General features: G+C 42.7%; 3 protein-coding genes across 9 annotated transcripts; 1 reads left to right on the top strand and 2 right to left on the bottom strand.

Moving 5' to 3' along the window:
* Positions 1 to 14103: 14103 nt before the first annotated feature.
* LOC138602287 (inactive tyrosine-protein kinase PRAG1-like) lies at positions 14104 to 32702 on the top strand. Its single transcript, XM_069673737.1, has 6 exons — positions 14104 to 14281; positions 17742 to 18086; positions 18190 to 19925; positions 26872 to 27017; positions 28440 to 29206; positions 30065 to 32702. The coding sequence occupies exons 2-6, from the start codon at positions 17817 to 17819 to the stop codon at positions 31226 to 31228; spliced, it is 4083 nt and encodes a 1360-aa protein (XP_069529838.1). The 5' UTR covers positions 14104 to 14281; positions 17742 to 17816; the 3' UTR covers positions 31229 to 32702.
* Positions 32703 to 38233: 5531 nt separating this feature from the next.
* edf1 (endothelial differentiation-related factor 1) lies at positions 38234 to 42238 on the bottom strand. Its single transcript, XM_069673271.1, has 5 exons — positions 42007 to 42238; positions 40172 to 40223; positions 39792 to 39952; positions 38933 to 39026; positions 38234 to 38829 (listed from the first exon to the last, which is right to left on the bottom strand). Exons 1-5 carry the CDS (start codon positions 42082 to 42084, stop codon positions 38768 to 38770), a joined length of 447 nt encoding a protein of 148 aa, XP_069529372.1. The 5' UTR covers positions 42085 to 42238; the 3' UTR covers positions 38234 to 38767.
* A 4400-nt stretch (positions 42239 to 46638) lies between these two features.
* prrc2b (proline-rich coiled-coil 2B) lies at positions 46639 to 70754 on the bottom strand. Of its 7 annotated transcripts, none has more exons than XM_069673019.1 (31): positions 70621 to 70754; positions 64861 to 65038; positions 64582 to 64759; positions 64171 to 64273; positions 62640 to 62703; positions 62363 to 62506; positions 61559 to 61872; positions 61339 to 61463; positions 61087 to 61250; positions 60657 to 60741; positions 60396 to 60561; positions 59605 to 59938; positions 59319 to 59512; positions 58560 to 58761; positions 58263 to 58470; positions 56061 to 58097; positions 54105 to 54268; positions 53867 to 53982; positions 53628 to 53769; positions 53369 to 53445; positions 52964 to 53251; positions 52715 to 52816; positions 52423 to 52615; positions 52240 to 52337; positions 52015 to 52142; positions 51636 to 51876; positions 51291 to 51455; positions 51066 to 51190; positions 50417 to 50498; positions 49874 to 50083; positions 46639 to 49009 (listed from the first exon to the last, which is right to left on the bottom strand). In XM_069673019.1, exons 2-31 carry the CDS (start codon positions 64973 to 64975, stop codon positions 48839 to 48841), a joined length of 6735 nt encoding a protein of 2244 aa, XP_069529120.1. In that variant the 5' UTR covers positions 64976 to 65038; positions 70621 to 70754; the 3' UTR covers positions 46639 to 48838. The 7 variants fall into 7 exon arrangements, with proteins under 7 accessions (XP_069529120.1, XP_069529122.1, XP_069529125.1 ...); XM_069673021.1 differs by having other exon boundaries at positions 51066 to 51187; XM_069673024.1 differs by having other exon boundaries at positions 51066 to 51145.
* Positions 70755 to 71185: the final 431 nt, after the last annotated feature.

Here is a 71185-nt window from a genome sequence, read left to right as displayed (position 1 = left end):
GCGGTGCTTAATGTGGCCCAGGACACGTGCGCACACACTGCCAGACTGATGTGGACAAACGCGTCCCAAACCACCTCCATATGCGACCTGAGTGATCGGATCTGAATGCGTCCTCAATCCGTCTGCACTTGAAGACCCCCTCCAGTGAGAATCAAGTGTTTAACCTTGTAAACATCTCCATGTGGTGTTTTTCATGTGCTACAAGACATATCAGGAACAACATAAGCGGTCATCACCATGGCTGGGCCTGTCTGCTATTAAACTGCAGTGTACCAAGGACAGGCTGAACAACACGTTTTCAGATTGGCAGGATTTGTGATGTCACAAATCTAAGGAGCCAATCCTGTTAATGGAAGGGGTGACGCTATGCATATCAATATGTGAAACCTATGGCAACCACTTCGGCGATGCGTGAGCCAGCTGTAACCGTCATCGTAATTTCTACGAACTCACTACTGACTACTAACGTTAACATTACTACTACTAATTAGTAAATTTCAAGCTAGCTAAGTGTCAACAAGTTGCCACTAAACGATGGCAGAGACGTGTTTTGTTTTCGCGACGGAGGGGGCGGCTGTAAATTTGCATAGTGGGCGGGGCCTACGCAGATTTGAGATTTTTTTATGAGGGAGAAGGAGGAGATGTCTTAGGAGGATTTTTACAAGGTAATTAAATGTATTTTTTCAGAAAAAACATGTCAGACACGTTTTATATGTCTTAAAACACTGGAGCTGCTCTTTAAGGCTGTTCACTTGTTGATACCAGGTCTGAATGGGGTCAAAGACTCTGGTGAGGAGCCATATGCATGCCCGACTGAAACCCGCGTCCTTTGTCTCTGGTTCTGGTTCAACACACAAATGCAAGCGAATGAGGAATCACAGGTTTCCCGCAACTCGACCTGACTTTGGCTAACCCGTGTGGAATTTCACGGTTTAGTGATTCAGTTGGATGTGAGAGGCTGACAAGATATGAAATGTTGCACATTCCTCAAACGGATCTCAGAAGTAGAGTTTAGAGGGATCTCCTGAGCCGCAGTTATGTGCAGTTTGAAAAGTCATGTTTGAGTGTTAAAGGGGAAACGACTATTTCACAACTTGAGAATCATATTCGGATTGTAAGACAGCGGTGCAACTTAGCAAAACCGAACACTAATGTACTTATACGCTAATTTAGGTGAGTGAAGGCAGATGAAAAAACTACAAAACTACAGATTAAAAGTCGTGATACTACAGAGCACTGAAGCGCAACCCTCTAAATAAAAATGAGAAGTAAAGGCGTCCAAATCAGCCGTTTTCATCTTTGCTCCCCAGACGGACTAAAGTTATTTCTGAAAACATGACTGGTTATTTTTACTCGCCGAAAATATCACCGCCTTGTTTACTGATTCTCTGTCCCACTTCACAGCACACCCTCCTCCTCCTCTCTCTTGTTCCACTTCTCTACCCCACTCTGCCCGAGTACTTCCAGCCGCAGATTTAACAAGCGAAGATTAAGACGGAGGAGAATCACACCCAGTCTCTGACTTTATAAGACGGGTCTATTTTCCACATCTGTTGTTATAATTACACAGCAATCTGCTTCGACTCCCACAAGCTGTGCCCTGCATTTTCATCCATCTTTGTGTTCTTTACAGACCTGTTTTGTTTTGTTCTGCCTACACCCATTCTCTGTTCATCTCTCTTCTTTATGTCCTCACATCCACTAAGCCTTGAAAGTAATAAAGTGCTTTTCAACAAGGTGCTGAGTTGGAAAAATCTAACAGTTACATTTATCAGAAAATATATTGTATGCACATGTCTCTTGTTGTTTGCAAAACAGGCTGGAGGAAGAGCAGTACAGCCAATAAAACGTTCTTATTGATTCATTTGCATGCTAGAATTCTTTTCAAATGCGAATAAACGTGTTTCTACACCTCAGAGATTAGCTTAAAGCTTAGCTTGCTTTATAAATAACAGGATGAATCACTTGTTCTTTGGCTTATCTCCCCACCCTTCTTCAGAAAATAAGTCTTTGACATCCTGTTATCGGACGAGAAGTTAAGTTACCTCTGTGAGAATCATCAGGATGGACACAAACGCCTCAGAGGTACGACCCCTCGTCGACCTCTCTGCTCACAGTGTCACGGTGCATGGCACAGGTGTGCAAATTGCTCCTGCACAAAAAAACACAAATATTTATACTGAGCCTTTTTTTCCTGCATCAGCAGCTCTTACAATACGAGATACTAGAGCATTGTTTTATGATTATGCTTAGGCCTTTATCATAGTGTACATTTGTTTTGCAAAAGCCCAAAATCACATGAGCATGAGGTGTTCACTACTATTATTTTATTTTTCCCCCCTTACCTTCAAAGTGCTCATGTAGCCTAAACTTAACTCTAGCTTCCTGCACACCCAACATCCACCGCAGCCACCTCCCTACAACCGTAATATGATAAAAGAACACAACACCACATTTACCGGAAAACATGTTTCAACTAGAGATAATGCTGGCAGGAATTATGACTCTCTACAAACAGAATTATCAGTTATTCAGGGGTCACTGGCAGTTTAGCTCAGTTGGTAGAGCAGGCGCCCCATATACAGAGGCTACAGTCCTCGACGCGCAGATCGCAGGCTCGACTCCCGGTCTGCGATCATTTGGTGCATGTCACCCCTCACTCTCCACTCCCCACATTTCCTTTCTCTCTTCAGCTGTCCTATCGAATAAAAGCAAAAGCCAAAGAAATGATCTTAAAAAAGATTCAGTAAGAATAAAAGGCCAGGGTCGCTTGGTCAGTCCCATGTACAGAGGCTGGGTCCTCGATGTGGAGGCCCTGGGTTCGGCTCCCTTCCTCGGCCCCATTGTCCCCATCTTCGTCGTTCCCCATTAAAGTTCGGCCAAGGAAGTACATGGATCCAGCAGTGAAGCAAAATTTGTGTGAAGGGAGGAAGCGCTCCTGCAACTGCCTGTAACTATTTTGTTCATGTAAATCAGGTATATTTTTTTTCTTTCAGCAAAAACAACCCTTAAATTAACAACAAAAATGCATATAGAGTGCATCATTGTGCACTAAAGGAACCCACTGCATGAACTGCTCACATGAGGGGAAACAAGGCTGCTACCCTAAAACTCTCTCCTTAAACAGCGCTCACGTCTTTGGTGTCTGACATGATATAAAGACGTGCTGACCTCCGCGAGGTCATCGGAGGGTAGAGAGGAGGCAAACAGGAGGGGGGAGGTGAAGTCTGGAGCGAACGTGCGTCTGGGAACCAAGTGTGATTCACACGCTACTCATCACCATACAGCTCTGTTCTATACAGAGCCTCGGGCACTTCACTGAGAGGGGCTTTGTGTGGAGTCCTCTGAGTGTTTGTGAGCGAGTTAAAAAGACCTCCTGTGAATCAACAACTGTATATTTCATTTGTCTCCCCTTGACAGGTCAAGGGTTCATCGCTCATTCATTTCCTCTTTTGTTCTTCAGACTCAAAACAGCCTGAAGCCAAAGAGAAAACGGCGTAGGAAGAAGTTCAGTTCCAGTGAAGTTCAGCTCCACAGACAGCACACAATTAGAAAGTTGCTCACTTGTGATGTTTCACTGCACACGTGGCAGTGAGTGGATAAGGGTAACAAGTTGAAGAGGCTTGTTATTATCCACAAAAGAGCTAATTAGAGCGACAGTACTAAACCTCATTGTTGAGGACCTGAAAGTGACAACAGAGCGGTGACAAAGCTCACAAGTCCATGCCACCTACGTCAGCCACACTCCTACTATAAAAAAGTAAAATGCATCAAATATATCAACGTTCAGAGTCTCATTAAGCAGCCATTAAAATTTGAATACAAATAAACCTTATCACAACTATTAGATAACCTAGTTGAACTCGTTTTGCTGTTTAGAGCATTTCTCAAGACTGTGTGGGTGTGTCAGACCGTTGATTGACAGCTCCATGGCTCTGCACACAACAATAGCGCCTTGTGACAATCGGCGTAGTCGAGTTGTATTATGTTTGAGTCTTCAGAGTCAGATTTAAAGGAGGAAGCAGAGTCCCTGCCAACAGAAAATATCCTTTTCATACTGAGCGGTGAGTTACAAAATGCTTTGCTATCCATATTTAACGGTTAGCATACAAATGAGACGTTAGCTAAGGTGCTGTGTTTGTTCTCAAAGCTAGAAGGCAATGCTTAATGAATGCAATGTAGCGTTAGCTAGAGCTCACCTCATCAACGCAAAACACCTGCTGGCCAAAAATAATAACAAACAGCCCGCGCTAAGCTCCTGCAGCAGAAAATAGACAACTGTGGTTGACACTAAATAGCCACTGCAGTCAGTACTTGGCCTGCGGAAGAAGCTAACGCCGACTAGCTGCTGTTCGACTTTTTCTATGACTTGATGGCAGGATTAATTGCGTAAATTTTGTCATAGATAAATGAGCATCACCTTGAACAACAGCTAAAACCCTAGAACCTTGGACTACATTTGGAATTTGGGTTGAAACTAATTTCTGTTACTGGTTAGGTCCTTACTATGATGTAAATAAGACCTCAAATTACATAGTTAGGTCCCGATCAGACACCGCATCGCACTGCCTTTCTGTTGAAGCCTACAGTTAAAAAAAAGAGCAACTCACTGAGCCTTTTATATCAACTGTTGTTAAGGCAACCACCGAATCATTGGCATTAACCTAACTGTTATATTGTAAACTGACAGAAGGCCCGCCTCTTTATTCATCCGATTGGACAATGAGAAAAAACGCCAATTACGTAGGGCGCTTTTCTGCTTTGAGTTGAAGTCCCCAAAAACTCAAGGTACACAGAGCGGAAAAAAACACTAGGTGCCCTAAACAGGCTATTGTGGAATAAGGTTTTTAGTGGCTTTAAAGATGTCTGTCAGACAAGGATTTTTAACAACAACATTCTAGATACAGAATAGTTATTCATCGAGGGGTCAGATTGAGGCTTGGGTGGATTTCTTTCGCCTTTTTGCTAACTTTGTTTCTATCTTTAATTTTGGTTTCTGACCCTTTCTTTTTTCCAAAACTAATAAAAACAGAATGTTTTTCATTTGACCCTCATAACAGAGTGAGAGCAGTGGATAAACGCAGAGCGCCCAGGGACCAGCCCCAGTTCTGAGTCCAGAGTCGTGGTCAAAAGGTCAGCGGCTTCGTCCCAGATACACAGAATTTAAGATGAAACACAAAAAGGGGATGAGGCTCTGATCGAAGTCTTACATATTATACTTTAAAGTTAAAGAGTTCAGCTTTTACTATGCATACCTCATGGAAAGTCAAGTGGAATCTTCAATAAACGGTGGCTTCATGGGTAACTGTGTGTGAGAGAGAGAGAGGGTGAGAGAGAGTGCACATCCTGTCAGTCAAATCAGTGACACTGAGTGGGAGGAATGTCTGCGTCTAACTGTAATCACAGCTCTGAGGACGATCAATCATCTGGGAGACCTGAAGGCCGACAGGAGGAGACTGCAAGGTCACACTGAGCTGCGATATTCTGAGACAACTTATAGAAGTCACAACTTGAAGTCCATATAACAAATCTAACATATACCTCACAGGATTCCTGTATGTGAAAGGTATTGACAATAAACCTGAAGTTGGTTTCCACTTAATAGCACATAACTTGTTATTTCCCATTTGAAGGGTTTGTCCAATCACATACAGTATCGCTATTATCTTAGCAGCCGAACAAAGAAAACACTGTACCTTCTTTATTCTTTTTTCACCACTGTTTGGTTTGGCCTTGTCTTCTGCTGATGCATTCTGGGAAGGGCTCCAGCCTCCCTGTCACAAGAAAGAGCAGGGAAAGAAAATGAATGAATTATGTGGTTTGGGGCTACAGAAAGAGCGGAGAGGAAATGAGGTGCTCTGTCATTATCTGTAAAAGAAAAATCATGTTTGTGTGTGGCATTACAGATCCTGTGCAACTCCATGTTGCCTTTCTAAGAAATGTATGAGCCTTTATTTTTATTATTAGTGATTTTAAAGTGGCACTGCATGGAAACATTATTAAAATATGACATTGTTAGTGATATGATACTCTTTAGTTATAAGTCGGCTTCTTTAAAGACCCCCTCCAGTGAAAAGTGTTTAACCTTGTAAACATCTCCATGTGGTGTTTTTATCAGGGACAACATCAGCAGTCATCTCCATGGCTGGACCTGTCTGCTTTTAAACTGCAGTGTACCAAGGACAGGCTGAACGACACATTTCCAGATTGGCAGGTTTGAGACGTCACAAACCTAAGGAGCCAATCCCGTTAATGGACGGTTGACGCTACGCATATTATTATGTGCAACCTATGGCAACCACTTTAGCGATGCACGAGCCAGCTGTAACCATCATCGTAACTTCTGCAAACTCACTACGACTACTAACGTTAACATTACTACTAATTACAACATTTCAAGCTAGCTAAGTTTCAACAAGTTGCCACTAAACAATGGCAGAGACGTGTTTTGTTTTCGGGACGGAGGGGGCGGCTGGAAATGTGCATAGTGGGCGGGACTGTGAGGATCAAGGAATTTTTAATGAGGAAGAAGGAGGAGATGCCTTGGAAGGATTTTTACAAGGTAATTAAACGTATTTTGCAGAAAAAAACATATCAGACACATTTGTTTTATTTCAAGCTAAGCATTTTATATGTCTTAAAATATGACTGAAGCTGGTCTTTAAATACGTATGCTTTTATTTTCTTTCAGAAGTTTTCAAATTAAAACTTTTGATTTCTTTTCATTTACTTGCTTCTTCTAAAGCAATAAGGCAATTCAACTCTTTTGCATGATGGGATATGGAGATATGGATCTGGTGCATATTTGTTCACTTAATATGCTTCTCCTGCAGGTTTGTTCCACAGTACGCAGACAGCAATTATAGCATTATAGAGAAAACAATGATAGTACAGTGTGTTTCTCTTTCTGTTTGTTTTTGTGCTTTAGCTTAGCTTAAAATCAAGGCTCTATTATTGGGAACAAAACTCTAACAAGCATTCCTGATATACTGTATGTGTGTGTTTTTGTGTTCAAGAACTCCCTCTGACAAAGAAGGGCTTCGGCTGACTTGTTCAAATTATCCGAGCCCCCCATGAACCCCTGAACTCGCACACTCCCCGTGCCCCGCTCTGATAGCTGAGGCCCGGTCTGACCTGGGCAACTGTAGACTGCTAATGCATCTGCCAGATGGTGTGTGGGTGTTTGGGTGTGCTGGCATGTGTGTGTGTGCATCTGTGAAAACCATGCTAACATTCGTGTTTGTGTTTATGTGTGTTAAGTGTTCCAGCAGAGCAGCGGTCACAGCTCAGGACAAACAGGTCAATGGTGTGCAATAGGTATTAATGTGGTCCATGTGTGGGTCAGATTAACAGCCAATCACAAATTGACCAGCTGGTTTGACTCTGCCTGAAAAAATCTATCAGCTCTGTCCCTGTGGACTGGGATGAGCTTTTACTTTTAGACTTAAGATCCCTGTGTAAAGAGTAGAATGCAAAAAGGGAGGAGCCATTTCTCGTGCAGTAAAACACTATTTCAAAGTTTACTTGGAATAATATAATAAAGACTTAATAAAGAAACACAGCCCCTAATAATTTAAAAATACTACAGGTTTTTGTCATGGCATGGTGAACAGCTGTAAATACGATTCCCATAAGTAGAGTAAGCCAGTCAATGTTAGAAACAACTAGCTAAGGTTAGCATAAAGACTGGTAGCATCGGGAAACAGCAAGCATGACTCGGTCAAAAATTAAAAACTATGCCTATGAACAACTTTTAAGCTCTCTAATTGACACTGAATATAAAATTTGTTCAGAGAGAGAAACATAAAACCGATATATTCTGGTTTAACTCGAAATGACCCATGTTGTAGCCAAGCTATTTCTTGGCTAACAGGAAGTAACTGCGCAAGGCAGCTATTAGCTGAGTTAAGCTAGCTTATTGCCTACTGGCTCTTTGTCCATACTTAACACATTGTTACAAGAGTGGTATCAATCTTTGTCAACAGGGAACTGGGTGGTATTGATCTTTTTTTCTAATTTGGTAAAAAAGTAAGTAAGAAAATCAAAAATATCAAACTATTGCTTTTTTGGGGTTTTTTTCTCACAAATTATTTTTAGTAATAAAACTTGGTTGCTTTTCTTACATGTTTATGTGCACAAGCTTGAACATTTCACTTCATTTCAAGCCTTAAAAGTGCTGCAATGTTTCCTATATTGGATGTTTAACTCGAAACCCTCTATTAAAACTGTATTAATAGCAGGTAACCATAGCAACAACCCTTACTCTTTTATCAACAGTTCATTCCTATCCTAGAGCCTGTTTTTCCTTTACTCAGTTTGAATTTGTCCTCTGCTATTATTTTTTATAAAAAATTTTTTACAACTTGTCCAGGATTATTGCATGCCAAACACATACATATTTGTGTAACATGGCAACTTAGGTAAAACTATCCTACGTAGGATGCACATGCAGTATCTTATAATATAATGAGTAATCCAGATAAATTAAGGTGAGGTCATGGTGGAAATCTCTATAAAGAAATTATGTGTCCGATTGATGTTGAAATAAAATGTGAGGGTTTTGTGTGAGTTTTCGTAATCGCAGGGGGAGCCTGTAGGGGCAGGTACAGGAATGCAACGATGGAGACAGCGGAGAAATATCGTCATCGGAGACTGTGGAGGTGATAGAAAGCATACAGGGTGGCTTTGTGTGTGTGCCCACTTTGTCTTACTTTGTGTGTGTGAGGTGCGGCCTCTGCCTTGCGTTATCTTTGCATTCCTAACTACGTTAACTCCTCTACAACACTGCCATGGCAATCCAGAAGGGAAAAGGCACTAAATCTGACACCACACCTCTCCCTTTACACACACACACACACGATTAATTCCTGGTGCCTGGCTCTCAGAGGCATACAGTTACACGAGGGGGTTACCTCTGAATGTTGAGGTTTTAAGAGGGACGACATGGGGAGAAGAAAGTGAGTCCTAAGGGAACGGGTGCCTCTCTGGCTCTTTGTAGTTTTTCCGACAAGCAGTAAACAGCAAACAGAAGTTTAGGCCCGCTTTCATCTTTCATTTCAAGCACCTGTTGAAAATGTGAGAATTTCCCTTGAACTTTAAGTTTCTTTCTGTTTATTTGCAGTGCGAGAGAATCTGAGAGAAGCATTGAGTTTCAAATGGGAAGTCTGAAGTCTCCTGGGACTGACTTTTCTTCACATGCAGGCCAAATGCTAACAAAGACCTTTTGGTGTCGTGACAGGATATCTTTTATGGGGCCTCCTGTGGTAAAAGGGAAGTGTCGCACAGAAACAGACAGAAACCTGAGCAGCGCTAGTACCTGGTTTGTCAATTAGCCCAAACAAACACAGTGAGAGGGCAAAAACTCTGAACTTCTCCTTTTGGGTAAGAGCTGTAATGTGAGGAGGACTCAAATTGAACAACAACAGTGCCTTCATAGACAGTTTATATAAAGAGAGAATAAAGCTCATGTAATGGGCCAAAAAGGAGGAGTTCCTGGAACTGAATTTAGATTAAATACTTCCCTGTTTGACAAATTGAAGGTGTCCAGGCCCTCCTTAGTGTATGAGGATGGAAACCAAATTGTTTCCTTGAAGATTTTTCAGTTCTGTTTTGAACAATTGGGATACAACACACAGCTGAAAACAAGTAGCGTCAAGGCGGCCGAATGGTGACCATGTAATATCCCTGATTTGATGCTTGCTGCAGGGTATTGTTGCACAACAACCCCCTCTCTGTTCGGCTGTTTTCCTGTCTGTAGCCATACAAAAGATTGCAATTGAAAAAAGATTTTAAAAAAGAAAAAAAAACCAACAAAAAACAAAAACCAACAACAGTGAGGCACAACAGAGCATGCGCTGTTTGTTTACACCTCGCGCACGTTGTGCTTTCGCAACGCCAGAGCGCTGTGTAAAAACACACACTGGGGCAGCTTTACGCCGGCGTTGCTATGTCCAATGTCAAATGACAAAGGCAGCAAGATGGCGGAGCTTCGTTACAGCGCTGCAGCGGAACCGCAATGTAAAAAAGGCTAATGTAAAAAAGGCTATAGTTTGACCAGCTTTCTGGCTCTGGTAATGCCCTAAACTCAGCTTAAATGTAAAAGAAACATGAACAATTTTGCAGTTTTATGGTTTTCGTTCTCTTTGGCGGCACTTATGGTGATAAAGGTTAATTGCGGGAGCACAGTTGGCAAATATCCAAACAGTGTCGCATGTATGACGTCCACAGTTGGCTCCGGTTGTAACTCTTTTTTTCCCTAGTTGACGGCCATTAACGGCCTTCATTTTGAGTGTCAAAATTTGTTTCTATTTCTTTGGATTTTCCCTTATTGTTGAAGTTGTATCTGTAGTCATCCATCTTTTCTTTGTTTGTTCAGCCATAGTAGATTACTGTTTACTCGCAACGCTCGCAGAGACCGGAAAAACAGCCGCTTAGCTCCGCCTACCCTCTCTGGCAGACCAACCACTGCTGGGTGATGGAAAACTCGTCACTAACTGGGCGCTGCTTGTGATTTTTTCCGCTAAAGTTGCACCAGACACCCAGTCTGTAATACTGCAAATACAAAGGCTTTCATCAGTGGGCCATAGGCTCAATCACCACTGTGTGATTGTGATTACACATCCTTAACCTAGCATTGAACTGGGAAGTTCAGGAGGACAAATGAAACATTTAGACTGTGTATAGAGTTTCCTCTTAATTTCAGAGATCACATGACAGGAACAGAATAGATAAAGGACCGGTTAAAGGCAGAAGGTATCGCAAAGAAAAGCCCTTCTGTTGATTTCACTCAAAGTCTGAGAAATTCACTCCCCTGATCTTGCAGAGATCCATGCTCAGCACTCTAATATTCCTCTACTGATCCTGACTGACAGTGGACTCTGGGGGAGAGATAGTGTTGCTCCTATCTTACCTGAGTAATACCTTCTATCATCAGAAGGCCATTTCTTGCTACTTTGCATTAAAGCCCACTTCTCGCCTTGCTGAATTTAATTTAAGATGATTGTCCGTTTAATAATTCATTCATTGTGAGGAAAAGGAGTGCAGGTAGAGCAGCCTGAATGCTTGCAACGCATCGGATACATGGACGTAGAGACTAAATCCATCTTTCAATGCCAAACTGCAGGGGAATCAGGGGAGATGCAAACACTATACATCATATAGGCCTGTCAGAAATGCAGCTCATATTTCAGCTTCCTGACGTTGTATCTGTGGCTACGCAGTTTATGATTGGCTCTCCTCCAACAGCATCCTCATGTTGCAGTGTGCAGTCTCCTCTCTCTCTCTCTCGCTTCCTCTGCAGAATGCCAACAAACTGCTAATTCATCAGTGTGCACGGTGTGGCAGAGGCTCTCATGGGCGGCCAGATTAACAGTAAGAGGCTGTGATGCCCTTCATAATTTAAGGGAGCCTTATAAAAGATGAGCAACTCGAAAGTGTTTTATGGGACACAGTGTACACAGCCTGACAACTTCAGCCTCATTCCAGCACAAGGAGGTACTGCGCAAGTGTATGTGGCATGCACATACAGAGTAATGGCATCTTAAATTTATCTGTAATTGTTTGGTGGATAAAACGTGGGAATGCAGGAAGAATCCAACCAAATAAAAGAGGATTTTCCCACACTTTTTCTCTTTTTGTTTCGACATAACCCTTGTGATTTTCTGTACTTTGTAATCTCTAGTGAAGAAATGAGATATTATGTGGGAAAAAGTCCTAAGATTCTCTCTAATTTGGATCTTTCCAGCACGTTTCAGCACTAAACCCTCAACTCATGAAGGAAGATTTATCTCAGTGTGTCTTGGGAAACATATCACAGCCCTTCACGAAAGCCTGCAGAGTGACACCACATATAAAAACCTTACAAAAATAGGCCTGTACCTGAAATACGAGAACAGGAAATGCCACTTCCTGCATTAATTTAATCTACGATAAAATAATGACTCACTATTAGCATCATTGCTCAAGCAAACAGGCCAATTCCAAAGCACAGAATGTGTCTAGGAGCCTCTTAAACGCCTCCCATATTTTTTATGCAAAGCACAAGCTATTTGAATTACCCCATTAGCAGAATTATTACATGCTCTGCACTGCCAAAAATAGATGCAATGCAACATAACTCTTAATCCTCTTGATGGGATTGTGACTCTTTCCAAATTCAACAGGTGGTCTAGTAAAAGATATCACTTTTCCTGGATCCGGTCCCTGCTGCGCCACTTATGCTGATTGTCTCAGCCCGGCTATAAATCCTGGCACGAGCGTCAGGAAACTGTTGGTTTCTGCGTCCAATCGGTTCATATGCATGGATGTGTGCTTTAACAGGAAGTAGACCAGAGCAAAAAGCGTCCTCGGAGTAAAGGGATAGGCCAATCAAGTGTGCCTTTAAAGTAATCTCAAACTAAGTATCTCCTCAGGGTCTGTCTGTTTTTTTGCTTTCTTATGGCTAAAGGGCCGTTTCTGAATGTGTTTCAGTCTGTTCTGTTTAAATAAGTCAGAAAGCCAACAGATAACACCTTGTTCCAGTGTTATTCCTCAGTAAGACATAAGAGGAGATGCTCAGTCAAAAGGTTAATCTCTATGGATGACTGCCTTCATCCAGCACAGCGGCTGTGTTTGTCACTCCGTGAGCTCTGCCTCTCCTTTTGCTGCCTGTAATGGAAACCAGCAGGGGGTCCCGCCTGGCTCAGTAACAGGCCCAGTGTTTTTCTATCTCTCTGTCACCCTGGGCATGATGAACAGAAGCAGGAGCAGTCCAGGGGGTAGCAGTGGGGAAGGGGCTGCAAAAACTAAGGAAGCTTGTGTACATCCACCTTCAACACATCAAAGGGGCTGCGGGTCAAGATTGATTGTTTGCAGAATAAACCTGTGTTTAGTGTTTGCTTTTTGCATTCTTTGTAGACTTAAACTACAACTACTGATGGGTCCTGAGATTTGAAGTACTTGCCATGCTTAAAGATGTAATGTGTAGCCTATTTCAAAATATCTGTATGACAGCTAGAGTTGTTGTGATGCTAACACCAGTATCGTAATGCCTCATTTACTGCCTGAAATGCGGGACAGGGTATCAAAGAGTACGCCAGTCTGTGCCCCACCGCAATATATACACCCTGAATAAAATCAAATTGTTTAGCCTGAAATAATTTCTTTAATGACCACTCAAAAACAGTAGCATACACCGCAAGCAGCGCTGTACTGCCACCATAATGGCTACCACCTCTGATTAATGCGACAGAGCAGCATAAAATAACCTTTTTGGTCACTTTATACGTTAGCATAGCAAACAAAAACAGTGCAGAGCTAGCAGAGGATGTAACGTTGGTCAGAGCTCCACTGTTTCACATTAACAATGTGTTTCTTGGACACTTTGGTGGACACAGCAGGTCCAATGGGCTGCAAGCCAAACTGCCGCTAATGCTAGCTTAGCTTGTTTGTAGGCGCTGTGCTGGGTTTAAGGTTAGCATTCCTCTGTCGTTCGTTGTTCAGGAGGTTTTTACGGGAGTTGAATGTAATGCTAAAGGTCAACTCACATCCAAGACAAACAGCCAGTAAATAAAACTGTTGAAAATACAGAATGAGGCAGCTTCGCCTTAAAAATTGGTCACTCTCAAATGCTCTTAAGCAGACACAAGAGAGTGAGAAGTTTCGAACAAATTTATCTAACTGTATCTTTATTTACCACCAAATAAGATAAAGTTATCTGCCATCCATTAAAGATAGCAATTATATCGCCTCCATAAAGGGTTAATAGTAGGCTATAAAGCTGTTATGTACTAAGTCTTGCAATGGTTTCGGCCGATTCCCAAATTCCTCCAATATTGGAGAGGGAAAATGATATCTGAACATTTCTCATGACAGCTAGTAGGACAAAAGCTTTAATGAGAATGTGTGAGTGTGGCTACAGGCCAGACTGCATGCTTGGTTCGGAGCTCCTCCCACCTCCTTGTGCTCTCTCCACGCTGCTGTTGCTGCTGCTGCAGCAGAGGACTCCTCCTGCTCCGCCTCAGTACTCCACCTCTGCACAGTGCAACAGCAACAGCAGCAGTAGTAGCAGCAGCAGCAGCAGCATGCCCGGCTGGAGCCGATACAAGCCTGCAGCAGCAGCAAGCCGTCTCCTCCTGGGTCATTAACCTGTCGCATGTGGGATACGTGAAGGAAGACGGATATAGGATTCTGCTGGAAACAGAGAGCAGTTTGAAAACAGCTCTGTTGTTGAATTTTCTTGTGTATTTTATTTTTTATTTTTTGGAGAGCTTTTGTGTTGCCAGGGAAGATAAAGTCCGAGCAGGTAAGCAGTCAGTAGGCACGAGATAACCTTGGCTACTTTAGCATGGTTACATTGTAGCTGTGGCGTTTTCTTTTACCTTTACACACATATTTTGTCATTTTTAGTCGTTAACGCTGAGCCAAGTTGCTATAGTTACATTTCCCATTTCCTCCAGGTAAGGAAAACATGACCGTTGTTGTCAGCTCCTTCAGTGCGCGAGGACATACATTTTATTTTTGCTACAATAACCGACCGTTAAGCAAACAAGTGTTTCATTTATCAAACCTAAAAACAAAGGGTTAAACCGAAACACGTGGGGTGTATAGCCTATTTCCAATGTATGTTAAAACAGGTGCTTGTTAGACATTGAAATTATTAGTTTTAAGGTGGAGGTTTTGAGATATTTGACAAAAGTTCACAAGTTTTGGCGGAAATCCCTCGCGAAAAAACAGGTTGTGCCCCCCCCCTGAATGAATGAGCTGTGTGAGTGAGGAAGCCGTGACAAATGTTGGTCGTAAAAGAATCGGTTTTCAAAGTGGAAGAAAAAACACTGATTCGACCTGGTTAGAAGACAACATTACGGACTATAGACCTGGTTTGTCTGGTTATTTTGATGTTGAATGAATGGACCTCTTGCTATCCTATCAGCTTATCTTATTCACTGGAGGGAATGAGCTTTTATTTTTGGCAGGACATTTCAATTCAGCAAAAAGACAGTCGGCTAATGCAGGGAAGAATTTCAGTGTAAACCTATAATAATAATAACAACGTCAGGTGGCCTGTGCTTCATTAAAGCTGTCCAACTGCTCGTGCGTGCGCTTGTGCTGGTGTTTAAGGGGGTCAAACGTGACTGCTGCTGCCTGCTGCAGAAGGGTTCAGACACAGTGTAGTCTTACCAGCTTTTTAGTGTTGATAAGCCCTCTAACCTTTACCTTAATTACTTCTCCTGGTCGCCATATCTGAGGGCTATTTAAACTGCTGCCATCCTGTCTGACATTGTAGCCTGACTGCATTCTTCTGTGCATTATAGCCTGTTAGCCCAAAGCTAATAACTAGTTGTGTGATTTCATCGGCATACAGTTTTGTTTTTTTGGATTAAAAGGCGTTGAATAGTCCTTTAGAGAAGGGTTTTGATTCTTAGCTAAATGTAATGTGTCTTTTGGGACATCTAGTGGCTGTCCAGGCGACGTGTGTTATGTGCAGTGTATGTACAGAGGTCAGAGGGACATGAGTCTTTTTGACTCCTGGGTAATCTCTTTATTAGGAGGCCAAAAAATGTAAATTCAGCTTAAAAAGAAACAAACACCCACCCTCTGTCATATTACCATGTGCTATTTCTCCACCTAGCCCCCGACTTTTAGCACGCTCACGAGATATTTCCATATTCTGTGTTCTTTGAAGGCAGGGTTTGAATTCTGTCTTATGCTGAACTTCTGGCATGAGTGTGTGTGTTCTTACAGGTGAGAAATATTGGACCTTGAGCTTGAGAAGGTGTGGGGAATGTAGACAGCAGGGTCTATCTCTGTTCAAACAAGAATGGCATGAACATGTAAACAAGAGCTAGAAGAAGCGAAATAAGCAGTTTGAGATAGGTGACTGCTTTCTACTGAAAATGTTAGTCATTTTAGATGAACCTCCCACTTATCTACTTATTCTGTCTTCTATGATTCCCTGCTGGTAAAAAAAGTGTCCCTATGACTTTGGTCTCAACACACCACGCCAGTGCTCTGTCTCTCTATGCATTGTTATTGCTCATTTGAATCATAAACCCCCCTGGACATGTTCCTGACATGCAGTCAGTCTTTTCTCTCACACAGCAGGCCTTGTAGCCTAATGATCGGTGTGTCTCTGATCAGTCATCGCTTCATATGACTCATGCACAATGCCATAAGATGTTAAGCAAGACTTGGTTTCCTCTGTTGTCGCAGGAACGGTTAAACAAACAGTGAGCTAGTGGGTGATTTCCTGCCCAAACTGAGTCAGACAGAACAAAGAAAAATGTAAACATGCATTATCTTTCCCAGCAGGAAAACTCTTCATTCTCTTGGGATTAGTTGATCGCAAGGTTGTTATACTGGAGCCATGAATTGTCAGGAGGCTCTTAAGTATTCTCCATCTTATGTTCTGGTTGTTTTTTCATGAAAAATAAATGTAGGATGTGTCGTAATATTTCAGGTATCTGAGTGCATACATAGTTGCTTTTCATTGTCTTAAGGTAATAATTGTTTATCCTCCTGCTTCCTCCGTTTTCTCTTTATTTTTCTGCAGATAATGAGTGTAGATGGTGGGCTAATGTTGCACTGAGTCATCGCAGCACCTTGTTGAGAGGCAATTAAAGCTGTGTAAAGACCATAAAGAGGGACACCCATATGCAAGGAAACAAGTGATCTCTCCGAAACGGTGTTGATCTTCTCACTGTCGGTCCAGTTAAACAGGACACACAGGGGGAGAGGAAGGAGGTGTGCGTGGGTCAGTTTGTTTGTGAGAAGAGGAGGACACATGTGGAGTGGGAGGTTTGTGTGCGTGTGTGTTGAGGGGGGAAGGGAACGTTGTCGTGGGTGTGAGATTCACCCTGGTGAGACTTGCGCCTTTAGACATTCCTGACATTCCGACCTCCGGGATGCTTGAGGCTCCTCCGTCTTCTTCTAGCATGTCGGGGGCTGCGGAGGACCCTGGAGGGCTTTTATGTCACAAGGCTCACACCGGCAGGCCCTTTGGTTGAACAGAAACCACATACCCTCTAATTTAGGAGGGCATGGGAACAAGTAGCGCAGCAGACTGCAGGTCTTCTTAAGTTACATCCGCAGATGACACTTAAATCTTAACTGGGGTCTTCTATGAGCGGAAAGACACTTGCCAGCCTCGACACCCTAAACACTGTTACAATTTCAAGTGGATCAACTGTTTTTAATTGAATCTATCTTGTTTTGTTCGAAATGTTTGGTATCTTGGCTCAGGCTCAATCATACAGCTCAAAAATAAGAGGTCAAAAAACTAGAGCGGCATTAGTTGAGCTTTTTGTTTCTTAATTCCAATCCCACAATTCAGGGTACATATGAAGCACAGATTATTATACTTTGACTCTTTTTTTCTTAAATTCAAAATCTGTCTTTACGATGGATGGGTTGTGTGACAGACAAAAACAAATGTTCTTAATAAGGTCATCTTGGCTGTTAAAGATCCTGTTTATTGGATTAATTGGTGCAATGTCCCTGAGCAACAATTAGCATTCTCTCAAAAATATTTGATGCTTTGAAAACCATAAAAGCTTTGAGTAAATGTCTTTTTGAGATAAGCCGCAGTTCTTATATACCGGTAATATAAACAGTATTACTTGGTTACAAAGACGTGGGATTATGATTTAACCTATGGGCAAAATGTGAGGACTTCATTCTTCTAACAATGTACTTCATTCTTCTTCTCTCCTTTGCATACTGCGCTCTGAAAACATCTTGTGATGTTGCAACCTTGCTTGGTCCAGCCATGACAGTACATCCCATATCTGCCAGATCAGCCAACAACAACTTCTGACCAACCCTGATTTAGCAATCCAAAGATGTCAGCGTGCAGTGACTTTGCAGAACACGTGTGGAAACCCGGCTCTTGTAAGAACTGCTTCCACCCGCTTAGTGCGCACCACAAGGCTGTCGGCGGCTTGGGTGGCAGTGTGCCAGTCGCTTGTTTGAAGGGCAGCCTGGGAGGTGATGAAGAGGCTGGAGTAACAGCGCCTTCACCCTACAGCAAGCCAACCATCGCTGTCAAACCCACTATGATGAGCCTTGACACGAATGAGTCAATGACTGATGTCAACATGAACATCGAACAGGTGATTCTCTTAAATGTTTTCTCTTGTAACAAATGTAAGAGTTAATTTCTGCCAAGAGTGATTGATCTGTTCTTTAATGTATGATCATTTTTATGTTTAACAGGAAAACACAAAGAGGCCAGTTGAGCGTTTGGGCATGAGGAAGCTCTTAGACCTGTCGTCTCTTTACATTGACAGCAACGGCTGCAACAAGGCCCATAGAGAGGCGGTTCTTCAGAGTCCTGATAAAAAGAAGGACTATAACAACTGCTTCTCTCTGGCTTCTCTATCCCCCAACATCCTGCCCAAAGACTCCATGATCATCAGCAATATCTTCGTCACCCAAGAGGAGGGTAGAGGTTCTCAGAGCTTAAAGAAGAATGCTAATGGAGACACCTGTAGGCAGCAGAATACAACCACCACTAGAACCAAGAGCACTTACAATGGAATTGGTGTGACTACCAGGGTAAATCGTCAGGAAACTGTGGAGATACCCTTTTCTTTGGATATTGTCCCTTCCAATCCTGCCACAGTTCATAGTAATGGTATCAGCAGTGGGTGTACTGCTACTGTTACAACTAAGACATCCAGCACTTCCTCAACCACAGCCTTCAGTGTGGATGCTTCTAGCTACAATCCCCCGCCAACTCTTCATTCTCCCCCCGTCCTGTCAGCACAGACAAGCCTATCGGACTCAACTTGTTCTTATCGTAGTAGTACAGATTCGCTTCCTGGGGCAGAAGGGTCGGGAGGAAAAGAAGTTAGGGCAAGGAGCCCCCAAAGCCCGTCAGCCAGCTTACAGTCGGCTCCTAACTCTCCCAACGGACAGCCAAACTCAGAACCCATTTATGCAGAGAGCACCAAGAAAAAGCGCAGGCCGCAAGGAAATGGAGTGCAGTCCAATCCTGAGTCCCCCAACCAGTGTAAAATCTCATCCACGAGCTCCGAGCCTGAACTTTCAGGAGAGAATCAACGGGCCACCATCACTGTAATGGCCACTCACACAGAGGAGAACAACAGGACTTTCTACCTGAGCAGCCCAGATTCAGCCATCAGCACCCAATGTCACTTCAGCCCCACAGCACGAAAAGACCCCACTAGCCCTGCCTTCCGATGGCCGAGTCCCAGCCACAGTGCACCCTCTCTGATCACAGAAGCCAACCATACCCCAACTTTCCACTCCAAGCCTCAATCCAGCCCACCAATCCCGCCAAAAAGGACAAGCCGTTCCCCCAAACTGGGCACCTCCAGCCTCTCCCCGTCCATGTCTTCTCCAGTCCCTCTTCCTGAACTCCCCAGACTGGGAACCTCAAGCCTCTCCCCATCCATCTCGTCTCCCGTTCCCCTTCCTGAACTCCCAATGCTTTTCCTTGTCTCTGCTCGAGAGGGCCACTTTAAGGTTCATACCGAGAACCACAGCGCAGCAGCATCCGAACGCTGGCACAAGCCGCACCACCACAATTCTGGCTGGAACTGTCGCATTGAAGAGGAAGAGGAGGAAGAGGAGAGAGAGCGGAAGGAGGGGGACAAGAAGAAGCTGGCTGCCAACCCAGGGACAACCTCTCGGGTGACCAGCCTGGTCAATGGTGACGCTGTCTGGAAGGAGGCCAAGGACTGGAAGGCCCACAGCAGCCCCCCTCCGATGACAGAGCCAGGCACGGCCCCCCCGACTGCCCCCAACAATGGTGCCTGTCAGGGGGAGACTGAGGGCACCGGTGCAGAGGAGGAGGGCAAGCATAACGGGAGCATGCCGGCCAGGCAACCGTTGCATGGCGGCTCAACAGAGCTGCTGGCAGCAGGGAAGGGATCTGCCAACAATGAACCCAATCCACCACCTCCCCCACCTAAGAAACTGCACAGGTAAGAATAACAAAGAACTTTCTGTTTGGCATTCACACATTCAATTATTAACCCTTAAACAGGGTAGAACACTAGTTCTCTATCTGGGTAGGACTACATTTGATGAAAGTTCTTCATTATTGATTAATCTATTTCAGTTATCAGGTTGTCAGTGAAATGACAGAATTATTGCCAATTCTAACCGAGGAGTGAGGCCATAACAATGCTTACTCAGTTTGACCAATTGACACAACCATCAAGGTATTCAGTTTACAAAATGAAACAACAGTAACTTGGAAGCTGTGACTACCAGATGACTAGAATTTTCTGGATAAAGGACTGAATTGACTAAGCAGGTATTAATCACATCTCACCATTGTAATCCATCTTAGACTTGAGTTGTGAAGGTTGTTTTTCTTTCAGATTCAAAACTGTATTTTATGACTTTTTAACGTTGTTTTAGCGGGCTAGATGTTTTATAGATCTTGTGCCGCATATATTCATTCACGTGTTACTCACAACAAATTACGTATATTTTTTAATACATCATAATGCTCTATATGCTGAATAACAGATTCATTAAAATACTCCAGCTACCTTGAGGAAAGGTTTGTCTTACATATTGTTCAGGATAAGGCAACTGTATAAAGAAAAAGTCTACACGAGATTTAATTACACACCATAGTGCACTGTACACTTGCTGTAAGATGAATGCTATGCATTTATCATACTTGAACTACTCATTATAGCACATTGCATGCCTGTATTCCAGTCCCCAACCTGCAACTTGCATTAGAATGAATGCGACTGTAATTCAGACATGACACTGGGGTTTCATTATATTCCATAATTTAGCACTTACATAATGCACTTAGTTTAAATGCACAAATGTCTTTTGCTCTCTGATGGGACAGCTATATAAAGTGTTGGCGCACCTTATGGAATATAAGCTATAGTTTATTGCCTGTGACTGTGTGTATGCACACATACATCTTAGTGCAGCCATCTGTGTGAATCTGACTGTGCCTTCTCCTTTCATAGCATCGTTATTCTTCCTTGAATCAGCCTCCATTCTAGCGCCTTGTGATCATTCAAACTGTTCACGGCGTGGTCCTCAATGCACGCCTTGTTCTATTCACGCTAGTAATGTGACTTTTTCAATTCTAATTAACACACAAAATGGGTCTGTTAAATAGTCCCCTGCTGTGTCACATTGCTGTAAATTTGTTTTGGCTGCGGAACAATAGGCAGAACTGTAAAAAGACACAAAAAACAGGCCTTGTTCCATTGATATTGTCACGCAGGGACAAAGCTGCCATTAGCAGTCGTTCAAAATCAGATGCATCTTTAGGCAGAAGAAAATTCATATTTGGTACAATTATTTAAAGAGTTAGTAACAGTATTTTATTTCATTGCTTATAGGACATGGATATTGATACATGTTCACCTTCATTAAACACTCGCAACTATGTTTCCTACACAGGGCTCTTAACCTACATAGCGATTTATTAGCAGGAACATTTGCACATGTGCTTTAACCTGCGTCTGCATGAGGCTAAGAATACTCTCCGCTGTCTGAGTCAGCTACTGAAAGCAGAAACATCGAAGCAGCCTTGTGTTGCAGTTATTAACACCATCAAATGATGTCCTGAAAATAATCTTTGCTTTGTCTGAGGCGGCGCGATGAGGTATAACACGCGGCGGCCGTGACTTCCTCAAGACAAACAGATGTTCCACCATCTTGACTTGCTGTAGTCAGCAAAAGCTGAGTAGGAGTGTTTTACTGTGAAAAACACAGTTTGCTGATCATGTTTCAAGGGCCCTTATGTCTGTGGTAATTCTAGTAAGGACCCATCTCTCCTGTTATGACATTGCCGACATTCTGCGCTGATAAAAATACACCTTGTTGAGACACATGTGGGAACATGCCTCGAGCCAGCCAGCGTCAGTTGTGGCTTTCTGGTGTTCCAAGTTTATCTTTGGGTTTAATGTGTTTTATCAACAAGTGTCCCCGGGCACCGGACAACGCAAAGTGCTGCGCGGCATCTGAATCTAAATGTCACCAAAGCAACTTTATGTAAAGATTCCTTATTAACAGAAAAGGACATGTTGTGTGTGGAATGGATGGAAAACATTCACAATACAAACACATGTGCACACGCAGCCTGTGAGGCAGCATTTTGCCGTGCTGAATCATTTAAAAGCCACAGATGGTTTGAAAAATCTGCCTCTCAGTGCCTTTTGACCACAGTGGAAAACACCAAATCTTCCCTCTCTTATTCCTCAGAACATGTCAACCTCCGCATCATCTGTCATGAGGTGTGTGCTTGTGCGTGTGCTTACGCCATGCATACGTTTGTTGAGTAAGTACACTTTACTGTGGAGAGGCGTGTCAACTGGTCAGTGAAGGTTGCCAAAGGGAGGGGCTTTGGTGAACAGATTGTTGCCCTTGGCGATTCCCAAAGTGTCCCAGTCTGGCAGTCGGTTGCCACCAATAGAAGTAGAATTTATAGATCAGACATGTGGATTGAAGTCCACTTGGGTGTGAATTGCCTTTTGCTTGCTAAACTATCGTTCCAAGACGTGCTGCCCCTCCCTCCACAGACCCATTATTACCCTTCTGTGCAGCAGAGCAGATAGCATCCTGTTGCTGCCTCACAGACCTGGAACTGCTCTAAAATACAACTCACAGGTCACTGAGTGAATGCTATATATGAGATATGGTGGATTTAACTTTGAGCATTGCTTTTCCTGCTGAGACACACTTTAAATACACATATGACTCGTGTGGAGCCAGGGTTCTGTTACTACACATGGTCGGGCTTTAGAGAGCCACCAGTCTGATCCAGGGGCATTTTGTGCCCACCAGCCCCGACAAGGACCTCTCCAGCATGAGGTAGGCACCTGATGGCATCTTTTTCTCATGTTTGTGTCCTCAGTTGGAAACGAGAACTGTTGAAACATCTTTTATTAGAATTGTGAACAGAAGAGGTGAGGTTCTTGTTCACACAGGAAGATGGTCGCAGAGTTTGAGTGTGTTTCAGGAAGATCGTAATAAACCACAGAGCCTTCTTAGGTACGCACAGGCCTGTGGTTTTTGTCGCACTTCTACCAAGAGCTGTGCACTCAAAATTCAGATGTGCAGACTGCAGTGCGACAGATGGTATTTGGTCAACTTTATGCCCTTTCTTCTTCTAATCCTTCTCTACCTTAATTATCTTTTTCTTTTATTAGAGCTCATCCTGTCGGTGAGATTAAATTAGTTCTACGATTAAGAGGCTTAGAAGTGAAATTGATTAAGAACAATGTGTGCTTCTTCTCTACGTGATGCGGTGCAAAGAAATGAAAGTGGGTTGTAATGAATAAGGGTCGGAGATAGCTGACGGAGGAGACGATAACAAGGCAAGGCTGGAGCAGTTTGAGAAAGATAAGGAGTGGTGTCAAACATTAATGGATCTTAGTTTCAAAGACGAGGTTTATAAGGCCATGTAGCTATGGTAACTATCCTACAATCATGGGGCAGAAACAATGAACGCCATTCTTCTTTGAGCTATATTGTGGCATACAGAGGTTACGCTCCAACGAAAACACATGCATGATATCATGTGATCCAATATAACAGCAGTGCAATAGGTACTGCCATTGGTGAGTTCATATAATACAGAAGGAACACAGCAGACCACAAATGTAAATCAGTTCCTCTCTTACAGCATAGTACGCTTTTTAAAGGCTTTGTTTGTTGCATGGCTGCAATAGGATTGCATTACACTGTACAGGTGTTTACCAGCTACACCTGAGTACATTCAGAGTAAGTCCAACCTATTTTAACAAAAGTTGAATTATGCGTCAACATTGAAGTGGTAATCTCGGCGGTGCCAATGGCGATAAACGGTATTTGCAGGAGCACACTTCCCAGATATCCAGACAGTGTTGCATGTGTGACGTCCACGGTTGGCTCCGGTTGTAACTCTTGATTTTCCTCGCTGACGATCGCTTTCCTTTTCAGACTGTTTGCTTCATCTGATCGTCGAATTTGTTTCTTTTTCTTTGGATTTTCACTTATTGTTGAAGTTGTATCTGTAGTCATCGATCTTTTCTTTGTTTGTTCAGCCATAGTAGATTACTGTTTACTCGCAACACTTGCAGAGACCGGAAAAGCAGCCGCTTAGCTCCGCCTACCCTCTCTGGCAGACCAACCACTGCTGGGTAATGGAAAACGCGTCACTAACTGGGCGCCGCTTGTAATTGTTTCCGCAAATGTCGCCACAGACACCCAGTCTGTAATACTGCAAAGGCTTTCATCAGTGGGCCATAGCCTCTATCATCATTGTGTTACCTCATTCGGCGATAGATCGAGACTTAACAGACTTCTATTTAAATGAAAATTGCAGTAATGATGATTTTGTCTTTATCCTTCCGTCTCTAAGCAAAGTGATTGTGCGTCTGTTTGTTTATTTAACCGTGTAACTAATTGGACATCCAGTACTTTATCTCTCTAGGGTCATAATTTTATAACTTTATGACAGAGAAGGCTCTAAATAAGAGTCAGGAAGTGAAACGAGTTTTGTAAACTTGATCCGCAACAACAACAACACTGCAGTTTATTTGGGTCTCATTTTACGCTGTCACACTGCTATCTGTAGCTACTTAGCTGTAACCCCAGTCTGATCCCTTTTTAAAAAACTCCCTCAGCTCCTCTCACACAGCTTTATTAATAACACACACATGTCAGGAGAGCGTGCATGTCAACAGATCTGCTCTGTAGCGTGATTGTTTACATTCTAAATCCGGGCTGCTGTCGTTAACCGGGTTGATTGCAGAAACCTCGTCCAACAAGTTTAGTGGGTCGACCGTGATATCTCACGCAGACGTTGTAATTGCGATGGAAGGGATGTGATCTACTTTGAGGAAATGAGTAATTAAGATGTTTATTAATAGATGTTTAGGCTGAAACTGGGCTTACCAAGTGGAGTGATTAAATCCGGATGAATGGGCCTTTTTTGTGCTTTTCCTGACATGAGGTCAAACTGAATCTTTCAGGGTCATTCAGACAATAACAGAAATTTGGATCATTTTAGACTCTTGAGAATTATGGTGGGCATTTTTCCCCTTTTAAGACATTAAAAAGACCAAAAAATGCGTCAATTAATTGTGATGAACTGGTTAATTGCAGTCCTAAAGGCCCAGGGGATTCCTACACGCTGTCCTAATCATAGTCAAGGTCTTTTTTTGCCTGCCCTTGCTCATAAGCTCATCCATCCATGCACATCCTCCCGCAGGACACGAGCAATGACATGCTTCCTCCAAGGAAGGAAAATCTCATGTTGTGGTAACAAATCTGAGAAATCTAGAGTGAGACGTGCAAAGGCACACACATGCACATGCACTCATAATCCCTGCAGCCATTACACTTTCTCCTCTGCCTTTCATCACTGCTCTTTGGTCTGTAAAATGATCCTTTAGCTAAGAGCCCAGAGAGAATACCCAACCCCTTTGTCTCCCCCCCCCGGTGCTCCTCTTCTTTTCTCCTCCTCATCTGTTTGTTGTGCTGATTTATGGTGGAATAGAAGTCAGAGGCCAGCAGATAAATGGAAAGAGGAGTCATTTTGTGATGGAAGGGAGGAAAGGGAGATGAAGGGAGGGGGGTTGGACCCTGCTTCCCCGAGCCATTAGTGGGTATAATGAGACAAGTGAATGACTGTCACTCAAGCTAATTGGTCACCTTGATTAGGGAGTCCGCTCATGCAGTTTTCATCAGTGTTATAACTAGCTATCAAGGCGAACTGATCAAGAAAGAATGCAAAGCTTATTTCTAGTGAACAGAAAGGAATACTCTCTCAATCTTCCCCTTATAAGTTGTATTTGAAATCAATATGACAGTGTTGTTTAAATCAATACTGCATTTAAGGTTTTCATTCTACAGTTATAAAGAATATTTTCATAGAATGTATGCCTTTATTTTTAGCCTATATTTGAGATATGACAGGAAACAAGGCGGGAGAGAGAGAGAGAGGAAATGACATGAAATAACATAAGCAGCTACAGCGTGACTTTTTCTGGTATGACCAGAAAGAAGTAAGGGTGGCTAACGTTAGCTAATGTTAGCCAACTGGAGGTATTATGCTAATTTCAAGCTTCATATTTCACTCTGTGATACCTGTGGAGTAGCTTAGCGTAATTTACAGTTAAAAACACTCTTCATATAGCCTCTGCCTGAAACGACTCAGTCAGCTCTGTCCCTTTAAGAAATCCCGCCCCTACAAGCCCACTTTCTTCTGATTGGCCAGCTCTCTGAAGCCTTTTGTGATGTCACAAAGTGAAGGGTGTAGAAAAAACTGTCTGAAACCTGGCGTTCACAGCAGCCTGCAGACTGCGCTGAGAAGCCTGGGGATTACTCCAACATACTTCGACCTACAGATTTGAAACTTCACCCACGTTTAGTTTGGACATCCAACATTGTAACATTATATATGTCTTAAAATGTGAAACAGCATTATACTTCCTCTTTAAGTAAGTCAGTTTGCTGACTTTACGATCCCCTTAACATTGTTTCGATGTTATCAGTAGGAGATGTGTTTGTTGTTTAAAGCTTGTGGTCCATTTATACTTAAATTTCCTTCAGTGCAACTTGACCGCTAACAGGTCAGTCCGAGATTTGAGTTTGTTATGCATCTCTATGTAGCCACAAGCTCCTCTGAATCAAGAAGTTTGCCTCTCTAACATGAAGTGAAACTACTCCTGACAGTTCTTGTTTGTCATTTTAACGCACTTTCACGTGGACTTATTGGTAATACATAGAGCAGATAACAGGATGTCAAGGGGAAGTTGAGTGGTTCCACATCCAAAAACAGATGCACAGAGGAAACTACGCACTTTGCTTGGCTGATCGGCAGAAAAACTATGGCTTGACTGCATGTTTGTTCGTCGCATCATATTCACTTTCCCCGTTTCTGTTTCTCCGTTACAGAGTGTGTGGTATGATGAGTGGCAGCAACATGGAGCTGGACCGCTGCAGCCAACAAGGGTCAGTAGAGAGTCCTACTTCATCTCTACGGGGTCTGGGCAGTGCAAGTTTACCCACTGCCTCCACTGACAACCTGACTGCTGACACCGGTAAGCACCACTCACCTAAACTCATATTTAAGCTGGGTTAAGTGGATTTATCGAAACATCTGAGTGGTTCAGGCTCATTTGATGCAATTGTAACATGCACAGGGAGTCCGATGATTTGTAGTTTGTTGTTTGCTTCTTTTGTGACAGCTTTTACAGATGTGTGAATGGTTGTGCCATAGTTTTGTAAGCCTGCGTGTTAGTTGCTCTTCAAACTGTTTTTATCATTTTTAACTCTCAAGATGGACTTTGGATGGAGTTAAACTGTGCACGGTGCTTTTTTGAAAAGAGGAAAGGGAGTGCAGAGGAGTTTTACAGCAGTTGTCTGTCAGCCTATCGCTTCCTCTTTTTTCCAGTTTGTTTTGACCTGGCGTTCATTTTCACAGCTAAATTTCTACAATCATCAAAACTTGAGACGTGTTTCGAAATGAGCGGCATTCGATGCCGGTTAAGAAATTATCGCCGTCCTCCGCATGTCAGCTTTAAACCTCTGTGGGGCTCAGACGCTTGTAATCGCTGTAACTTCCTGACCAATGTTGTTTGAAGAGATAATTATGGACTCTGATAACGAGGGAAAAAGGGCTTGGCTACATCCTACAGAAGTTTTTTCTTTACAGTCTTCTCCTTCGGTGAAAGCAGTTATTGAAGACTGCACCGCACAATCATCTCAGTATCTGTCTCCTCTAGTGTGATGTCAGGTTCCAACTTTTAGTCTTTAATTGACAAATGGATAATAATTGGATGGAAGATGTTTTAAGTGTCAGCTTGAATCCTGGATTGTGGAAATTTCCAGCTCCTCTGAGGATACAAGGTATGTGTTTGTAGTAAGGCTGAGCAGCAGGCAGTGACAGAAGGGTTGTAGTGAATAAATCAAATTCACAGCTGTAACCCAGGAATACGTTCGACAGTGAGTACTATGTAAAGGGAAATTAACTCACAAGGTCAGTGAGAAACAAAAGATGTGTTGTTGAATCCAGTGAGAAGAAAAGCCTCCAATCATTGTTGGTCTCTATGTGTCTGTGTTTGTTTAGCTGTTGATATCTATCAGTTTATTCAATTAAAGTTAAAGTTCAGGATACACACTTTAATATGGAGCTACAGCCACACCAGGTTAGCTTAGCTTAGCATTAAAACTTGTAATAGCAGCTCTAAGGCTAAAGAAATAACACATTATATGTTGTTTGAGGAAGCTGTACTGAAGATTTTGTTAGCTTTAACACTAGCATCTGGTCCCCTGTTTCCTAGCTTTTATGCTATGCTATGCTAATACATGCTGTTTTCCCAACAATTCCCAAAAGGTCTGTGTCTGTTTTATAGTTTTTGAGTCAAACAAGGTTTTACTGATTCTAACAAAAACCATGTGACTAATAAGATTTCAGCAATCGGTTGGCAGATTTGCTAAAATGTCTTATTCTGTGTTCTTAGGATCTCGGAATGCTTCACGGATGTCCTGCTCCTCTCCGTTTACCAGAAGTCCAGCGGCCTCGGCTCCTGCGTCTCCTCAACCGCCCTTCTTTAACAGCTTGAGTAACCAGCCACCTCCGCTCCCGGAGAAGAAAATGGTCAATCGCACCGTGTCCGCTCCCGATAGCGCAAACGGAAAACCCTTTGTCCGAGGCTACCCACGCCTCCCCTTCACCGGCTCTGAGAGCAACGTGTGTCGTCCTGCTGATGTCAGCTCCCGTTCCAGTTTACCGTCCAGCCCTGTTGACCCGCGACCTATTTTCTCTTCTAATGAGTCTCTGGAGCGGTGCCATGCCCTGCTCGGACGATCGTCCAGGTCCCGGACACTGGACGAACCACTGAAGACTCACGGGCGTCTGGGTGTCCACTGCCGCAGCAGCATCACCTGCTCTTCCTCTCCTCAGCTCAGCGTGCCCTTATCGGCCTCAGAACCGGGTCTGGCACCAAATTTGGGCTCCAGCCTGCAGCTCCAGACCCTTCTCAGTAACATAGACAGCAGGGAGGGAGTGTACTCCAAACTGGGAGGCCTGTACGCAGAGTCTCTGCGGCGTTTGGCGCTAAAATGTGAGGATCACTTCACCCGCTCCCAGAGGAACCCGCTGAGGTTTGAGGAGAGTAACTGGTCGCTGTTCAGGCTTACCTCTAACAAGCCGAGCTGCAACGCAGGAGATGCTGTGTACTACTCTGCTGCCTGTGCCTCAGACCCCAGCAATTCCTACGCTGTAAAGGTAAGCTCAAAATACTGTGCTTGAAAAGGTCATAGATGCAGAAAAAACATCCACTAAACGACTGTTGTTTAAAGAATAATTTGCACATTAGGCGTTGCAAATTGATCCTATAAGCAGGGATTTGACATCTTAAAGTTACAATAAGAAGATTAAAACAGGGCGGCTTGTTCTTGGGTTAAAGTTGGGATGGTCCCACGACAGCGCAAACCTTCAGGCATGTAGTGTAAACAACAAGCAAGAAGGGTGTGGATTCAGTCTCATTGACCTTTGTCCAAAAGTCATGTGCTGTACAAAGCAGCGGCTGTTTGTGCAGTGAGTGTTGTGCCACGGCGTGTGTGCCCACACTCTTGTGTAATATCTCAAGGCCCAATTAATCTTTAGATTCCAGGCAGGATTTACAGCCAGACAAGCCCTGCTGCAAAGCCACACACACATGCAAACCTAACCCATTACACGCTTGTGGTGGAAGAAATATTGATACACAATAACAGCATCATGTTATTGTGCTTTGTAATGCTATATTCATTCACCAGCAGATTCTTAGGCCTAGGCCTTAAATTCAGATTATAACTTATAAGAGATTATAATTATTTGTTCCAGAGTTCGGATGGAATGGGCTGTCCTGGCACACACTTTTTTGTTGGGATTGGGTTTAAGTCAAACATCAAGGATACTGATTTTACTTGAGTGAGAGTAGGAACTGAATTTTCGTTGACCTTGCAGTCTTGCTAACAAGAATCCCTTTCTTGTGTTTCTTGGCTCCTCTCTTCCCGTCTCTGTGCGGAATTCTTCTCCCCCCTCTCTGTTCCTTTGATTCATTCTTTCCTCCCACTATCCTTTGTGTCTCTTCCTCTCCAGATCTGCAAGAGTCCATCCGTGGATGCCAAACAGGGCCATCTCTACAGTCTGTCGGTGCAGCAGAGCATCCCTCCACACTTCAACCTGCAGCAGGACTGTGGCCACTTCCTCGCTTGTGTCCCCCAGAGCATGCTGCCCTCTGAAGAAGTCTCTGCGCCCACTGCACCTGCTTCATCGCTGCCTCAGCCCAACACGCCTGCGTCCGGACAACAGACGGAAAGAGAGCGAGTGGTGGTCATCACCTCGGAGATCCCTCAGCAGACAGCGGCTGACTTTGTCCGGGAGTGGAAGGCGTTCCATAAAACTCAGCCGGAGGTCTATGAGCGCAGAGTTTGTTTCCTTCTCCTGCAGCTCTGCAACGGCCTGGAGCACCTGAAGGAGCACGGGGTCACACATCGCGACCTCTGCCTTGAAAACTTGTTGTTGGTGCCTCATCAACGCCGGTCCTCCCAGTTTACCCAACAAACCACCAATGACAACAGCACCAGTAATGGTTCAAGCGGTGTAGACACTCAGCGTCACCTTCCCCGACTCCTCATTAGCAATTTTGCTAAAGCTAAGCGTCGCTCCTCCGAGGACGCCGCCTCTACCACCGTTGATCCACGCATCAAGCGTGACCACGCCAGATTGGCGCCTGAGATCGTCTCAGCAGCCCAGTACCGCAAATTTGACGAGTTCCAGACTGGCATCTTGATCTACGAGCTCCTCCACCAGCCCAACCCGTTTGAGGTGAGGCCAGCACTGAGGGAACAGGACTACCGCTGTGAGGACTTACCTGCAATCCCGTCTGTGTCCCTGTACTCCGCTGGCCTCCAGAGGCTCGCCCAGCTGCTGCTCCAACCTGACCCCATTAAGCGCATCCACATCCAGGAGGCCAAGCGCATTCTGCAGAGCCTACTGTGGGGCCCGAGGAAGGACCTGATGGAGCAGCAGTGGGAGAGACACGGACATGGGGGAGGGGGCTTTGTCGGCGGATCCCGACACGAGGGGCTTCTTAACTGGCTGGATGTGAAACGGGCGCTGCTGATGATGAAGTTCGCCGAGCGTTCGCTGGAGCCGGAGAGGAACGCGGAGCTGGAGGACTGGTTGTGCTGTCAGTACTTTTCCTCGGCTCACCCTCTGTCTCTGTGCCACACTGCTGAACTGCTCTACTCGATAAAGTGATGGCTCACTTTCGGGTAAAAACAAGTGTGAGTGGAGCTGAAGTGCAGCGTGAATGTGTGTATGAGAAAGACCGGTAATGTCAAAATCAATGTCTAGACACTATGGATGGGTCCTTTGGAGATACTGTGAACTACCCACCTTTTTTTGCGCTACTGCTACACGCATGAGAGCCACGCATCAACCAAGCCGTCCACTCCCAGCATCCTCCTACTGACTGTCAACTTGAAAACTCACCTGTTTTAGATGTAATGGACAAAATCACTCAACCCTCCACTTACAGACTAGAGATACTGCGGTTAAAAAAAAGAAGACTATGGACTACATACGTAATTCTTTAACACACTTACCAAAGTTTGATGTTTGACACTGTATTCTGTGTATTTATTAAATGCCAATTAAAACACTTTACCCACTCAGAACAGGCGAATAGTTCATAACCTTCTGTGTCAGCCAGCTTTGCAAAGTAACGCTGTGTTGTATCTAAATGTGCAGCTAACTTTTCTCTGATATCTTAATAGAAATATGAGGTCACTATATGCGGTCGCTCCTTTTCCATCTAGTTTATTAATGTGCTAATAGACGATGTAAACAACACGAATTCACCTGTTTTTGAAACCACAGTTTCAGAATAAAATTCCTTGTTGTGCTAGTTGGAAAGAACAGGGCAGACTCTTTATAGTCTGTTTTCTTGCAATCCTTGTGAGACATCATTGCATAATAAAGACTTGGTATGGATTATTAATAAGTCATTCTCTTACACAACTCAATAGTAATTGGATTTACAAAATAATTGGCAACGTTAGCGATGGCTTCTTCTGAATGGATGCCTCATCTCCTCATGCTTTTACTACATATTTTAATGTTCTGACATCCGTCACAGTGCCTTTTGTTCTTTGTACGTACGTCTATGTTACAGTGACTCCGAAGCCAAATGTAAATATTACCGATCATTCGTCCTTTGTGAAACTGGCCTTTCACAGAATGTCCTAGAGACGGTTTTTTGTACAGTGATTTGTAGATGATATTAGAAGAGAAAAATGAGCCCGAGCAGGTCTTAAAAAGCCATGAATATGAGCAGCAGTTAAAAATATTTATGATATAATTTGTTATCCTGTAGTAGTCACTGGAATTTTCTCTGTTTATTTTCATATGTGGGATAATCAAGTTATGTGTTTTTCTGGCACCGCAGCAGCTGGGCCTGTTTATTTTTTGCCTCCTGTGTTCTCGTGTAGGCTGAACGTTTTGGGTGTTTTATCTCCAAACAAACGATTTCTTAATTAAGTCCAGAGTAGCAAGAATTCACCAGCCTGCATGCAGGTTTCTGTCCACGACTGACTGATGTTTCTAATGTTGAAGAGAAAAAAAAAAAACATGGTGGAACTCACAGCTAATACATTATTGATTTGAATTATTTTGTGTGCCTCACCTATTTGCATCTATCAATAAACTGTGCATATATTTTCTCACAGTATAATCTGGTGTTTTGATCTTTTTTGGGATGCTTCGTGGAAGTTACCAGAGATAAAATGTATGTTTTGTGGCAAAGAAAGTGCAGGGTGTTATTTTGATGTGCAGCATTAGCATGACTGCATAGAAAGTTACCTTGTCTTTGTTATATTTCTTGTCTTTCTCTATTTTCCAGCATAGAATTTTTATAGCTCAAAACTGCATCATGTGTTGCAGCTTGTGTAGATGCAGGATGAAAAACTAAACCCTGTAAGAACCAGTGAAATGCCCGACTGCCAATAGCATCAGGCAAATCCCCAGCAGGAAACAATATTGCAACACAATACATTTATGTTTCTAAGGTATACAGATTTATTTGGATGTTGTGTTATTTTTTCCAATTATAAAGATGCCTGCATGAACTACAGTCGTATTTGTGCCAAAAGAAACACAAGCACAAATGGACAGAGTCGGAATAACTATTCAACTGAAGGAGAAGTATCTGCTGTTGTGGGCGAGACGCACACCGCACTGCGTGGATCAACACAACAGGTTGAACACGTAGCGGAATCTCAATTTGAGTTTGGAGCCTCAGGGCAAAACAGACCCCAGACTTCACCCCCACCCAAACTCCCCCCTCCGATGTAGCTTTTCTGCTTCACGTCGCCCCTTCAAAACCACTGGCTGCTCCCTTGTCATAGGTGGAACTATGTTGCTATGGTGTTTTGACCAATGGAATGGCATTTCCAGGAACGCAGCCGGTCTCTGTCTCCCTCTCTCTTTCACACACACACACACACACACACACACTCACCGAGTAAAGCAGCCTGTTGAGCAGGAATCCAAATTACCCCCTGGTAACAGCAGCAAGGCTCCCGTCTTTGTTTGTCCAGTGAACGCCGGTCAGGAGGCTGCATACTTTATTTCAGCAAATATGCATCCCAGCACACCGAGCTTCAGAGCAGGGCCTGAGAGGAGGAATACAAAGATAACAAACTGAACCTCCTGCAGCTTCAGCATGAAAAGGGCTAAAACTACCTGCTGTGAGAGACACTATTTAATATTAAACAGAGCGTATAGTAGCTAACAAATGTACCTGCAGCTGGACGATGAGATGAAAAGAGAATTTCAGTACACAACTGGACTTAGTACATATATGCCCTTATATCTACAGTACTGGTAAACACAGATCTTTTAACTTCTGTAAATCAGATAGTGGCTCTTAAAATGAAGAAGAAGCAGAAGAAGATGACGACATCCTTTATTCATCCCCGAGGGGAAATAACATTTTTTCACTGTTTTTACAAACATGCAACACACACAGGTCCGAAATCCAGACACCCTATGTACATGCATTATGGAGAGATGTCAGAGTGAGGGGGCTGCACATGTACATACGCCCCGAGCAGTTGGGGGATTTGGTGCCTTGCTTAAGGACACCTCGACAGTGCCCAGGAAAGGAGCTGGCACCTCTCCAGCTACCAGCCCCAACTGCATGCCTGGTGCGTACTGGGACTTGAACAAGCCACCCTCCGGTTTCCAAGCCAATACTTACTGACTGTCTACGCCATGTGGGTAGGTACAGAGGAATGGAAGTAGGTACAGTGTGATTTTTAAACCTTTGTTTTTTAAAAATGTGCCATACAAATGCACAAAATATATCTATATTTTCATGTCCACATTTCTTTGAAACACAATAACACCAACTGAAACCACAAGAATTAGGGGGCTTTCACATTAGGGACCTGGGCCCGTCTCCGAGTACACTTGACCCAGTCCAGTTTGATTAGTGTGAACATTGTGTACCGTACTCGGGCACGGGTCTCGAGTACGGTTCATGTGTACTCGGTACGGTACGCATCAGGTGTCCAAAATAAACAACGTTTCGTAGTTGATGATACTCTTCTTCTTTTTCTTGTTTTTGAGGTGCATTACTGCCACCTTCTGCTTCGGAGTCCTACCGCAAGTGTACTCGGGTTCGTAACGAATTGATTAATGTGAAAGCTGACCGACGGGGGAAAGGGGTGAGGCAATCGTACTCAGGCATGGTACGAAGCAATCGTACCTAATGTGAAAACGCCCTTAAAGCCTGCAGGTATGTATAGTTAAATGCCTGTGGATGTTGCAATACTGGCACATGACATGTTTCACCCATTATTATGTATTCACCCCCATTACCAGATTAAATATTTTATGTTCGGTGTTGGCTGGCCAAAGGAAAGCCATATAGGAATTTTATACAGTACCAATGCCAGCATCTGATTTGACAGTAGCCCAGAGAACCCTAATGCAGATGTGGGGCAGCTGCTGGGATGTCGTCTGTGTGTGTCCTTGCTGTTCTGGGTCCATGTTTTGACCTCATAGCCGGAAGGTTCCTGCTCACCGCTGTGTCCAGCTGTTAGCCCACTCGTGTAATGCCCTTACTACTGCTGCTCTTCCGACAAAAAGTCAAAAGCAGAAGATCAAAGCAACTCTTCATCGCACACGGATCATTTGGAGCCACAGCAGCAGATTTGTACAGGTGTATTCTGCTGCCTGCTGAATTTTTGACCTCACTGATGCACGGATGAGCCACAAGCAACACAAGGTCTTATCTCACCAAACCAGAGCTTTCACTGCAGGGCTCAATAGAGGTTATAGAGGACAGAGGGCCACATGTTTTGCACCGCTTGACTGCTGCATGATCTTCTTTTGTCTCTCTCAGGAGGCCTTAAAGTGCCTTGAGCAAATCCCAAGCTACAATATCATGTCACAATATTACCTACAGTGTAACTCAGCATCTTACATAAAGCAAGAGGCGACTGCTATCCTCAGAGACAATCATGAGATCATCAGATGCTAAAGCTGGGCTCTCATTGCAGTCCATGCTTAAAGTGGAAGCTGTAGAAACATTGGCTGCCTCAGTGATAATCCAGACCTCCAAGTCCTTCACACTCCACAGGCCTTCAAGCTCTCGTCAATACGGCTCTCCTGCTGTATTGTTGACGTCCTTGAGCTTGAATGTGTTCTGCCCCACTTGCACTTCCCTCTCCCCGTGCTGCTTTTGTTATTCTGCAACAATGAGGTCCATGAATCTTTAATAAAACAGAAGGCAGCCTCTCCACTGGCAAAAGTAATCCTCAAATCAATAACCCATGGTCGGAAAGGGAGCACTGCAGAGAACTGAAAAGCACTGCAAATAAAAGCTGTTTGAAGCTAAGCTTAATCAAGGTGAGTCCTAGAAGAGTGTTGTACATTCCAAGAATGAAGGCGTCTTAAATTTAAGGCAGTTAATTTTTTAAGATCTGCATTTGGGATGTGTAATTTTTAATGTTGCACATCCCAAAACATTACATCTCTCTGAAAGGAGTGTTTAAATTCTTAATTCATACTGTTGTTTGAAATATGCACCTGCACTTTATCAGCAAAAATGTTATTGGGCAAGATGTACTTTTTGTAAGTGCATACACCGATCAGCCATAACATTACGACCACCTGCCTAATATTGTGTAGGCCCCCCTACTGCCACCAAAACAGCCCTGACCCGTTGAGGCATGGACTCCACTAGACCTCTGAAGGTGTGCTGAGGTATCTGGCACCAAGACGTTAGCAGCAGATCTTTTAAGTCCTGTAAGTTGCGAGGCGGGGCCTCCATGGATCGGATTTGTTTGTCCAGCACATCTCACAGATCCTTGATTGGATTGAGATCTGGGGAATTTGAAGGCCAAGTCAACACCTTGAACTCGTCGTTGTGTTCCTCAAACTATTCCTGAACCATTTTGAAAGAGGCCACTGCTGTTAGGGAATACCATTTCCATGAAGGGGTGTGATTGGTCTGCAATAAAGCTTAGGTAGGTGGTACGTGTCAAAAGAACATCCACACGAAAGGCATGACCCAAGGTTTCCCAGCAGGACATTGCTCAAAGCATCACACTGCATCCACCGGCTTGCCTTCTTCCCATAGTGCATCCTGGTGCCATGTCTCCCCCAGGTAAGCGACGCACACGCACCCAGCCATCCACATGATACAAAAGAAAATGTGATCCATCAGACCGGGCCACATTCTTCCATTGCTTCCAGGTCCAGTTCTGATGCTCACGTGCCCATTGTAGGCGGTTTCAGCTGTGGACAGGGGTAAGCATGGGCACTCTGACCGATCTGCGGCTATGCAGCCCCATACGCAACAAACTGTGATACTCTGTGTGTTCTGGCACCTTTCTATCAGAACCGGCATTAACTTCTTCAGCAACTTGAGCTACAGTAGCTCTTCTGCTGGATCGGACCACACGGGCCTTCACTCCCCACACGCTCAAGCCTCGGTTCACTGGTTTCCCTTCCTTGGACTACTTTTGGTAGGTGCCCCACAAGAGCTGCAGTTTTGGAGACGCTCTGACCCAGTCGTCTAGCCATCACAGTTTGGCCCTTGTCAGAGTCGCTCACATCCTAACACATTTTTCCTGCTTCCAACACATCAACTTCGACTACAAAATGTTCACTTGCTGCCTAACATATCCCACCCTCTGCCAGGTGCCATTGTAACAAGGTAATCAGTGATATTTACTCAACCTGTCAGTGGTCACGATGTTATGGCTGTAAAGGTAGTCACATCTATGAACAAAAATCTAACTGCAACAAAGTTTTTACACAAAATAGTGACACAAACAGTCTCACTATATTTGTGGTAGTATTCTGACATCTAGTGGTCACAAATACTACTACATGTTTATTTCTGGTTTACGTAGCAGATTGTTTCTCCCGACTCTTCGGCAGCAACTGATATGTAGTTGAAGTCTTGATGTGATTAAAGGTTATAAGTTTTGTACATTCAGAACTGGTTCTGGTACACTTACTGTTATAATGAGACATTAACACCTTACGCATCGAGTTAATTGTCATTATTTACCACTATACAACAGTTAGTTCCGACTAAGTACTCTGATTGGACAAGAGGCATTCCATGAGTGCTGATACAGAGAACAACACCACTGGGACTTTTCACTTTGTGTATCACTCCCCTTCAGCCAGGTGTTCTGAATAATGTTAAAATTAATATTACAGCAGACCACTGATCAAGCTGGTACCTCTGAATCACACAGCAGTCTCTTATTTCACTGGTTGATGATGACTTAAAACATACAGATAAATGTACATGATAAAAAAACAGCTGCTCTGTTGTAACCTGTGAACAGAGTTAGAGAGAATGTTTGGGTTGCTTGGCAACAAAAGTCCAGTTTCAGTTAAGTTTTGGTACTAGTTGAGTTGGTGGAGCAAAAAATAATCTGTTGTTGACTGTTACTTTTTACTACTACTGGCAGCTTGTATCCCATAACTGTTGTATAAAAGCAATATGACACCCAATGTTGTGATGTTGTACTGAATATCAGCACGGCTGTGATTCGGTCAGAGGCCGCAACATCACTCCCTCTCATGTGATATTGCTTAAGTAATTAATATTCAGGTGCTTTGACAGACAGCTGTATCATTACTGACAGAACTGCTTTTAAGGGACATTTGAGATGACATCACTACTTTTTGTAATGAAAAAACTGTTCCACTGTGGCTATATACAGACACCTAGAATTGATGATTTGCCAAACTTTATTTGTAGATCAAAACAAAGCACAGCATTAAAACATTTCAACACTGTAATGACATTCACCCACTGTCTCAAGTGTGTGAAAAAGATGCAAACAAGCACTTTTGGCTTAACATCATGCTCAGAATCAACGTTAGTCAAACTAGTTTGTTTGGTCATGAAAACTCATCCGACTTTTAAATGATTTTACATCACCATCAAAAAAAAGTGGAATTCGTCATGCCAAAGCCTACGCAGGCGTGAGTGGAAAGAAATACACAGAGCGTCAGAGTGTCTGATGTTGGAAAAAAGATGCATTCGATCATTCATAAGATTATGTGGTCGAGAGTGTTTCAGATGACTTGTCAGTCTGCAGCTTGTGATGCAGTGGAGCACCAGGTCCTCGAGCAGGACGCAGGTGAGATCAGCCCAGGGAGAGGGAGGGATGCAGGAGAGAGGAGGGGAGGTTTTAAGGGGTTCTTAGAGGTGGGGAAGGGAAAGATGGGACCTGGGGGGGGGCTGATTTCGAGGCTTTGTGTTCATTTCTTTTTGGGTTTTGCCTCCAGGGGTAGGCCAATATCCCTCCCACGCAGTTTCAGCCCTGTTCATGACAGACAAGAAAAACTTTGTTCAACTTTGTTCGAACTCATAACTCGGAAATAAAATAAATGTGATGACTCAATTTTAGCAAACTGGATTCTTACCGATTGCTCTCTCGATCTTGCCCATGACTTGGTTGTTGGGAATTGCTTTCCCGCTCTCGTAGTCCGCAATGACTTGAGGCTTCTCATTAATTTTCTGGAGGAAAAGATTTGTCATAAAAAAAAAAGATATTGTTTTCAACCAAAAAGGCCCAACGCCAGCTAAGCTAACCAAGCACTGTAACTGGGGATCCATTTCTCAGAGGGGTTGCGTTGTTCACATCATTGCAGAATACTGCACATGAACATGTTTCAAATGACCTGTGCCTGGACTTAAGCAAGTATTTAACTAGAGTAAATGATTGTGTTGACATTTAAGTTTAGGTTTGTAAAAGGAATTGGCTTTGCGAGCCAGATCACAAAACACAAACATCTGTTTTGTAAAAAGGACCTTTTGATGGAGTAAGATCACTTTATGCTCAGGTATATTCATTTTGTATAATGTGTATTGAATTATAAACAACAGAACACGTCAATGTTTCTCACGAGTTTATACAGATCTGTACACAGCAGTAAACTGACATTTTAAAGTCCATATCTGAGCTAAGAAACTGTCCTGATCTGGAGAGTCTGTTGGACAGGAAATGCTATCTACAGTATCTTTAAGCATTTCCCTCTGGATTGTGTTAAACCAAACATGGCTGCACATTGGGTTTTTTTTATTAAAACCCCGGTTTCACACTTAAAGAAGACAAAAAAGATTAAGTTTCTTTCACCCTTTGTGCAGGAGTTTGTACATCACTTATGGAATTTTTACATCCCCTCAATGTTTAAAGAATCAAGGAATAAGCATCTCCTCCAGCAGTTCTGCCAACTGTCACATGCTATGCAGGTTAATACATAAAGAGGCCTGTATACTCACAGTGGCCAGGTCTTTCTGGGTCAAGCCTTTCTCCCCTCTGCCCAGCTGGATGACCTTCCCCACCTCAAGGGGAACCCTGGTATGGTGCAGCTCCTCTGTCTCCCGGTCCAGTTTGGCTGTGTTCTTTGTCACAAGATGCTGTTTGTTTTGCCCTGCAGACCCTGTGTGACAATCAAAGTAATGTTGAGGCTTAACACGGCGTGGCAGACACAAAACAAAGCATCATCGCGATGCCAGCCATTAATTCACTTTGAGGTGTTCATGTTTTGTCTGCAAAATGACAATTTGGAGGAAAGAAGAAATCTATGAAAAGCATCAAAATAAGGTCACTTTTTAGATTAACTGTCATTACTCAATTTAGATAGAAAGCGTAAAATTACATTTCTTGGTTGTTTCGACTTCTTCCCCACGTCTCTGAGCGGTGGTGATAGCCTAGGGAAAAGAAGGAGATGGAGAAATCTTAAATATAATACATACTTTAGGTAAACTGACAGCAGATTGCATCATTTGCAGGCTCATGTAACTCTCTTCAGGCTTAGTAACACCAGTAATGTAGTTAATAAGTAACGAATCTGCTTATCTAAGTGGGACAAATAAATTAAACAAAAGATAATATGAACAACCCTGGCTGAGCACAATATGTCAGCTAACACTGTGACACCATAACAACCACATTTACCATGTATTTAAACAGTTGTTTCTGGAAATAAGTACTACGGATAAGTACTAAATACATCAAGATCTCGAGAAAAAAACCAGCTCGTTATCCCAGGAAAACGGAGTATATACAATCTATGGATCAGGGTTATTAAAGTAAACGAAAGCGAAGACTAAAACTAGGAGTGAATAAATTATAGTTAACTGAAATAAAAATTTAAAACTACAATTCTTGAAAAAAAAACTCAAACTAAATAGAAACTACAATGAACAATAAAACACAAACTAAAACTAAATTGAATTGCAGGTAAAAATCAGCTTAGTTTTCGTTTCCCCCCTCGATCCACACTGTGGTTGCTATAGCTACCACTTGCTCTGTTTGACTTCTTGAGTGTTTCTGTTTGACTTCTGTTTTGGTGGGGTGTGCCAGGTTTACCATTGTCTGTGATTTTTGTATCAGTTTTCTGTACATAGTGCATTTATATGTTTTATATGCTTGTGATGTATGATTTTTGCCCATGTTTTTAATCTTAAGCACATTGAGTCTGCGCTTGTTGTTGTATGAAATGTGCTATACAAATAAACTTGATTTGATTTGAGAGACACTGGCCTAATAAAAAGGCCTAATGAAAATCATATTTGATGTCATATATTCTTTCATCCTACCCGTTTCAGCTTCTTTAAAATCAAGGCTTTCCTCTACTAGAACTAAACTAACTCGAAAACTAAATAAAAACTTAACTAAAACTAGTCAATTCCTCAAAACAACAATTAAACTACTTATGAACTCGTAAAACTAACTAAAATCAAAAACCAAGACTAAATAATAAAAAAAAACTATAACTCAGGGCTTCCGTAGATATGCTCCAACTGACGCTGGCCTTTAATTACTCTTAAAGAAAGGAACGCTTAATGGTTGATGATTAACTAACGTTACAGGTTTGTCTCGCTTACATGATCAGACAAAGTACACATAACATCATAAATCTGTATTTGTCGAGTAGCTTCATGAGTAGCTAGCTAACTCTATTGACAAGAAATCCTTTTCCGGTTAGCTGCTAATGCTAACGAACTGGTTGCTATTTTGGTAACCGTCAAATACGGGAGATATCTATCCCGGAATTTGGTCTTGGGTGAGGTGAACTAGTAGCCAAAGAGACTAAAAATTAACAATTGTCCTTCAATTTGAATGAGAAAATCGTCAGACATTATAGACATAGCCAGATGGCTAACTGTACTGGTTAAGCTAAGTTAGTTTCTAGTAAACACAGCGATCATACAAACTAGTTATCAAGCTAGCAGGTTAGTTAGCCTATCCCTAGTTCACTGTACTCTGTTATTTAACTGATCGACGACGCATGGTTGATGTTTCCAGGACTATTTAACCCGTAAACACGCACAGACATGATTGTTTTTATGCACAGACATTACTGTTTTTACGCACATACTGCACATCGGCTGTTCGCTATAACCTTTCTGCTAATTTAAAAGAAACACAGTTAAGACTATGCCTCACAACACTCATGAAACAATGACGAAATGAGGTGGTAATGCTAACCTGCTTGGACTTGGACTGGGCAGCAGTCGGCCCCTTCTTCCTCAACACAGTCACGGTGTCCCAGTCACTTTCTGCCATGTTTCCAGGGGTCCGCTCGATAGTTTAATATAGATATAAAAATAAGTTCAACGCAGTGTTTTCAAAAAGATCCCTTTAAACAGGGTAGTGCTACTTCAGCGTGTCAGGCGCTCCTTCCACAAATATCAACCACGCGTTCTGCCAAAGCTTTATTTAAAACAGTCATTAACAGTGACATAATGCAGGAGTCTCAGCAGCGCCCTCTACAGGTGGGGCACACTGACCTACATCCACATGGACAGTTCAATAGTTTTTAACAGTACAGAATGCCTGATTGCACATTATAAAGACACATTACATCAGGCAGGAAAACACACTGCAACTTATTCTGATGCAACAAAACATCAGCTTGTTGTCCTGACTTGGTATAAAATTATATTGCCTACAAATTCTAAATGTTGAATATCCAATTCCGTCTGTTTAAGGGAAAAATAAAAACAAAACATGATTAAAACTTTGCCTTAAAAATATAATCCCCATGGTTAGTTATAATTATGAGATATAAAGTCACAATTACGTATTCAAAGTCATAATTATGAGATAAAACAGTTGAAATTATGAGGGAAAAAAATCCTAATGAAATTAAAAGGTTGAAATTAAAACTAAAGGAAAGAAAGTTTGCGAAATTGTCAGTTACTTAATAGTTAATTATGAGATAAAAAATCAAAAATTAAAATGTCAAAATACTGACTTAAAAATAATGATTTGTCTTCACCCTGTTGAAATGTTTCTTATTATTTCCACTTTTTTCCCATAACAGAGACTTTTAATCTCATAATTATCACCTTTTTTCAGTCTCCTGAATAAGTACATTAATAGCATTAATAATAGAATGTAGTTTAGATAGTTACCAACTTCACACAAAAATAGCGGGGACATAAAATTTGACACTGACAGGAGTTGAAATCTGATTTTATTAAAAACCTAGTTTGTTCAACAGCGTAATAACACAAAACTTGAAAAAAAATGCATAGTATTATGCTACATTTAAAACTTAGTGTCACAATAAGTGAAAATGTTCAAATTCTAAAAAATAAATGTATAAAAAGACTTTGGTTTCAATAATCCATTTGACGGTAGTGACCAGTAACATATGCATTTGCATGCTACAGTCTAGCAGGTCACCAGTTACAAGACATTTCAGAGGCAGCATCACTGTTTCGTCGTGTGCGTATGGGGGACCAGCCATACTCGGACTGGGCGTCCTCAGCCTGGTGGAGACGACCCCAACGGTGGCCATGTTTGGATCCCTGCTTCCCTGCCCATGTACGGGGCTTAGGATTCATCTGGAACAGATTCAGATTTCAGACGTGAATCGCCTCTTTTTAAATCAAACTTTTCATTGAACTGTTGTTCTGTTCTTTTCTGACGTTTACATGGAAAAAATTAAATGCACATCGTCTATTAGTAACTGCATCCGTTTCTTACCTGAACAAAAACATTTGTGTTCATGTGAAGAGTATCCACTCGCTCTGACAAGTGATTCAACCATTCCAGATGATCAGTGATAGACTGGCTCAGATCACCGTTACTCTGTATTAGAAGAACAGAAAATGAGAGATTGAGTAAAATGGGTGTCTCTTAAAAAGTGTTTATTACACATTTGTATGTACAAACTCCTTAATTTACCCCAGACAAGTTGTCCTTCAGTTCAACGGCAGCAAGGCGAACATGGTCCAGTTTGTCAGTCTGCTCTTTCAGCCGGTCGTCGAGCTCCTGCATCATCATCAAGGCTTCATCGGGTCTGACACCGACTTTGGGAGCCATCCTTGATTACAAAAACACACCTGGCATTTAAAGAAAACTATAGCATACTAACTTGTAAAAGGACTGGGGACTATTAGAATGCATTAGTATAAACCAGGAACATTTTGTGATGTTAATGTGTTGCTAAATTGCAATTATTTACCATGAAAGCAGCCATTGGTGTCTAACTAGTGACACAAACATGACTTTAAAGGGTTTACTTCAAGAGATTTTAATCATTACTTTATAATCAGTTACAACCACCAGAGGGAGACACAGCCTTCTTATTGTCACGGGAAAAAAGTTCCTTCAGTGGACACATCTGTGCTGCAGTGGAAGAAACCTGCAGCAATCTTTTGTGTCAGTAAAGTTCATTCAAGATTTAAATACTGCTGATGATCATCAATGACAAACAATCCAAATTTTAGACAATTAAAAAAGTTAACCAGTATGTGAAACTACTACAATGATAATGACAAAAACTGCATATTATGATTGTGCAACAATCAATATTACTTAGAAATGGATCAAAGCAGCAATATTTCCCTTTTAGCTTAAATGTAGAGAAATTCTCTAAATCATTATCTACATGGTCAACATCAGATGGCTACATGGCCAAATACAAGCAACATTTAGCCCCACTAGATGCATTACGTTGGGATTTTCCTTTTAAGTTTTACGGTAAGGATCTCACAGTGGCCTTTGTTGTTAGCAACATGTTAACAAAAGCAATTCAATCTTCATAGAGCCAAGTGAATAGCAAAAGCAAGTCATAATTTAATGGGTAAAGGCGTAAAACTGTCAACTGGTCGATTTTAATAAACTTTGGGAAAAAGTATTGTTTGGATTAACTGAATATGACAGAAATTTAAGATAGCAGTTCTATTTAATTAAATGTTTTTTAACCAAATTTTATATTCACGTCCAAGTCCAAATTCTTAAGCAAAAAGGCAAACGAACAAAACAACTTTACTTTTCTTTAATATCTGACTCTACAACCAAAAATGCTGCAAAACCATATAAGTAATCCTACAAAACATTTAAAATGTTCATAAAATTATTTTCTTTATCTCTTTTATCAAAACAATGGTTCAATGTTTGCACTGACGTAGTATTTCTATAGACTGTATTTTGAATAAGGGGTTTTGTACTTGATGCATAATGGCAATAAAGTTTATTTTAAAAAAGTGTGAATAAAAAAAGGCCAATTTTAATAAAGTAGTTTAAAAGAGTTAGCTTGGTCCAGGTAAGATATATTACCTATATATATATTATATTTTCCTCTTATGAAAGACATGGATTTTACGTTTGCCAAAATTACAACGATTTTAAACATCTTAAGTCTTAAACTTTGAGAAGAATTGTTTTGCTAGCATACGTCGTTTGTATTCAGGGGTTCAGACAGCTCGTAAAAGCGCCCAAAATGACATTTTTTTAGCTAACAGCACACGATGACCGCATACATTATACTGCCAGTTTTCTATCCCACGATAAACCGAAGAAAAAAACCCATCATTTGAGCCTCCGTTAATTTGGAACGTTGAACATCGCGCGTGCAACACATCAGTCATTCGCAAGACAACTTAGCGGGGGCGAGAAACAGTTCAAAACAGGCGTGAATTACCTTGTTTTTCTTTCGTAGAAACACTCAGTACGCTCGGAGGTAAAACGACAATAAATCCTGAAGTGAAGTTCTCGACTTCCTTTCTCCGCAGTCACGACGGGGAAACTTTTCTTCGTCCAGACAGGCTTCTTTGTCCTGCAAAAATCTGTGGAATTTGACTCTTCTGACGTCACGTTGCTTGCTTTTTACAGGTGCATTATAACTGTGGTATTACGGTAATTTTGATTAAAGCCATAGGGTCCTAAAAATGAGGAATTATCACATTGATTCAAGTGTACAGTATATGTACGTATATATGTGTAATATCCCTGAATTCTTGAGTAGATTTTGAGTCAGTTTAGTAGTGCTGGTGGTTGTCTTGAGACAAGCATAGACAAAGAAACAATACTTGCTCCAGTTATAAGGTTTACGTCAACTGTGCATGCAGATAATCTTATCTGGTTCATTGGGGATGGGGTTGAAATACAGTTAAGCTACTGGAAGAAAGACACTTCAAACAACTGCTTGTCACATATCTGTAATGCACTGATTAGACCTTGTATGACATATCTGGCAATAACCTACAAAGTAAACGTTGATTTCCGCTTCATCAATTCCTTTGGTGGTCCTTTGGCTTCAGGTTGAATATTTGTGTGTAAAATGTAGGGATCGACCGATTATCGGCCGGGCCGATTTTCGGCATTTTGACACATATCGGCATCGGCCTTTTTTTTATTTTTTTATCCGACGACCGATAAGAGTGCAGAGTGCTCACACACACGGCGGAGAGGAGAAAAAGTTCATTTCTTTGCTAATTTTATTTAACTTTGTTTTATTTACTTAATAAAACTTCAGGAAGTTATTAAAATTTTCAGTTCACTTTATAAGAGATGCTGCTGACCCTGGGAACTCCCTGCACTTTTTGTTTGTTTGTTTAACAAACATATGTTTAAAGGCATTTAAACAAAGTTAAGTGTTGGAGTTTGTATTATTCAAAATTTTGACGCCAATATTTTCACTTTTACTGCAAATGAATATCGGCTCCAAATATCGGTTATCGGCCTCCTTGACTACTAATAATCGGTATCGGCCCTGAAAAAACCATATCGGTCTATCTCTAGTAAAATGGTAAAAAGACATGAACGCTGTTTTGTGCTAGGCAGAACCCGAAATCATTCCCCCATAATTTCCGCTTTGACAAGAAGTTGATGCATGATTTTAATATGACAAAGTGAGAATACAGAATCAACAGTACATTTAAGAAATCACAACTGCTTTATTTCTTTTTCTTTCAATAAGCTCTTTTTTTTTTTTTAACAAGGGAGAGTAATGACCAAATATCTGAAAGGATAAAGATCAGGTAGGATAAATAGAATGCTGGATCAGCTGTAGAAAGCACTGGTCCTCTGACAAAATGAAATATGCATCTTAAAAGTACAAAAAAAAAAAAGGTCAGGGCAACATTTTGGTGCAGTTACAATGATGAGAAGCATCAAGATCTTTTGCAGGAAGGGATAAGAGGCAAAAAAAATAAAACACTCCAAGCCCGATAAACCTATCAACAAGTGAAAGCAGTCCATTCTGAGAACACAGTGACCTTTTCAACATTAAATCCTTTATAGTGCCACAATATCTAAAATGAAATGTGGGTTTTAGCCTCCCCTCGCTGACAAGGCTCGACTGTACAGTTAAGTATGCATATACATATATACCAGTGAAACACTGTCATAAAGATAAATCGCGACATTTTGTAGTGTCATGGAGCCGTATGGTAAGCAGTAACATTTAACCAGTTATGACATTGGCATCGTGAGCTTCAAAACGAGTGTCCGTTACAAAACAGAAACAAAATAAATGAGAATTCCAACAGCTTCACATTTTCAAATAGAACAAACACTTTTAAAAGTCCTTCGTAGTCCACTGGAACTGCAGTGCTCACAAAATAAGCTGAAGCAAAGATCGGATTTTAATGCAGCAAGCGATGCTAAACGGCCCTCTGTTGTGATCATTAGCTTGTAACAGAAAAAAGGTATTTGGACCCTGATTGTGATTATAGTTAGGCTGCATTTATTGCTAGTGCGACCTCGGAGACCAGAAAAAAAAAATCGAATGGTGATGAGTCCGTCTCTTCAGATGTCCCCGTGGAACTGTTAAGTGGGGATTTTAACGGAACTAGAGAGAAAAGTCTTTTAAGAGCCTTAAAAGAAAAAAGCAAAAAAACACCCCAGGCCGAGGGGCGTAAAAATCATCACTAACATCACATGTTCATTAACAGACAATTTGATTAATTACAACCCAAACAAAGCGATAAGAAAGCAAACATGTCGATCAGCTATTTTGAAGGGGGCGGAGTCTTTAACAGCAATTGTGAATGCAGCCCCTCCCCCGCACGTAACTTCACAATGAGGCCCCCCGAAAAAAACTGTTTGTTGTTGAAAATCCACGCAGTCGATGGCAGCACTTTGAATGCCGAGTTCAGGTGCAGTCTTTGTGAAATGTTGCTGCCAGTTAACGCACGTTCAGCAGATCACATGCACACACTTTATCAATGCAGGTGAAGTTCCCGTGGAAGCAACATGATTTTGGTAAAAATGTCCACCTTTTATGTTTCAATTTACATACAGATTAGAGCGAGCGACAGAATGTAAAAGCATAGAACAGAGTTTTAAGAGAAGAAAATAATGTCTACCAATCAAAGCCACAGTTCATGGGCCGGGTGCATTTTTCGAGGGCGATGCACTTTTGCCACGTTGACATGCAATGATGTCCACAAATTGGATTTTTTTTTTTTTTCTGGGTTAATAAAAGAAGTCCTTTACCAAGAGGAGGAGTGGGTGATGACTTGAATATTTTATTTATCAGTAAAAATGCCAATGAAAAATGACAAAAAAGTGCCCCACTGCATTTCAAATTAGTTTAAAAGTATTAAACAGGCTTTTCTTCTCATAGTCAGTTGTATCAAGTGTGTGCCTGGTCTTAAGGGCTACAGTCCATAAACAGGGAGTAAATACAGTTTGGCAAAATGGTATGAAAATGAACCATCTGTCTGAGTTGGCCACTTTCCTTTTCCCCACCTCGGAGAGTAACACAAAAAACAAATATCTTTTTTTCTCTTTACCAATCTCCCCTTAAAAGTGACTAATAATAAATTAAAGAGGACCTTGAAGAGATCTGCTTAAAAGACTGTTTGTGTCTATGTATATATTTATATATATTTATATATCTCTATACGTGGTGTGAAATAATAGTGTCCAGTTCTGACAGTTCAAGAGGAGTAATTCGTTATGATGTCTGCTTGTCGTCCCCTCGCCTCAGTGCCTTGTTATGAGCTAGGTCTGAGCAGACGTTGGTCAGGGGGCTTTGTGTTGGCAGGCTGGGTGGTGATGAGGATTTTAAGGTCCATTGTTATGCCTTGCCCTCCTCTACTTTGACAGCCTGGGGTTTGATGGCTCCAGTGCGTGCTGGTTTGGCTTGCCCTGTGGAGGGCAGGGGCTCCTGGAGTTTGCTGGTCATGCCCCCGGGTGTTGTTGTCTTGCCCTCGCCCAGTGCCTTGCGCACGTCTCGCAGGGTTTTATTCTGCATAAAGAAAGGCAGAGTGAGTTACAACTAAAGCGGGGCCTTGCGAAGAATACATTTAAATGCATTAACACTTGTCACATATCTTTATCTTATAAACAACAGTGTCATTATGCAGAATGCTTATAAACATAAGAAGCTAATGTGCCATAAACATCACAAACTCCACAGATACAATTTAATCTCATCTCTGACCCCATTTAAATTCCAACGTTCACATTGCATCACTTGAAATTGGAAGTGCATATAAGGAGTGTAATCAACACTTGATTATATTTATTACCGTAAATTCTGTATATAAGATGCACTATAAATCCTTTTTTTTTTTAGTCTAAAATGTGGGCTGCATCCTATATACCGGTTCGACCAATATACCAGTACAAAATGCAGAGAGGTATTTTATTGTGTTATGGAATTTACCCAGACGATGGCGCTATAATCTAGCTAAAGCTTTATCAAGGACATACAGCATTATGATCACCATTGCAGCCGCTATCCTTACGTTAGCGTAACTCAACTACGGCACCGCTAGCTAGCAGGATTACAAACTATATTTTTCTGTGCGTCTTATATTCTTGATTTTACGGTAATACAAATTACAACTGTCACACGTAGAAAAGAATATTAAGTTAAGATCATATTAGTAAAACATTTTCATATTACACTATATTTAGTATATAGACAAAATACTATAAAATATTACTGTTAGCAGGATGGATTTATTCAATAAGTCAATCACATATAATTAGCTGTACACTTGAAGTCAAAGGCAAACATCAGTAAAATACACACAACAAGGAATGCAAATAGAGAGAAAGAAAATGGATAAAATTAAATTACCTATATTTACAGGGGGTGGCTCACCTTCATGCCATCCTCTGGCCCTTTAACAGGGGGCTCAGGGGCAGAGGGAGGGGTGGAGTGGGTAGGGTCACGGCCAGGGTTGGGGTAAGGGGGGGAGCGGATGATGACAGGCTTGTTGACCTGCATGACGGGTCTCTGGATGGGGTTGGGGAAAGGGCCAGTGGTGGGTGGGCGCATGTGCATCACCATGCTGCCCTGAGCGGGTTGGACCTGTCGGTCACGGGCACAGAGGAGGAGGTAGTGAAGGACGGGGAGGGATAGATGAGGGGAGGGGAATAAATGAAAACACAAATAATTAGCTTTCCAAATAATTGAATCCAATATTATAAATGTGTTAAAAAACAGTTTGTATTCCTTATTCCAAACATACAGATATAACCAATCAAATTATTAAAGGTTTATTCTTAAAGGTCAACCCTGAGAGCACTTTTAAACAGAAGTTTTTCCAAACTCAACTGCCTTTCCCACAAGCCAATAATAAAAATGCCCTGAATAACCTTCATATAGTGAACACATAATATATACATTTAAAAGAATAAATACCTGTTGAGTAAAATGTGTAGGCAGAGGGCCTACAGGGCCTCCAGGACCAGAGGGTTTCCCACTGGGGCTGGCAGACCCAGGCCTGATGAGGAGAGGGGAGAGAGAAATAGGGATAAATTACATCCATGTCCAAAAATAATTATTTGTAAAACAAATGCAAACAGTGCAAAGCTGTGTATGGAGTGTTTTCTAAGTAGAGATAGACCGATATGGTTTTTTCAGGGCCGATACCGATACCGATTATTAGTAGTCAAGGAGGCCGATAACCGATATTTGGAGCCGATATTAATTTGCAGTAAAAGTGAAAATATTGGCGTCAAAATTTTGAATAATACAAACTCCAACACTTAACTTTGTTTAAATGCCTTTAAGCATATGTTTATTAGACAAACAAACAAAAAGCGCAGAGAGTTCCCAGGGTCAGCAGCATCTCTTATAGAGTTAACTGAAAATTCAAATAAATAAATAACTTCCTGAAGTAAATGAAACAAAGTTAAATAAAATTAGCAAAGAAATTAACCTTTTCTCCTCTCCGCCGTGTGTGTATCGGCCGTCGGATAAAAAAAAAGGCTGATATCGGCGCCGATAATCGGCCCGGCCAATAATCGGTCTATCCCTATTTCTAAGCTTAACTTCTTCTATTACTCACCTGTAAGACCCCCCAGATAAACCTGGGGAATGACTGGGCTTCTCAGAGAACTGAAAGCCTTTCATTTCCATCTGTGAGCCCTGAAAACAGGATGATGACAGACACATCGTCAATGTCGACAGCTTCTTTAAAGAAAGAAACATGTGGCATTATATGACATGTTGTATTATCAGCACAGTTATTGATTGATCAATTGTGCAGACATGATATATTAGTAATTCCTACATCTCGGCCGGTCATGACAGTGGGCTGGGAGCCCGGTGGCAGCATTCGACGCGGCGCGCCAACTGACAGGTTCTGTCCCTGCTGCAGCTGGATGGACTGTGGGAGGATGAGGTGCTGCTGAGCTGAGCCATAGCGCAGCTGAGAGCCAGGTAGTGGCATGGTTACCTGGTGAAAAGGAAAATGATTATTATTGAAAATGTCAAAACAGTGAAATGATGGTCTGCTTGTGCTGTGCAGGAGAGTCGCGGGGCTTACTTAAATGCTTTACACTGTTTAATAAATTACTCTAAAGTCTGTACTGGGAAGATAAAGGACCTTAAGCTGTGAGCTCCAACGACAACTGACCTGGATAAGCTGAGAGTCTATCAGTTGGGAGGAACCCATACCCGGCCCCTGGTTCATCTGGCTGTCATAGACCAGCTGCTGGCTGCCGTTCATGGGCTGATAGTGCGAGCCTGACTGCTGCTTGACCATGTCTGAGGGCTGCATGCCGGGGAAAGCCGAGTAGGGCCCCTTTAAAGGGGCTCCGCCGGAGAGCACCATGGGGCTGGTCTGTGATAGGTTGGGGTGCATGTAAACCTGGGACCTGAAAGGAGGGCAGCAGAGTGAGTGATAGGAAAACGCATTAAACTACACGGTGGTGCTGCATACATGATTAATAATAAAGTAAAACAAAGCAGCTTTATAAGTTAAAAATTCACTGAAAATTTGGAGTAAGCAGTACCTGAAGGGGGGAATAGAGTTGAACATCTCTTGGGACTGAGACACGGGTAGACCTCCACGAAGCCCCAGCTGAGCCTGAGCCTGAAGAGACGTGTGCAAGGAGATGGGGATCTGCTGGGCAGCAGCCGCCTGAACAGAAGAATGCATGTGAGAACACAAATAATGGCAATTCTGCTGATGAACAATTAAGCTAATCTGTTAGAGTGCGTGTGTTGTATCCCTCTACCTGTTGGTATGTCTGCTGCTGGGTCATGGTGGGAGGAACGAGGCGTGGCTGACTGGGAAACACATGACCATCCAGATACAACGGGGGGATATGACTACCTACGTAAGGAACAGGAAACTTAAGTGTTAGATATCCTCCTAGATTGAACCCTTATCAAACACAGATGATGAAAAGCAGTTTTACCTTGCATTGACATGGAAGGTGCAACTGATGCCACAGGCATCTGAGGCATAGAGACCCCTCCAAATGAGCTGTAGCTGACACCGCTGGATGAGCCAACACTGCAGGGAGGCTGAGCACCTGAGGCACCCCCGCCAGGAGAGCCCTGCTCGGGGAGGGACTGGGAGTTCTCCCAAGCCTTGCGGGCTGATTCCATCTAAAGAGAACATGTTTTTTACAGTTTTGTATTCATGTTACCAGAGTTTCTTTCACAGACACTGATTTCACTTCGTTTCAGTGATTGTAATTCAAATACCTTGAGGGTGAGGTCTGCACTGGGGAAGGAGATGGGATTGAGGTTAATGCCAGGCTGCAGGTGATTTGAACGCAGCATGGGGATACTCTGATTGAGCGCCGTCTGTTTAAAAAACAAACAAGGGGATGAATCAGACAACAGAAAGTAATTCGATTTGGCCATGACTCTCGCACCAATGTTTGATGCACTGAGATAACCAAACAACCTGTATTTACAGCTGACCACAGAGGTATGGATATAATCACTCACATTGTTGGTAAGTGCATCCTGAAGCTTGTTGACAGGATTGGACACGGGCACCGGGGTGGATCCGGGTGGCAGACTGAAATCAGAGTCTTTGGCACTGACACCAAACTCAATAGGAGGCACGGGCAGCACAGTGTCCACATGGAGATCCACACCGTTGACCGGTGTGATGGGGCCACCTTCCAGCCGATCGACACCCTCCGAACCCTTGCGGTGCTTTAGGGAGCGTTCGTTTCCGATGGGCCCCGGCTTGTGCTGCTCTTTAGTCTGCTCAGGGCCGGCATCGGAGTCCTAAGGAAGAGGAAGAAAAAGGTCCTTGTTTGTTTATGTTTCTCAAGTAATCGGATACTTTTGCAGCTAATTTTATTTGTTGATAAGGACAGAGAGGACAGAGAGACATTGTAGTACCTCAGAGTTGGGCTCGCTCCCAGTGTAAGACACCTGTTTAGTCCAGGAGTCTCCGCCTGAAGACTGAACTGAAAGAGCTAAAAATAAAACGATACAAGAATGACATTAGTACATATTTGTAAAGAAGACAATCAATTTGTATCTTTTTATTAGGTTTTCATTCACAAAAAGGACAAAAAACATCCATAAAATCTATATATATTAAACAAATTTCTGCTTGAAAAACATTTGAAGACAAATTTTTCCATTCAAACGTTACCTGAGCTGTTGGTCTCCCAGATTTCTGTTCCCAGGTTGTTGGATGACAGCGCCTCCTCGGGTTGTTCAAGGCTCATGCTTCCCTGCTTTTTGGCAAAGCGCGGCGGTATCTTGGAGGTTATAGTTCTGCTCTTCACTGGCACCTAATGCAGGCAACAATGAGAGACAGTTTGACAAGCTGCACACTTTTTTCTCGCTGCACGATGTCTGAGTGTCTGGATTGAGCATATGATCACTTACAGGAGCTACTTGTTCCTTCCTCCTTCTCTCATCTTCCTGTGGGCGTCTTTGTTTTTTAGACAAGGCATCCTGGTATCCATCGGGAGCTGAAATTGGTCCCCCTACATCCCCCTCGACTACAAAACAAGCAAGTTAATAAAATTAACGTTAGATAGGAAGGAACATTTTCTCTATTTCTGTTTTTTTCCACTTCAACTGTATAGCAACGGTGAAGATAAATTCAAAACACTAGACTCACTTGGGTAGCTGCTGAGCTCATATTGGGACAGAGGTTCAACTATGTCCGTCTTGACAGGTCCCTGCTTCAGCTCTTTGTCTAATTTCTTCCCAGAGGGCTCATTGGGCTCCCTCTCGTCCGGCTGCTCTAGGCTGTAGACTGGACCCGACTCCTCTGGGCCCCTGCTGAAAACAGAACAAGGAAGGAAAAGGGGAGTTTAATGTGTTTTTCTGAGCACTGCGTAAACAACATTATGGGTTTAACCAGTGGCATAACAACCAAACTTATCTAATCTATCTAAAACATGTTTTCAGTAGGCCAATGAAGTTCCTCCAATCAGGCACAGGCCTCTTTCCCAAATTCATCTGGCCAATCAAACAAAGCTACACTGTCAAAGAGGAAAGTCTGAATTGTAAGAAGTGCTCAGGTTTTTTTAAAAGCAAGGTCACCAGTAGCAAACTTTTAAAGTCCTTAACCAATGCAGCTAAATGGAGGAGCGTCCAAAGATCGTTTCCAATCCAAACCCAGGAGGCCAGAACTTATTTGCATGAATCTAAGCCACTTGGGATAAAATCAACCCTCATAACAGGGGTGGGACAAAAATATTAACACAGCAACATATTGCCGTCCTGACTCGCACAATACGATTACCGATAGGCTGGCACCAAATATAGATATTTTAATTTACAAATATACAGCGCTCTTAACAGATTTACCGTGCCACTACTTCATGACTCCTTGCGGTGGCGCTTATGTCATGAGTGGGTGTAAACGTGAATGGAAATTAATTGGCCGAAGAAGAATTTGACAGCAGGATAAAAGTCGTGGGAAAATGTTGGATAGCGGTGAAAAAAAGTTAAAAGAGATGCGCCAGCCACTTTCAAATCCAAAGTCCTAATTTATTGTTACAGTTGTTCTATAGTTCTGTAATAGTTTGCGTGCATTGTTTCATCTCAGTTAGTGTCAAATTCTGTGAAACTGACACCAAATTGCAGTGAATAAATACAATAATCCTGCACTTTTCTTTTTTTAGGGGCATTTTGTATTCTTCAATCAGATATTGTGATGCATCATTATACGATTGTCTTGCAATATGTTAATTATCGCAGAATCGCTGTATCGTGATTTTATCGTTATCGTAGGCCACGAATTGCATCAAGTTGGCAAAAGAGGTGTGCAATATACAATCAGGATCTAAACCAACATGACTGCAACATAATTAAAAGAACATTTTTGTATCCTACTAAACAAGTACCGTTCATAGAAGTTACCGACGGTGTTGTGATTTAAGCAACTAAAACAGCCATGAGTGAAACAAGACACAGGAAGTTAATATAATCCCTAAGCACATTGAGGATGCTTCATTACCAGCAGCAGAGTACAGCATAGTATAACCTACAAATAGTTCAACATATACCCCTTTCCCACCAAAACTAGTGTGTTGACGCGAGTTTTTCAGACCCGGTAATAAATGCTGATTGTCTCTTTTCTCATTGCCAGTGGAATATACTCCTGTCTGTCTTTTTTCTGCTGCGTCACCACTTGACATCACAAACGCGCCACAAACAGGGTTAGTAAACAGTTAAGATGTTTCGGTGGTTAGGTCTTTATTGTATCTATTTCTCATTCAGTCTATTTATCAAACTGGGCGCAGACAAATTTGGAACGATGTTCGATTGCTGCTCGGACAGAGACGGGCGGAATTTGTAGCCGAGATGACAAGGAGTTGCAGAAGTTACCGACGGAGCATTGCATCACGCCGGAAATGGGGTGGTAATTAGCGTGTCGACCCAGGTTTTGTGTTCCCATCATTACCGATAGGAGCCGAAGCGATAATTACCCGGGTCTTCTGCAGAGTCATTTGACACGGGTTTGAATGCAGATTGTTACCTTTCCCACTAAGCAAAAAAGCCGGGTGTTAGCGTGTTTTTGGAACAGTGGGAAAAGGGCTTAAGTTTGTTGTATTATTAACCTCACCTTTTACAAGAAGTCCCTCCATTTTGCCAGCTGTCACTCCTGTTAGAGGAGGAGTTGGGGGGGTTGTCAGGGTTTCGCACCATCTTGCCCGAGTCCAGCAGTGATGGCTCTCCTTTCCTGTTCTGTCGCTCCACCAGCGGTCTCTGGCTAGAGAAGCTTCTCTTGCAGAGTTCCCTCTTCTCACCAGAGCCTGGTTCACTGTGGCCAGAGTCTGAGGGAATATCTCCGTGTCCCTGGGGAGCTGCACCTCCACTTCCTCCTCGCTTCTCTCTCCAGTCACCAAAGTCACTGTTCTCTGATCCCGTCTCCCATTCCTCTGCCTGCCCATGCTGGGTAGGGCGTCCGCCAGAGTAGTGGCCACTTGGCCAGGTTTCCTCCCCGCTGCCTTTGGGGCGATTCGGCCAGGGATTTGCAAAGTCTCCATTTATGTACTCCTCGCTCGTCCACTGGTTGGATCCGGGTTCACGTTCTTGTCGCAGACGACGGAAGCGGGGCGGTTTGTCTTGACGGGGTGGACGCCGCCTCCGTAACATCTGCCTGTCGGGGTTGTCGTTGTCAAAGTAGTATTCTCCTTGGTCCTCTGTGCCATTTTCCATGAAGGAGCCAGTGAATTTAGGGGCGTACTTTAGAGCCTCACGTTCAACAGGGGGTCTGCGGGAGTAAGTAGTCTCAGCTCCAGGAGCATAACCATTTTCTTGCATTGAGCCACCACCACTGTTAAATTGGGGACCACGGCCCCTCCACGTAGAAATGTCCCTGGATCCTCCAAAGCCTCGATTGTAACCTCCAGTGGTGTTCAGTCTGGGAGGCAGCATGCGGCCTCCAAAGCCCCTGCTGGACTTGGCCTTATCTCTGGAATCTTGGGCTGTTTGGTCGTCTGTGTACACCTTGTTGGACCTCCAAGAGTCTCTGTCAGCTTTACGGACTTCTCCAGACTCCGTGTAACCTTCTCCATTTTCAGATCCCTTCTGGCGTCGCCTCTTGGGCAGTTCCTCGTACTCAGAGGCTTCACTCAAGGTCTCGCTGACATTTCGCCTGCGGGGCTTGCCCCTCTGGAACTCCTCCACCTTGACGAGGTCCCTGGGTGTTGCTCGGCCTCTTCCTGTACGCTGAGCTGAGCCACTGCTGTTGTTATTGTTGTTATAAGCCCCTCTGAGATTGTCTCCACCTCGGCCACCGCGGGTTCCACCTCTAGAGTTGAATTCCCTAAAGCCTCGGCTGCGGCCTCTGCCCGTTCCCCTGACTGCACCGAACGCCTGTTCTTCATCAATAAAGATCCAGTTATTGCGCCGTGGTGCATGAGGCTCCCGGTTCTCTTGGCTGTCTCTGGGTGACTGGCTCTTGCCACTGTCCCAGGTGTTCTCCTTTGGAGAGTCATCACTGTGGGTGCTCAGAGGCCTCTCTGTTTTGATGGGAGCTGGTGACTGACGCTGCCTCTCCTCGGGCTGTTTCTCAACAACAGGTGAGGCTGAGCGCCGGTTGCTGGCTGGCTGGTTATCTTTCTTTAAGTCGTAAACATTAGTAAGGATTTCTTTCTCCAGGCGGTAGGGGACAGTCTTCTCCTCTGGCTCAGGTTTAGGCTTCTCGTTCTCTTTGTCTTCCACTTTGAGAGCCTTTAGAACTGGCTTTTTGATGGGCCCAGTTCTGCGAATCAAGGTGCGGCCGCTGGTCTCAGATGGCTGACCGACACTACTACTGGAACTAGAGCTGGCTTCAGACCACTGGCTTTGAGCATTGCCGAGTCCTCCATCTTGTTTCTGCCCTCCGTCTCTCTTCCAGCTGTCCTTTGAGCCATCCAAGATCTCATCGTGAGAGTCAGAGCCGTCTTTCAGATGCTTGTCTCTGGAGTCTTGTTTTGGGTAATCACTATCTGCATGACTCTGGGAGAGGTTCTGAGCAGTGGTCAGCAAGCCTTGGTCACGGTGGTCTCGGTCATGGCCTCGACTTTGGTAAGAATGGTGGGGGAGATCATCTTGGTTCAAGCACTCATTGGCCCTGTCTTCATAGGAGTCCTGTTGGGAGCCGGCAAGATCGCTTCTGTGGGAAAAAAAGATACATAGAAGATGAAGAATGACAAAAGGGTCTGGGTCACTAAGCAGGGTTTTACTATAATTCAATAATTGGAGAACTTTAAGGCTGCAAATTCTACTCAAACGACAAAATTCAGGGTTGGATACATTAAACTACATTAAACTATCTAACCTGTCATCTTGCTGGCCACTGTCCGAGGTTTCATGCTGTCTCTGGTAAGGTGGAGTAAAGCTGCGCAAGGGGTAGCCATCTTGGTTCCACATAGGGTAAGGCTCAGTGGAAGGAGCTCTTCTCTCTTGGTGCAGGTTGGGGTGGCATCCCTCATCAGAACCAGGGCTGTTCAGGTGGTCTTGATGCATCATGGGCTTCATCATTCCTGCTGAAAACAACCAGTGTTAAACATTTTTAAAGTGGGAGACTCGAGGATATGAAAGTATGCGCTCATTTTCATGGTTCAGTCAGGCTCACCTGAAGAGTGGACAGCACCGGGGTAGTAGTCCACAGGAGATCGTCCTTGGGCCATGCGGGGATCCATGAAAGGCGGCATCATCATCCAGCGGGGATCAAACCCGAGGACGTGCGGTGGGTAGTAGCCCCGCTGGTTGTGGCTTGTGCCAGACGGGGCAGGGTGACCGGACTGCTGCCAGTGCTGCATCTTGTATACTTGTTCCTGTAGGATGCATGCATGAAATTCACTTGTAAGAGAGTTCTGCTCGGTCTTAAAATGACTCGTGAAGTTAAGTTAATGTGGAACTTCAGAGTCAACCACATCAAGAGGATATCTTCCAATGCAACAGTTATCTTTCTGTATAAAATCCCCTTGTTTTCAACAATGGTTCACGTTTCCCCTACGCCATGACAGTGCGACAGTAACCTAACGCAGCTAAATGGAATTCGGATATTATTAATTGTCTAATTCACCCATTTTTTCCTGGTATGTCTTTTTTTCCCTTGGGCCTCTGTGTGTGCAACTAACTTGTTTAAGTTGAAAACAAATGTAGAAGCCTGTTAACCGAGTGCAACTTGTTCTAAAAAGAATTACCAATGAGCAATCCAATCACAGATAAATAGGTTTAACCCCTTTACATGGCTCCCTGCTGTTTGTGTTTGCATGTTGATGACCGTAACCTTAAAAACTCTCTTCTCAATAAGCAGCCACTAACGCACTGAAGCATTAGTCAGGGATTAGGACTTCATGGGTTAGAAGGAGCATCAGCTGCTGCTCACCTGCTGCTGCTGGTGGTGCTGTGGCTGCTTTTGAAAGCGAGGCGGCATGGGTTTGGCGGGATGACGTCCACTGTAGTCTCCTGACGGGGAGGAGGGCTCCTGGCTATCATCTTCGCTGCCACGGTAGTTAGAGAAGCCAGGCTCCTCGCGGTAACTGTGGCCAGGAGAGGTGTCTGGGGGACCATCACTTCCATCTGGTAGAGATTTAATTGCAGAACATGCTTTAGATTTGCTTTTATAATCTCTACATAACATCTGGGACTAAATGTACATGTTTCATTTTTACCCTTTGTGCTGTATTGCCAGGTTTCATGGTGGCCTTTGCTTTGTTCCCGTTGAGGGGAAAGAGGAACCTCTTTGCCCTCTCCGTCTTTCTGGCCCTCGTCCGTCCTTGACATCTGCCTTTCAGTCTTCCCAAATTTCTCATCCAGCCTTTTGAGCTTTTCAGCACAGGCAGCCAGCCGTTCCTCTCGGGCACGCCTCTCCTCCTCCTCCCTGCGTCTGCGGGCCCTCTCGACGGCCTCCGACAGCTCCGGTGACACATACTTTGCTCTAGCAGGAGCCTGAGACTGGCGCTGGTGATCTTCCTGGTCCACCGGTGACTCACCTTTCTGCTGGACCTAGCGATGGAGCACAGACAGTTCTGCTGATTTAATTTCTTTAGTTTTGGTTTTGCCATGTGTCCAAACTATATGAAAATGTGTTCATAATGTGTCCTTTTTGTATTTCTAAAGGTTATCTAATGAAAGGAAATTAGAAACCTGTATTTCCATTATGTCTTTCACATCCTTTTTACTTGCAAGGTCTTTTGCTAGGCAAGTAAAAAGAATTGATATATCTCTATGGTAACTGCAAGGTCAACTCTCGCAATTCACAATGACAGTCTCACTCGAGGGTGTGTGAAGGCGCACTGCTATTCATAAGCTCTGTAGTGTTGCCTTATCCTCCACAGTCAGAGGGATTAAAGAACAAGATGTGTTTTAACTCTGGATAACATTGTAACGAGTTAATCTTTGATAAGTAATGTCATAAGGGGGAGGATGAAAGTGGAAAACAGAGTATCTTGTGTGTGGTTACCGGAGTGTCCGTAGGGAGATATCTGCCGTTGGTCTTCCTGGGAGGCTCGTGGTGGTGGTGTTGGTAAGAATAACTCTCCTCAGTGCCGTCCTGGGGGTAAGACGCCTCACCTGAACTCAGGGAGGATTGGCAGTTCTCCCTCTCTCTCTCCCTCTCCCATTCAGTCCTTAAAAGTAACAAAGAGACCAGGAACCTTTCAAATGATGACCAAAAACACAAGTATGAGCTCCTACAAAGGAATACAGAGGAAAGAGGTCTTACCACATCTTGTTTTTATCACTGGAGTGTTCTTCTTCGTCATCACTGAACTTGAGCTTCTCACTATAATCGACTTCCTCATGGAGACCTGAAAAAATAAACTATGAGTCAACAGCAGCTTTGGGAACATTCTTTTATTGATTTATTAGACACATTGTGATTTATTCAATGCTTTTGTTGCTGACAAAGCTTTGAAGTCAACACTTAGTGAAGAGAGTGCTTCGGTAATGCAGAGCTATAAATCTGGAAAAAGAAAACTTTAATCTTTGCCTGGAATGCTAAGGTAACTAAATCTAACTCATGTCCCAAAGGAGGAACATTTACATTAATCTGGCTGAATGAAAATCCTAAAAGAGGAAACCAAATAGCTTTGCTAGTTGAGCCAGAAGCTCACTTCAAGAGGACTGGAGGAAGTTAAACAAGAAATACTAACCAGCCCATCCATCCTCGCAGTCATTGTCGAGCTCATCCAGATCCTTCAGATCCTCTGGATTGATGATGGCCGGGCGCTGCGGCCTGTCACCAGGCCTGCGGATGGGCTGAGAAGAGAGTCGAGGTGCAGCACGGACGAAGCGATTCTCTCTTTTCACATCACCACTGTGAAATAAAAGACATACAACATTTTTTGCAAATGCCAGGTGTCACAAACCACCAGGTCAGAGCCTTACATTGGACATGTACTTACTTGACAAGTTCAGGTTTGGTGTAGTTCTGTCTAAAAGTGGGTTTGCTCTCAAATCGGGCGGGGGCTGCAACAGTGGTAGGAACATTTTCTGTACCTGGGGCTTCACGTGTCTCTTTGGAGCACATCTGAAATCAGCAACATGATACAAGGTGTTTCTCATGAGTCAACAAAAGGATGTGGGTCATTACCAAAAGTTGACAGGAGTTTTTTTAGTACTTACAAAAGCGGGCAACATGTCGTGGTAGACAGCAGTGGAGGTGTGGTGAAGCTGGTACTGCAGGGCAGTAGGGACGGTTGTTCTGCGGACAGGCTGGGCGGGTCGCAGGGAAGGCTCCTTGGGGTCGAGGACCGGAGACTGAGCCGTCACTACGCTAGAAGAGGTTGTGCCGGTGGCAGAGGGGGGGTGAGATGGGGCTGGAGGGGTGCCGCTCTCACCCAGGGCAGTGATCTTACCCTCAGGATCTGCTGGCAGGCCGAGGGTCAGGGACGAGGGCTGAAGGTTCCTGCCACCACCTTCCCTCCAGCTCGTCACATCTGGAAGTGGGGAGAGGGTGGTTTTAAAATAAATTAACAAACTCAACATGAAACGATTTGCATTCACATAATATGCAATTTAATGTAATGACAGACTGTTTTTAGCATGTCAATCTTAAGGAGTTAATAACAAGCTGTCTAGAACGTCCTAAACTGCCCGTATAAACTTAAAGAATGACAGCTCATCTCCCATAAGGGCAAACCCAGGGGTAATGGCCGTGAGTCATTGAGAAATATGACAGCATCTCTGTTGTAGAGTTCTACTTGCTTTAAAGACAGACACATAGTATTGGGTTTTAAGACCAGACTAAAAGGTTTTCCTTATCCTGTTGTCAGAACTTGGTTCTTAAAGTAAATCAACGAGCTGTAAATAAGTTTCAAAAGTAACATTCGGCACCCAGACAGTCAAAAGTCCTGCAGCCAATCTAATAATTTGTTTCCAGCAGACTTGTATCTGTGAGCTTGCCAAGTCTTGCGAGCGAAGACTTACTCTGGGGGCGGAGGCTTGGTCCGGGCCCATACGACGGATCGAAGCCGCTTCTTTCCTTGCCAGCCCTGTCCTGTTCTCCAGCTGCCTTCAGCGTGGGAAATTCCTCGTGAGAGAAGGGCTGAAGTCGGTTTGAGGCCCTTGAACCTGATGTCGAAATAAGTGAGATGAATTGGGAAAGACGTGAGGGTCGCAGTCCGGACAATTTAACCGTCCAACAATAGCATGTCATTTGATTTTAAACACATCTCACGCTTAATTATACAGCGAGATGACTCACCATCCTGCTCGACTGCCTTTCCATTTAGCTGGGCCCATTGCTTTGGTCCACCTGTGTTTGTGCTCTGTGGAAATGAAGAGACCCAAGGTCACATTCTCAGAGCTGCATAAGATCTCTGACCTGCATACAGACTATTTTCTTTGCCTTACATCTGATGAATTGAATGTATTAACAGTATCAATGGTTCAAACTGTAAAGATGCAGCAGCTTCTAGAACAATGAAACAAGTATAAATGACACAGATGAGAGAGAAGATGGGTAAAATCAAAATGCGTTGACCGATTTTCAGTCCTATCATGCTACTATGAAGAGCCAATGCCATGATGCTTTTTCACCTTGCGCCTTTGGAGCACACTATCCGCTTCTCCAATGGACCCTGGAAAACCTCAGGCGGAGGCCAGGGTGCATGCTAAACTACACTTCCTCAATCTAGGACGCCCGCCTCCGATGTCGTGTCTCGTTCAAAATCATCAGGTGTAAAATGTGGACTGCAGACCTGAAGATTTTTTAGACGATCCACCGGTACATTCTCTTCATATTTCAGATTCTGTGCCGCTCTGAGCCGTTGCCTGCGGCGAAACAGTAGTATTTCACTCCAGCGTCTCTCGCTGGGCTGTTCCTTTCGGAGTGAGGGGCGCAATGCACGCTGGGTGTTGAATGTGGAGTTGTACAAACACGAGCTATTTTTACAACTTTCTCCACAGCTATGGCGCCAATTTCAAATACTATTGCTTCCATCGATTACAGAGAACACCAGCTTTGACTGACAGGGGCTTTTTTAAGGGGCGAATTGCTCCTTTAACGCACACTGGATTACAATGCACACGGTTTTAAATTCTATACTGGAAGCTTTTTGAACTCATACCTGCACATCTGTACAGCTCTTTAATTATACCTGTTTTGTAAAATATTGTTTGCTATATTTCTTTTTTTATTGTCTATTTTTAGCTTATTCTATTCAAGTGCCCTGACAGTAGAAGTACTAATGTTTTTATTCTACTTCTGCATTTATTCTTGCACCAAAGCACCATGACAAATTCCTTGTATGTGTAAACCTACGTGGCAATAAATCCTATCCTGATTCTAAAATGTAAGCAACAAACCCCATCTTGACCTTTTCACTGTGTTTGCTACACTGAATTTAAAAAAAGACAGCAAAGGGAGAACAGACAAACATGCTCTGTGTGTATTTCAAGAAGAAACATCTGTTTCTCTGGCAGGAGATTTGCATGTGAAAGACTGCTGCTCTCAAGCAGAGTACACACCACACTACAAAGCGGGAGAAACATGAGAACTGCAAAAATTCAACTGATACGTGCAAAAAAGAACCAAATAGATTATTAAAGCTAAGATTGCACAGCAATGTTTCAGTCACATTTATTACACAATCCTTTTAACCTTTTAAATATATTATATGATCTTCAGTATATTTACAGTTGGATTAAGGAATACGCCCAATAAGATATTTAAGCACAATCTCCCTGATATGAAAAAGAAGGCCCAGAACATTATTATATCTGCACATACACACCTCCTGGTTGGCTACCGGTGAGGGCTTCTGAAGATTGGAGACAGATTTCTGTGAAGCCAGCTGCGGCTGCAACTCCGGCAGCTGTGGTATTGATGCAATAGAACTACAAAAACAGAAAGAAGAAAGAGTCAAAGCGATTACAGCTTCAAGCGCACAGAACCTCTGAGGACCTCTGAGCACATGTAAATACAACAACTCTGTTTCATGATTAGATAACAGCTCTGAAACAACAGCTGAGTACTACAGAGCTCAGAGCCATGTTTTACTTGTTCCTCATGCTAACGTACGACAATAAAAACATGACATTGCACCCATTGTTTTCTTTCAGTGCTTAATAGCGTTCAAATTAACACTTGATTTACATGAGCTTTGATACAATGATTAGATGTGAGGGTAGTTCTCTCCCCTTACCTCTTTTGATCGGGTTGTTCCTGCTTGTTCGCCCATCCTGTACCGTCTTTAGGCACAATAATCACGTTGGGATCGTTTCCTTTGTTTTCAGACTTCAAGCTCGGCAGGTGAGCAGGTGGGGGCATGCGCCGGGCTGCGGCCACTTTGCCAAGACTCTGTAAGCCATGTCGCGGAACTGCTGGAGAAAAAACATGGATGGATGAAGCATGAAAATTAAGACTTACTGCAAAGAGAAGAGATGTAAAGTAGTATTGCAGAAAGAACTAAAATCAGACTTACCTGTGTTTTTCTGAGTTTCTATTGATTTTCCCTTGTACTTGTCAAATAGGCTGAGTGAGGAATACTTGCTTTTCCCATCCTTGGACTTGGTTATTTGCCCCAAACGATCGGACATTGCGATGTAATGTCATCGAGTATGGAAATTTTTCTTTGCGCCTCTTCCCAGTGCCTTCAGATTCTGTAAAGAGAAGAAGAAATGCACACCTTAAGTTCAGACCTTTAACTATTATATAGATGTGTCAATGTTGATTTAATTCTGATTACTGTCATATTGCTGGGGATGAAAATAAATCAAAGGAAAATGTATTGTTTTGTCTTTTGGCAGCATCCATCCATCCATAATCTACACCATTTATCCTGTTTAGGATTGCTGGGGGATGGAGCCTATCAAAGCCGTCATTGGGCAAAAGGCAGGTTACACACTGGACTGATCGCCAGTCAATCACAGGGATGAAACAGAGACTGACAACCTTTCACACTCACACCTATGGGCAATTTCCCGTCACCAATGAACCTAACGAGCATGTCTGTGGAGGAAGCCGGAGTACCCAGGGGGGAACCCACACATGCCAGGGAGAACATGCAAACTCCACACAGAAAGGCCCACTTCATCTGAACCGGGGTTTCGAACTAGTAACCTTCTAGCTGTGAGGCGACAGCGCAAACAGCCCATCTTTTGGCAATATAAAACAAGACCAGGTCAAAACCTATTATGTGGCTGACTGCATCAGGTCAATGTGCGCTTTTGTTGGCAATGTGTTACAAGGACTGTCCTTATGTGGCCGATGACAACGTGTTTGAAAGCAGGGGCGCGCTGTGGACGTAGGTGAGGACAGCGGACGAGCAGCGGAGGAGAATCCCCGCCTACTCCCCGAACAAAGTATCCAGAGCCATATAGACAAAGAGTCGTGTCAGTGGAGGTCCAATATGCTCCATGATCCACCATTGCGATGTCGCAACTCTCTCTCTCTACGGCTGTGAAAGTACAGTCACTCACTCAGTCAGTCAGTCACTTACAGACCCATGTATAGGGCTGACCCCTTCTTATCGCTAAGAAATCAATGCGTAAAATTGGCAGAATGGGTGAGTCAAGAAATTTCTACCGTTGTTTCATTATGGCTTTAAAGTGTTAAACAATACGCTCAAAATATATTATTTCAATATTGACCCTTAAATCCACCAAGATCTGTAGATCAAGATCTGTAAACAACAAACATAGAATAGATGTATAAAGGTCAATAGTGTAAACTCGTGGACAAGCTGTCACAAGGAAATTACAAAAGTGTTGTTCACTTTGTAAATCAAAAAAAAAAAAAAGGTTGTAAACAAAAAGTGAGGTATGACCAATATCGTATGTGAAATATTGTAAACTGTTTGTTTCTTGTGTATAAAACTTGTTTTTGTTTGTTTTGTTTGAACTTCCACAGTAAACGAGTTGCCTATAAGTATATGTTGTGTAAAGACAAGTAGGTGTAATAAGCTTCAGCTTTTATAGTCAGAATTTTATGTTTTACTTTTTTTTAAGTTATGAATTAGTGTATGTAATTCCTATTGATAAAATAAGATGTAATAAACTTCACAAAACAGCTTTAAGGAACAAAGCTTTTTATCTGTGTTTAATGGTTTAATATGTTTTCATTATTTTGATTCAAGATGAACAGGCCTTTTACGAGTGCACCCCTTGTGTTTTCTTTTTGTGTCACACTGCTGTGTAGTTTTGTCGAATGTAATTTTCAAGATTTTGTGCAGGAAAATCAACATCCCATGTGCCACCATTGTACTGAGACGGAAGCATTACATGCAGAGGAGATATAGCTGAGAAATCTGAAAATATTTGGCAGCAAGTCACAACAACAGGATCCATTTTGTATTAAGGTTAACTGACCGTTTAACATTAATTAGCTTCAGCTGATGAGATCTGCGTGAAGGTTGTCATGCAACAAGAGATACAGTAGCTTGAAAGCTAAAAATAACCGGAGTTTAGCATACATGACCAATCACCACCCATAGTTTGTGCTCTGTGTGAAGCACTGATGGGTGCAATATGTTCAGCAGTAGTCATTTAGCATGATTTGGCAGCAGTGCAGTGAATTAGATGTGGCGTTCTGTCTTTTATCTTAAGGTTTCTTTTTTTGCACAATCAGAAAACACCTGTGCAAGCCACTAAAAGAAAAGCCAAGCACATCATATTATGGCAATTATAACTGTTAAATTAGACACTATTTTATATAGTAGGATTGTGTAGTCAGATTCACAGTAGTGTAAATATGGTTGATAGTTTAGATTTGAAAAAAGAAACAGACAGACTAGTTATTTCCTCACACAGGTGCAGAATGTGTATATTGGCAGTCAGAAGGGCGCGGCCTTCGTCCATGTGCTCATATGAAGTCTAAGATTTAAGGCGATGATCGGTCCCATTTGGTGACCCATCACGGTCAGCATGGGTATTTCCACTGTGACCTCAGTAACATTAAAGCTGCACAGAAACCACTTGCACCATGCCAGGTCTGATGAGGCTGCTGAAAGCATGGCTTGGAAAAGGGAATTATAACCACACTGAAAAACATGTTTGGGTACAGACGAATACGGTGATATTAACAAATAAGAGAGAGAGTATTGAAGCAGGTCCTGTTAACACCTTATAAATTACATGTTGATGTTAAATGGAAAACTGTTTTGCTCCATGTTTACATCTGCTTTGGAACTTCACTTTTTGTTTGCTCCAGTTTTGGACCAAAGGACAGAGACACCAACACGTTCGACTTGTTCGATGACATTAAAGAGGTTCCCACGCACATGTTTCTCGTGTGGGATGTCTGCTGTGAGCAGCTGTGATTAAAACCAAAGCTGCAGATGTGCTGCCCTGCAAATTTCCATAGTAAAGCTACATCAGTGTGAACAAGATAAAAGGACTCTGTGTGCCACTTATCTCAAACCTATGCAACCGAACAACCCTCAGAGCTACCTTACAAGGTTTTAACTAACTCTTATGTTTCGGAATTTATTTATCAGATGCTTTAAAATAAAATTGGCAAGTCATTATGGAGTGTCAGCTGCATATATGTAATGGGAGACAATGTTTCATGCAATTTGACATAACTCTACCTATTAAAATGAGTGTATATTTCATATATTCATTCTTAAAACCAAATCACACATGACAAAGTTCTAATTGGCAGGAAGCAGACATCATAGTGTCGTCATTAGAAGAATCCCTCGTCTTTCCTGGTTGATTTCCATCTATTCCTTACTTCACACCATTGAGCTGCATGTAGAACAGATCCAGTGTTTGAAGTAATGGCTTTGACTTGTAGTGCAATTGCTTTTGTAGGAACCATTTTCTCAAAGTTCTTTTACGCTATGTGCTTATCCATAATTGACACCTGACAAAATAGATAGTTCAATAGCATGAAAGTTTCAGCTCCAACACTCATTGTAGAAATAAGAGACATAGGAATTCAAGGCCCCTTTTCCTTATTTCACGGCCTGCGTGAAATGGTTCCAATTAGGCAAGATAGTTTATTCAATAGCTTTATAAACATTTAAATCTGGAGTAAATCTATCCAAATTTATGATCTTTATTAACTGGTTTTAGCATAGAAGGGAACACCTCTGCATGTGTGTGCTTTCTTAGATTTACATTGTGATAAAACATGTTCTTAAAAGATAAATATTTCTATGATGGCTACTTGTGCTCATATCTGAACACGATTTCTTGATGCAAGAACCAAAACAAAAAGAAATGTATGGTGATGTGGAGAGGGTGACACAAGACGACACCTGGCATCAATAATCTGGGCAGATCTTTCATTTTTCTAGTTCACACAGCGCTAGCTGCGCCCAACAGCACACAGCTGGTATTTTGAATAGGGAAGTAAGATATTATCTGCATGTTATAGATATGTGCAGATAATGGCTTGAAAACGGCATTGTCATTTTTCTGCCGATATTTTCCGCCGATAAAACAACACTTTAATTATGCCTGAATGCTCGATGATTCACTAAAAAAGCTTGACGTAATGCTACAACATTAACTCGATGCAAGTGTGTGCGCACACTGCCTGCACCACGCCTCTTCTGTCAAGCGCGAAGAAGGGTGCGAGATGTCTGCGGTATGGCAGTTTTTCAAAGTTTCCGAAATGGACAGCAAGGTTGATTTAATTTTATGTATTTGTTCTGTGCAATAGGTACAATTTGCCCTAGTTGTGGCTCTTGTAATTGGCGATTGTCTCAGGGAGAGCATCATCGAAGCCTGTCTAAGATGTATGAATATTGTTGTTTTATTTGAAAGAAAATGTTATATACAAATAAATATGGCACTTAACCTAAGTTTAAGTACTTTTGTGAATGTGTACATTTTAAAAAGCACTGTATTATGTTATTTCTGTATCAGCCAATGGGCCACTACAATAAGAGTAGGCATGATTTCAATTGCACTACAGGGGAGACTTTATGTTCTCTGCAATTAGGTGGACTTAACATGTGCCGAATATATCGGTATCAGTAATCTGCAAAAGGGGTTGGGAAATATTGGCATATCAGATATCGGCAAGAAATCCAATATCGTGCATCCCTACTTTTGAATATTTTAAACACGAACCTGCGCAAATATATAAAATCCTAAGAGCCGAATACCAGACAATCCTCGGCATATCGGAGGCCGCTTGGTTAAAGCTCTGCAGAGGCGTTTTACCGGGATTGATAGAAAAAATGTGTCAATCAAGGTCGATATGGTCAAGTATTAAAAACAGACCATGGTAGACAGTTTCTTCTCCTTTAAATTCACGATAGCACTAACATTCACAAAAGCACCTCTTAATTACGGAGTGTTTAAAAGCTCGGTTAGATGTGGAAGCTATGACAGCTAACGGTGTCCATTGACTTATGACAACAGTTCAAATGTTAATTCCTCTAGATAAGCTAATAAAAATAAAACGTAATAAAAGTGAATATTTCAGCTCTGGGTATAAGATCACTTTCAGCTGTAGAATAATGTTTGGCCTTTCTAACATTAATTGGACATTCCGTTTCCCCCTTGAATGCTAATGCTAATTCAGGCACATGAAACTGACACCAGCCAAACAAAAACAAAGTCTGATAATGTTTTTATTATTAAGAGAAATAAAACTAAGTTATTCCGTTAAGCTAAGCATAAAAACCACCAAACATTATCTTTAACTGTAACGTAGCAACACAGAAGTCAAGAAGAATCCTCGGTGATGCTAAGCATCACTAGCAAAATATGCTAGCTTGTGGCTAAAGCTAAACGGCTATGTAAACATCGAGTGCAAATGGCAAAGGCCCCGAAGACCTGCCCCGCATTATTTTAACCACATCTCAGGTTATAATGATACTGATAAATCGCGTATTTTCTGTTTATTCACAGAGAAATAACTAAACACAACCGTTTGCTATTACTTAGCATTAGCTTCGACAGCCGCAGCTTGATGGAAAACTAGCGAAACGGCAACCAGCCTGGTGTTCAAAAACAACCTTGACAGGCCGGGGTTCTCAGTGCAGTGGTGTTTGACATCATTAAATGTGCTATTGTTTGTGAAAATCTTTGTGAAAACACCCAGACCCATGCTAATATTTTCAACCTTTCTCGGCTTTCTGAACGGTCAGACGACAGGGATGGGAATGTAGGACAAGGCGATTAAAAATGGCTGCTGCACAGAACAAAGCAACAATAAAACTAGGCAGCAGAGAAGAAAAGCAAAAACTGGACATTTAATACAACCACTCGCATCCATAACTCACCGATTCAACGACTTAGAGTATCTTCTGATCAGTGACAGTGATATATTTCCACAAAGTGCTGTCTAATCAAAGGATGGATGGCGATTGTAAAGCCCAATCTTCATAGGTTGAACCGATAGCAGTGTTGTTGCTGGGGTCCTACCCGGCCTGAAAATGAACAGGGCTGTGTGTAGGCTGGATCCGCTCGCCCGAGAGCGTCATACGTCACCAAACCACGTCCGCAGGGATACACAACAAGCGCCACCTGCTGGTTGATCTCAGCACCCTAATCATTTTAAAATAACGTTTGTTTTTATTTTATGACGAGAAGATCATAAACTTAAGTAAATGTCACAGCAATAAAATTAAAATTATACTCTGATATTTCAGGCATATTGACATTTGATTTATAATGTAATATTACTACTTATTATTAGCAGATTAGGCAAACAAGCAGGGTAGGGTATAGTCAACTTCTCTAGTAAAGATTTAAATATACACAATAATGGAAGAGTATTTATAGAATAGACTAGTTCAGATATTTTAGGTCTTATGCACCAACAAAGTAGCTAACAGAGTAGAATAT

Source organism: Semicossyphus pulcher, unplaced genomic scaffold (genome assembly GCF_022749685.1).
Source record: "Semicossyphus pulcher isolate SPU_LCO1_2020_fin unplaced genomic scaffold, fSemPul1.0.p SCAF_22, whole genome shotgun sequence".
In the NCBI taxonomy this organism is placed as follows: Eukaryota; Metazoa; Chordata; class Actinopteri; order Labriformes; family Labridae; genus Semicossyphus; species Semicossyphus pulcher.
The sequence above is the reverse complement of the archived record's forward strand: the minus strand, read 5'-3'. Positions and strand labels throughout refer to the sequence as shown.

Excerpts from the sequence above, each read along its gene's own strand:
- LOC138602287 (XM_069673737.1), top strand. The coding sequence starts at position 17,817 with ATGTCAGCGTGCAGTGACTTTGCAGAACACGTGTGGAAACCCGGCTCT. Across the intron at positions 19,926-26,871 it reads CCACCTAAGAAACTGCACAG|AGTGTGTGGTATGATGAGTG; the intron begins GTAAGAATAACA and ends TCTCCGTTACAG. Across the intron at positions 29,207-30,064 it reads GCAATTCCTACGCTGTAAAG|ATCTGCAAGAGTCCATCCGT; the intron begins GTAAGCTCAAAA and ends CTTCCTCTCCAG.
- edf1 (XM_069673271.1), bottom strand. The coding sequence starts at position 42,084 with ATGGCAGAAAGTGACTGGGACACCGTGACTGTGTTGAGGAAGAAGGGG. Across the intron at positions 39,953-40,171 it reads AGTCGAAACAACCAAGAAAT|GGTCTGCAGGGCAAAACAAA; the intron begins GTAATTTTACGC and ends ATTGTCACACAG. Across the intron at positions 38,830-38,932 it reads CAAGATCGAGAGAGCAATCG|GGCTGAAACTGCGTGGGAGG; the intron begins GTAAGAATCCAG and ends TGTCATGAACAG.
- prrc2b (XM_069673019.1), bottom strand. The coding sequence starts at position 64,975 with ATGTCCGATCGTTTGGGGCAAATAACCAAGTCCAAGGATGGGAAAAGC. Across the intron at positions 62,507-62,639 it reads AAAGGCAGTCGAGCAGGATG|GTTCAAGGGCCTCAAACCGA; the intron begins GTGAGTCATCTC and ends TTTCGACATCAG. Across the intron at positions 58,471-58,559 it reads CGGTGCTGTCCACTCTTCAG|CAGGAATGATGAAGCCCATG; the intron begins GTGAGCCTGACT and ends GGTTGTTTTCAG.